This window comes from Tenrec ecaudatus, chromosome 18, assembly GCF_050624435.1.
Source record: "Tenrec ecaudatus isolate mTenEca1 chromosome 18, mTenEca1.hap1, whole genome shotgun sequence".
Classification (NCBI taxonomy): Eukaryota; Metazoa; Chordata; class Mammalia; order Afrosoricida; family Tenrecidae; genus Tenrec; species Tenrec ecaudatus.
In genome coordinates this window covers 9,518,401-9,588,637 of record NC_134547.1, presented here as the reverse complement: position 1 = coordinate 9,588,637, position 70,237 = coordinate 9,518,401, and the positions used below count along the sequence as shown (strand labels likewise).

The 70,237-nt window shown below is 51.9% G+C and overlaps 2 protein-coding genes across 6 annotated transcripts; one reads left to right on the top strand and one right to left on the bottom strand.

Moving 5' to 3' along the window:
- Positions 1-22,934: 22,934 nt before the first annotated feature.
- LOC142431513 (mitochondrial inner membrane protease subunit 2-like) lies at positions 22,935-49,686 on the top strand. 5 transcript variants are annotated; one of them, XM_075536506.1, is made up of 16 exons: positions 22,935-23,064; positions 26,236-26,294; positions 27,884-28,023; positions 30,526-30,687; positions 31,798-31,857; positions 33,087-33,281; positions 35,145-35,200; positions 36,340-36,406; positions 40,164-40,248; positions 41,195-41,300; positions 41,626-41,718; positions 42,906-43,038; positions 44,983-45,103; positions 46,605-46,663; positions 47,381-47,554; positions 49,350-49,684. In XM_075536506.1, the coding sequence occupies exons 3-15, from the start codon at positions 27,885-27,887 to the stop codon at positions 47,527-47,529; spliced, it is 1,425 nt and encodes a 474-aa protein (XP_075392621.1). In that variant the 5' UTR covers positions 22,935-23,064; positions 26,236-26,294; position 27,884; the 3' UTR covers positions 47,530-47,554; positions 49,350-49,684. The 5 variants fall into 5 exon arrangements, with proteins under 5 accessions (XP_075392621.1, XP_075392623.1, XP_075392620.1 ...); XM_075536508.1 differs by having other exon boundaries at positions 22,954-23,133; positions 30,526-30,675; positions 49,350-49,686; XM_075536505.1 differs by having other exon boundaries at positions 22,954-23,133.
- A 10,125-nt stretch (positions 49,687-59,811) lies between these two features.
- LOC142432692 (sialic acid-binding Ig-like lectin 5) lies at positions 59,812-69,258 on the bottom strand. The gene is made up of 8 exons (XM_075537914.1): positions 68,781-69,258; positions 66,411-66,692; positions 66,187-66,232; positions 64,556-64,824; positions 64,173-64,457; positions 63,720-63,813; positions 62,043-62,118; positions 59,812-60,168 (listed from the first exon to the last, which is right to left on the bottom strand). The coding sequence occupies exons 1-8, from the start codon at positions 69,256-69,258 to the stop codon at positions 59,812-59,814; spliced, it is 1,887 nt and encodes a 628-aa protein (XP_075394029.1).
- Between the last annotated feature and the right edge of the window lie 979 nt (positions 69,259-70,237).

The window sequence follows — 70,237 nt, the reverse complement described above, 5'->3', positions numbered from 1 at the left end:
GTGTTATTGAGTAGAATGGGCTCCACTGGGTTTTCTGGTCTGTCATATTTCCAGCAGCAGATCACCAGGCCTCTCTTCCTTGGCACTAGGGGATTCAATCCACCCACCTCTTAGTCAGTAGTCAATTGCAAACCATTTCCCCACCCCACCCCGGAACCTTTGGAGAAGGAAGAATAGCCATAAGAGGTAGGTGTGCTTCCCTGGAAAACTCTACATTATTTAGATCAGACCCTTCCAGGGCATCAGATTCTCATCTCTCATTGCCACTGGGCTATTGTTATAGATTCCCGATGTGACTGTTGGGGGGTGGGGGGGTGATGGAGTAGAACTGTCCCCATGGGGCTTTTTCTAGGCCGTCCTTTCTATCGGAGCAGGCCACCAGGTCTTTCTCCCTTGGAGCTGAGCACGTAACCACAACTCCTCCGTCGCTCCTTTGAAGTGCAATCATTTGTACTAAACATGGTGTGGTGAAGGGGGGGCGGGGCTGAAGCACGGCTCTTATGCTTGCAAGACTGGCAGGTCTAACCCACCCGCCAGCTCCTTAGCAGGAAGCTGAAACTCTCACTGTGGACGATTTGCAGCCTTGGAAACTCTAATTGGCCATTCTACGCTGTCCTACCCAGTCCCGTGAATCAGGAGGGACTGCCCAGTGTTGGGTTTGGGTTTCTAATGACACCAGACCATTTCCGAGACACCCCTTCATAGTGAGTGGTACATTCTTCATAGATGTATCCTTCCCCGACCCCCTTCACCCCCGGTGTAAGAGTTCTTAGGAGAGATAGTCAAATGAAACAGATCCCCTGCCTTGGAAGAACACCACTTATGATTTGTGAATTCTGTGTTCCTTTTTCAGGAATGGATTCATTGACTTTTCATGAATGTGACAGTTTTGTTTTGTATTGTTTTGTTTTCAAGGGTTAACTGTACCTGTCAACAATTGTCCCTCAATGGAACCCTAACTGATGATAATTGGTACTACCTGGCCTGTAAGTATTACAAGCCCCTGCAAGCTGTGATACTTTCATTTTGAGATGGCATCACACTCACCAGGTGGCTTCCCAAAGTTTCTGGGGAAAATGGATTAAAGGTAAGGGACTATTCCCCAAGACTATAGCCCTTAGTCACCCTTCAAGTCTGAGGAACTCAGCCTCATGGCCCAATTTTTAGCCAAACAATCAAGAGGGGTCAATGGCACTCGAGAGTTTCAGATACCTTAGAACAGGGGTCCTCAAACTTTTTAAACAGGGGGCCAGTTCACTGTCCCTCAGACACGTTGAAAGGCAGGACTATAGTTTTAAAAAAACTATGAACAAATTCCTATGCACACTGCACATATTTATTTTGAAGTAAAAAAACCAAACGGGACAAAAACACCCGGCGGGCCCGATAAATGTCCTCGGCGGGCCGCATGTGGCCCGCGGGCCGTAGTTTGAGGACGCCTGCTGGAATAATCAACTATGTAAGGTCCGAAGGGGAGCTTTCACCCAAGGACAAGTGTAGAATGGTTAAGAAATAAAGAGGGGTGGAATCAGGAAACACAGGGAGGAAAGGAGATAAGTGGGGATGGCAATCAATAGCGTGAAGCAACATGTGTATGGATCGTTGCATGGAAAACGGATCCGCTCTGTAAAGTTTCACCCAATTTGCCATAAATTGCGCGCACGTGTGAGTGTGTGGTGTGTGTGTGTGTGTGTGTGTGCGCGCGCGCACGTGCGTTTAATGACATTGGAATTTCCTCATGAACTTTTGAAGCCCCCCCTTCATATGAAGAAATCCTGGGGGCACCGTGGTTCGTTGATCCGCAGTTCAAGTCTACCAGTCACACCACGGAAGAAAGATCCAACTCTGTTCTCATAAAGATCACAGTCGAGGTGTGTTAGGCTGTTGACTAGAGAAACAGATCCTGTGACACTCATGCATGTGTAAGAGAAAGAGAGCTTTAGATCAAGAAGGAATTACTTACCAAGCAAACATCCCAGCCCAGGACAGCTCAAGTCCATAAGTCTGGTTCCCTCTTCAGACTCACACAGCCACGGGCAATGATGGAGAATGCAGGAAGAACACAGGCTGGTGGGTGCAAAGACTTGTGGATCCAATGGCCATGGACACATCTCTAGGGCTCTGGCAAGTCTCAGAGTGACTCACAGGCATGAAGGTGAAGGCAGAGGCAGAGAGGGAGGTTCTCAGGGCCCTCCTGATGAGAAGACCATGCCCGCAAGGAGGCACCATCAGGCTGCGACCTGATTGACAAGTTGCCTACCACCCCTGCACTATTATATATCTTCAAGTTGACATGAACTTCTGTAGCTAGCACAGTAGGCAACACCATGGAGCAATGGTACTCTGTCATAGCAGTCAGAATTGTCTCAATGGCGCCCAACCACAGTAGTAGTTCCCTACGTAGTAGTTTCCTGGGTAGCGCTGTACTGAACTAAACATCGATGGGGTGAACCTACCCAGAGGCACCATGGAAGGAAGACCCATCAATCTGTTTCCATAAAGGTTGTAACAGTCAAGGATACCCTGTGGATCATCTCTCCTCTGTTACGCCAACGTTTGGTATTTGGATTTAGTAGGGTCTACTTATGAGATCAAAGGGACCCTGGTGGCACAGCAGGTTAGGCATTGGGCTCCTCGTGACTAGGTTGGCCCTTGGATCCTACCAGCCACTTTGCAGCAGAAAGATAAGGCAATCTGCACCCATAAATCTTTAAGGTTTCCAAAACGCTGTGTAGCAGTTCTGCTCTCCCTCTAGGGTTGCTATGAGTCAGAATCAACTTGATGATGGTGGATTTGGGTTTGTTTGGTTTTTTTCATTTTGTTTTGTGTTTGGTTACTCTTGGGCTTTAAAGAGCCCCTGCTGGTGCAGTGGCTTACGCATTGGACTGCTAACCCAAATGTTGATGGTTTCCTCCAACCAGTCTCTCCAAAAGAGAAATGTGTGCCCATCCACCTCATAAAGATTTACAGCGTTGAAACCCCGATCAGGAAGTGCTCGAAGTCCTATAGGGTGCTGATGGATTGGAACCGGCCCCAGAGTAATGGGTTTGGGTGCTGAAGAGATCACCATGCAAATGAGAAGACGGTGCATTCAAGAGACCATGACAATTCTACGGCGCAAAAGGCACAAGACTCTAACACACGAGGTCGCATGAACTAGAATCAGCCATGGGCTTAGGTTTCTTGTGTCTTTTATTACAGTTATTATTTTTGGTCTCACTACTATGGCAATGACTCACTGCCATCAGGTCTATTCCAACGCACAGTGACCCTATAGGATGAGGTAGAACTGGCCCCTTGGGTTTCCCAAAATGTAATTCTTTTTGGGAATAAAAAGCCTAGTCTTTCTCCCGCAGAGTGGCTGGTGGTTTTGAACTGCTGACCTTGCTGTGAGTAGCTCAACGTGTAAGCAGTCTACCACCCGGACTCCTTGAGAGTGCCAATTAAAAATCTGTACCCTTCAAAGAAAGCTTACTAAGTGCCAGGTGCTGTGACAAGGATTTTGTAGGTATCAACTTCTCATGATAACCCTAAAAAAGTAGGTATTACTATTATCACTATGATAGAAATAAAAAGCAGGCACATCAAATATCCCCTGAAGTCTTCTTAAAATTCAACAGTGTTAGTTGTTGGGCGCCACCAAGTTGATTCCAACCCATAGGGACCTATGTCACTAGAATGAAACATTGCCCGGTCCTGCCCCATCCTCACAGTTGTTCCTCTGCCTGAGCCCGTTGTTGCGGCCACTGTGTCCGTCCATGTCATTGAGCACCTTCCTCTTTTTTGCTGCCCCTCTGCTTTACCAAGTATGATATCCTTCTCCAGGGACGGGTCTCTCCTGACAACATGGCCAAAGGACATCCATGAGATACAGTCTTGCCTCTAAGGAGCCCTCAAGAGTTGAGTTCAATTAGTAAAGGATGTGTACCTCCAGCCTGGTTCTCTTTTGAGATCTATCTCTAGGGAATCAGACTGATAACAACAACTGGGAAGGTTAGAAAAGAAAGCCAAAGGCAGTGAGTTTATGAAGATGGATAAGAGAGAGGGTGGAAGTGGTTGCAGTGAGATGGATAAGAGAGAGGGTGGAAGTGGTCGCACAAACCCAAGAATAGAATCAACGTCACTAGCTTGTACGTGCAAGACCCTACGAAACGGAATAAATTCCTTTAAAAAGGAGGAAACAGACACACGCATAAAGATTAAGGAATTTTGGGGTGACAGAGCCAACATTTCCACCATGAGTATTTGGGTACCAGAGTTGAAAGGCTGAAGACAAAAATCCATGTTTAAGCAGAAGTCTTCCAATACAATGAGAGAACCCCAGAGAGAGATCTATGGGGGACAACTGCAAGTAGTCAGGTCACTTGGTACCAATTACACCTGTTGCCAGTCAAGTCGATTCTGACTTATGGAGAGTCCTATGTGCTGAGTGACCTTGTAGAAGCAGAATGCTAGGCCTTTCTTTCAGCACTTTGTCAAGTGCCCCCTTCCCCCTAAATACATATGTAAATGAAATTAAAATATTCTCTGTCCATCTGTGGCAGTTACATAATCTCCTGTCAACTTGCGCAGGGGTGGAGCTTAGCCTGTCAATCAGGTCACAGCTTGATGACCTCATTTGGAGGTGCCACAGATATAAATGGCTCCCTGGAAGCCAGACCTAAACAGTCTGAGTGTCTCCCTGTGAGGCATTCCTGTTGACAAACCATATGGAGAGACACTGATGGAGCCAGAGCCCTGGAACTGGAGGAGCCACGTGGAGAGCCCTGCCAGCGCTGAGATGCTTCCACCACCACTGGATCCACAAGACTTTCCACCCACCTGCCTGTGATCTTCTGGAACTTGGCGTCATTTTGCATGTGTTGCATGAGTCTGAAGAGGAGTTTATAGACTGGTATCGGACATAGGGGCTCATATCAGACTATGGACTTGATCTGGGCTAGGATGTTTTCTCGATATACCATTATCCTTTGATATAAAGCTCTCTGTTACACACATATGAGAGTCTCTAGATTTGTTTCTCTAGTCAACCCAGACTAATACACCATTTTTGTTTTATTCACAGATTTGGGGATAAACTATTTTAAACCAGAGTTCTTAAGTATTAAAGGACTTATATTGTTTTGGGTCAACCTAAGTGAAGACCGCAGAGTAACATCCCTGACAATAGCCCTAAGTAAGTACCACTGCCTGACCATCTGGGACAAACAAGGTGCCCTTCGCCCATTTGTTGGTATCTGTTTTTGCCCAGCCTCCTGGGTAAGGAAGGAGCCCTGGTGGTGTGGTGAACTACACCTGGGGCTGTTAACGACAAGGTCAGCACTTCAAAACCACCAGGTGCTTTGAGGGAGAACCTGAGGCTTCCTCCTCCTTAGAGATTTACAGCCTTGGAAAGACACAGGGGCAGTTGTACTCTGTCCTGTAGGGGGTTGCTCTGAGTCAGAATCGATTCAATTTCAAAAAATGAGGTCTGAACCCACAACCCTGAGGTTGACAGTCAAGTGCAAACCATTTGCACCGCACCCCCCACCCCCAGGCACTTGGAGGCCTAAGAATGGCTTTTCTCTTGAAATCAAGTTTCCATTTCAGATGGAGAATTTTTAAGGAATCTAATGAGTGATGATTAAGAATTCCGTTCTCTGATTCAAGGTCAAAACCAGGACCTAAACCCTAAAGAATTTGAGAACTTCAAAAAAGAAACAAAGAAGCAAGGTTTTCCACTGAAAAACCTCATTAAAGCCAGGGAAACAGGTAAGTCACTATCTTCTGCTGGCTAAATTTTTCCTGTGACCAAAAAAATCACAACGTTGAAAACTAAATTGTTTCTAATATCCTTATTATCAGATACAGAAAACAAATACTCACTGCCAGCAAGTCAATTCCAACTCATAGCGACCATATCAGTCAGGGTAGCGCTGCCCCAGTGGGTTTCCAAAACTAGCTTTTAACGGGCGTAGAAAGCCTCTTCTTTCACCTGATTAGCAGATAATACATGTATAGTTCATTAAGTTCTCATGAGGAGACACATTACTAACATATCCTCTCTCTCACAGATACCTGTACCTACAACGTTGGTTAGGTGAGTGGATTTCCATTTAACATTAGATTCCTCGCAAACTCTCTCTGGGGAAATGAGCGTGGTCACCAGGTAGAGTTGGGGCTCTTTGAGCATCCGATGCCATGATAATGCTTCTTGCTGAAATCTCACTCATCTCTTATTCTAAATTGCTAATGTTTTACCACACGAGACATTCCTGGAGTCCCTGATGGTTATAAACAGTTGATTGCTCACCAAAAAAAGTGGAAGTTCCAATCCACCTGGAGATACCGCAGAAGAAAGGCTTGACAATCGGTTCCAGTAAACACAACAACCACAAAAAGAGAGAGATTTCTTCACTTCTCGTTTCTTTTTGGTGTTCAAATCCCCATTACTATAGCAATGTTCATTCGCCGTGGATCAGACAGCTACTCCCCCTTAACAACGCTCCATCATCTGACATTTCCCACAGACAACGTTAGACATATATCTACCCAACTGTCTTACACATTCATCATGTATGTCTGCCATCGTGTAAGGCTGTAATGGGTAAGGTTATCTGTCAACGTAGGTAGGCCATGATTCTCAGTGGTCTCAAAGTTATGCCGTGATGTGATTTGGCAGTTGTGTAATGATGTAGTCACCTTCCATTTTGTGATTGGGGGTGGTCATATTCGATTTTCTCAGAACGCCAAGAGTCTCATAACAACTGGGAGTTTGAAAGCTAAGCATGTCAATCAGTGAGGGGTGAGTACCATTGTGGATAAATGGATTACTGAGTGTTTGTGTTAGTCAGGGTTGGCTACAGAAACAAATCCAAAGACACTCGTATGTGCATAAATAAGAAAGAGCTTTGTAACAAAGTGTACGTAATTGTATATCGAGAAAACATCCCGGCCCAATCCAGATCAAGTCCATGAGCCTGATATGAGCCCATAGGTCCCATACCAGTCTATAAATCCCTCTTCAGACTCACGCAACACATGACATGATGCTGAATGCAGGAAGATCACAGGCCAGTGGGTGGAAAGTCTTGTGGATCCAGTGGCGGTGGAAGCATCTCAGCACTGGCGTGGGTCTCCACGTGGCTCCTCCAGCTCTGGGCTCTGGCTCCATCAGCATAGTTGCATGTGGCTTGTCAGCAGTGCTATAGTTTATTGTGCCAGCCTGGCCGATAAACACAAGTAGGATTAACTGAAGGGCAGAGGGATAAATGGCTCGGTGAGCCTCACCTTGGTTGTTCTGTGCCTCAGTTTAAAGGGGTACACTACCTGTGGGATGCCTAGCCTGTGGACTGTGTTGCTGTAAGTTGAGGTCCCTTTAAGCCCACACGATTGGAATGTTCATCTCTGGAGCTGGGGACTGGCAGTTGATGACAGTTGGGGGCCTGCCTTGCTGTTTGCTGCCTGGGTATATATAGCCCAGCTCTCTCTACAGAAGGGGACTGGCAACTGGCAGCTCTCAAAACTTGAAGGACTGCTAGTGTCTCCCTGCTTTATAACTTAACTGTTAATTTCTTGTATTATCTATCTGTATATTATTTAACGGTTTATTTCTTGAATTATATATCTATCTTTATAAATATATTTATATATAATTACTAGCAATCTGGTTTGTCTCTCTAGAGAACCCTGTCTAATACAAGCAGGAAGACCAAGCAGAGAGAGTGTGTGTCCCACACCTCCAGGGAGGAAGATGGGAGTTCCCAGAATCCTCAGGTGAAGGCCATGCCCACGCAGAAGCCTCAGTGGCTGTGACCTGATTGACAGGCTAGACTCCTTGCTCAAGTTGACAGGAGATGATGTAACTGCCACCACAGTATTGGTGCTTAAAATAAGACCTTAAGAGAAAGTTGGAAGTGTTGACATTTCTTAAAAATTGAGAATTACAAAGAAAGCAGAGATCTCATCATAATTTAATCACGATGACCCCTACCTTTACACATTTTTTTCTGGTAGTGGAATAGAGGATCACAGGAGAATCACAGGGAATTCGTATTTTGTTGAGGATCTTATATTCCAGAGAAGGTGGCCTGGTGGCACAGTGGTTAAGTGCGTGGCCGCTGTCTGGAAGATCAGCCATTGAACCCACCTGCTGCTCCTAGGGAGAAAGATGTGGCGTCTTTCCCATATACATCAACTCCACCTGTGGCAGTGGGATTAGCATCCCAGAAACATCATATGCATTCCCTCACTTAACATTTGGGAAGACCACACAAATCAGATGTCATTTTTCTCCTACTTATGAGTTGAGTCAGCATCATGATTGTGTCAGACCAGGTTGTCTAGAGAAACAAATCCAGTGACACTCATCTATGTACAAGAAAGAGTTGTCTATCAAGAAGTGATTATATAGCAAGAAGGCATATCCCAGCTGAGTTCAACTCAAGTCCCTAAGTCCAATGTTAGTATGTAAGTCCCTCTTCAGACTCACATAGCCAAAAGCCAGTGGCACAGAATGATGACCACAGAAAGATCACAGGAGGGTGGGTGCACAGTCAAGTGGAACCAAAGTCGGTGGAATCGTGGCAGGTCACCGACAGCTCTTAGGGTCAAGTGGCCCATGTAGGGGGCCATTCCTTGAGGCAGGACAAGTTGCAGCAAGTAGGAAGATGAAGGGACAGAGAGAAGAGATCGTGTTCATCTTACTCGTGTTAAAAAGGGCTGATGACATCAAGGAGGTGGCATCAGGCTGCAATTTGATTGACAGGTTTGACTCCACCCCTAGTCAGAAGTGTCTAGTTGACGTCATCCCTAATTTTCACAATGATGTAATCGACCTCTATGAATTATGCATCTAGAAACTGTTCAGCTGGTGTGTTTTTGCTGTGTATATCCTCTACAACAATAAATACATATTTGGGGTAAATCTTTAAAAAAGGTGACAGACAGATTGAAGACACTTGATCGCCATCACGTCACTTTAAAAGTGGGAGCCAAGATGAAAAGCCCGAATCGCAACCCAAATCAAATCCATTGCCGATGAGTCAATTCTGACCTCGAGCAAGCCTGTGGCAACTGCCCCACAGAGTTTCCAAGACTATATCATCTTTATAGAAGCAGACTGACCCGCTTTCCTGCTGCAGAGCAACTGGTGGGTTTGAACCACCAACCATTTCATTGGCAGCCAGGAGCTTAGCCACTGAGCCACCAGGGCTCCCTAAAATCAAGGACAGTGCCATCCAATAGACCGTCCAGAGATATTGAAACCCTTTCTGTATCTGCATTGCCCAATAGGAAAGACAAGAGCCACACGTGGCCCCTGAACCTGTGGCATGTGGTTAGCCAAGTTGAGGAACTGAATTTTAGCTTTGACTTCCTTAATTTCAATTCACTGAAATTAAAGAGTTTCAGAGGACCCATGGCTACCAGATTCAACCGGGTAGGTTAGACTTCTTAGGAGCCGACATCAGCCATTTTTCTATTATGTGTCGTGTCAAGAATGGTTGGATCTTTCTATATTCTTCATGGTAAGATTGTTTCTTTGAGATTTTAACTTTCAACAGACAAAACTAAAACCCATTTCGGTCCAGTCCATTCTGAATCATAGCGACCTCGTGAGCAGGACAGTGCTCCGAGAGTGGGTCTTTCTTTCTCTCTTGCACTCCTTTCTCCCCTTTAAAATGATAGCTTATTGTGTGTTGGGTGAAGGTTTACACAGCAGGCTAGGCTTCGAACGGACAATTTCTACCCCAATTGATGGCATTGGTCACATTCTTCAGTGTCAACATTCTCAATATTTCTATTCTGCCTGGGTTTTGTTTTTTTTCTCCATTCATCTAGAACCTTAGACCCCTTGCACTCTCATCTTTGGTTTTGGTGGGAGGGGGGTGTTGTTTTGTTTGTTGTATGTGTGTACTTGTTTATTTTGGATTTAACCATCTTTGAGGTTTTTTATTCTCAGTTGATATCGTTCATTAATTTCTACATGTACAGTTCAGTGAGATTTCTTACACTCTTCGAGTTGTGCGATCTCTCGCAACCATATTTTCCGGGTTGTTCCTTCTCCATCAATATCAACTCCCTGTCCCCTAAGGTTCCTATCTAAGCTTTCAGGTTGATATTGTCCACTCGAGTCCACCTCGTCATCGGGCTTTCTTGGTTGTAAACTTTGTGGAAGCAGACTGCCAAGACTCTCCTCCTAGGTGTGACTGGCTTGAGTTGAATCACCAACCTTTAGATCCATTCTTAAAATGCACTGCCATCGAGCAGATTCTGACTCCTGGTGAGCCCACGGGACATAGAACTGCTCCATAGAATTGCCAACACTGGAGATCTTTATAGGAACAGACAGCCTCATCTTTCTCCCATAGAATAGCTAGTGGGTTTGAACAAAAGACCTGGAGATTAGCAGCCCAATGCTTAACCCACTACTGCTCCATTTGTGCCCCTGGAGGACCAGGATTTTCAGTATGTTATGAGTAGTAATTTAGTAATTACTCATGGAATAAAGGTCTTCTTTCCAATTTTGTTACTAGTCAAATATATATATTTGACTTTTATTCCATGAGTAATTAATAAACCCATGACTGACCGGCCTAGACCACTGAGTTAGAGAAACAAAATCAGGACACTTATGATTAGCTATATAGGGGTTACCCCCTCTAATGCTCCCCACCCCCCCCAAAAAAAAACCAACCAGGTTTTTTTCACCGCTATGTATTTAATTTTTTTTACCAAAAAAAATCTTATCACCTTCAAAGTACCCTCCATTACGCTTACTACCATTGTCAACACTGTGATTCCATTGTTGGAAACATTTTTCAAACTCATCTGTTTGGATGGCTGACAGCACCTCCTCGTCTTTTTTGTTGTTCTTCTTCTGTGAGGGGAGGTCAGATGCTCACAGGCATCTTCCCTGCAGGCAGTCCCTGCCAGACTGCTGTCTCCCCACACCACAGGAATGGGTCTGCTCCCTGCTGCTGGAGACAATGGATTAATGGTCTCTCAGTTGAGCCAGGGAACAGGCCAAACTGATCTGTGGCATCCAAGGTTAGGCTGCCATCCTGTACCTAGGATCCGCCCATCTTGTCACATGTATACCCCCAATCTCTCCTCTTCCTATTGCGTGTATGTCCCTAGACCACCCCCTCTCATTACTGTATTACCTATAGCACAACCCCTTCCTGTGACGTATGTCCTCACCTGTAATTAGGGAGATTGCATGTCCCCAGAGGATATAAAAAGCCTGGGCTAGCATTAAACTCTCTCTCTCCCTCCACGTGGACCACCAAGCGGGGCTGAGGTGAGCATGCTACTATGAATAGTGTCTGACTCCATTTATTTAAATACTTCTCTTCTATCTCTCATGCTCTCTATAACTTTACTATGATCTTTACTTATTTTCGCTGTACAATTGCGCCTACCGGATCATAATGATATGTTGGGGGCTGGTTTCCCTTACATTCTTCACCTCTTCTACATCGTCAAATACTGTCTTTTCATGTCCTTCTATGTTGGCAGGAACAAAAGAAGTTACTCAAAGTGAGGCCAGGTGAATAAGGTGAGAGGCATGCTGTTTTTTGCCCAAAACTGGAAGACTGAGATGGCTGCATGAGCAGGTGCATTGTCATGGTGGCAAAATCAGCCCCGTCTGCCAAAAAGCAGGCCTTTTGGTCTCATACTGTTATGCAATCTTTCCAGAACCTCTGAATAAAAAGCTTGATTAACAGTCTGACCTAGTGGAACAAACTCCAAATGCACTACAAGTCGACATTTTTGTCCATTCTGGAAGTTGACAGATGCCCAGGATCAAGTTTGTCATCAATCAACATTTCACCTTTTTTGAAAAAGGAAAACCACTCATACACTTGTTTTCCCCATAGTGCTCTCCTTGTAAGCTGTGTGCAACATCACAACAGTTTTTGTGCCATTTACCCTACCCTCCAAGCAGGAAACAAAATTTTACAATCACACAACAGTCATCACCAAAAAAACAAAAAAAAAACATGAGGTTCCAGCAAAACTTTTATGAAAAAATTCACTGTGAAAAACTTTTTTTTTAATAAACAAAAAGAAAGAAAAAATTCACTTTAAACAAAAAGAAGCACCTTCCCAGGTGACGCCACTGGGTGTACTAAGAGCAAGCTGCTATAGAAGGCATGTAGTGACTAATTAGTCCACACAGCAGTACAGAGGGCTCAGTTCAACTCACTTTTGTGGAACAGTTAATATATTAGAGGTCTTTTAACTCCTGTGAGCTGCCGGTCCAAGGTCAAGGAAGCAGACAGAAAAGTCTGTCCTCAAGCAAGACAAGCAAAGTTAACCTGAAGGGAGCAGACAGCAGGGTCAGGCAGCAACAACAGTCAGCAGCACCGGAGCTTAGTAAAGCAGACTCCAACGGAGTCTCGAAATGTATGCATTGCAAACCAGGGAAGCAGGTCTTGATGTAACCTCAGCGATACTTGGCAAGGTTACATGATCCACGGGTTGGCTCAGCCCACAGTAGCGCAGCACACAGGTGAGGCAACGGACTACCTCAGGCTGGTGAGATCACCAGAGAGGAAAAAGAGAAGGGAGTGGGCCTTGGAAAGCCATTTATCTCGTTGCCCTCCAATCAAACTGCGACCTGATTAAGCTCTGCCCACATGTTCCTGTGAAGGTCTAGTTGGCACAATAAACCTATCACAACCACATACAGCCACATAGATGTTTAACTTCTAACGTTTAATTGTAGCAGAGGGGGAGGTGATACACGAGACATTTCAATTCCTGAAATGAGCTCTGATTCAAGGTCCCATCAGAAGGGCATTCAAGCGATTGTGACCATTCCCCATATTGTGTTTAAGGAAGAATTACCCACGTGAGTTATTCAATTGCACTCCTAACACTTTCTTTTTGCCTTTCAGCAACTCCTCCCTCTCCTTGTGTTTGTCCGTTTCCACTGCATCAAATCAGTCATACGCTTTTCAAAGTTGGAAGACCCCGCCACCAAGAACCATCAAGTTCATCCCCACAACATTCACTTTGATTTTCAAATGGATCCTCTCCTCTCTTCTGTTCTCTTAAGACCAGAATGATTCTCCCAATTGTGTTCAGGATGTATTTCTTAATCCTGCATCTCTCAATCTCTTTGTTAACCATAAATAAAAGTATTGACTAGAAATGTCTTGGAGATGATTCATCTGGTTGTGGGAGGCAGAATAATGGGCCCCTGCCATAGAGGGTTTTATATTGGAGACTTGAGAACCGTTTGTCACGTGTACGGTTGCTTTGTTTACTGAAAGGTACCTGTGACGAGACACTCAAGGAGGATCTCGGGCACTCACCAGAGAAGCAGAATGAGCAACTACAAGTAAAATGTCACTCCAGTGACTGGGAGACAGAGAGCGACACCAGGAATCCCTTGCCAATGTTATCAAAGGAAAGGTTCAAGCAACCCATGGTGGGCCAGGCATAAGAAGGTGACTCAGAGCAACTAAAAATCACATCCGAGGATAAACCAGATGAATAAGCCACCCTCTTTCAAGCTCCTCAAAAGCTGTTTTTTGGGTTTGGTTCGGTTTTTCCGATAAGTCACGTGCGAACAATGCACCATAAACAACCACTTTCCCCAGATAGCTGCTGCTAGATCCTGTTTGCAAGGATCGGGTGTGCCACATCCCAGAATAAGTGTAAGCTAGTCAGTCCTGGCAAGCTTTGCAGCCAGCTTGCACCCGATTTTCATACCCCTCCTGGAGGGGCCATTCACCCCAAAACTCCACCCCTATCCCAGAACTTGAATAGGTGGAACCTCCCTACGGTACTTTGGTAGATAAAAAAATCTGAAACCTCTAGCTTTGGGGAGGCAAGGGTAAGTAATATAGAGGCCTTCCTTACTCCAGCTCATGTCGAAACTCTGTGTCCCACAAGGCATTCTTGGTCAGTAGAAGGCAAAGATGCCCCTTTGTAGTGTTGGGCTGAGGACGGTCCTCCTTGGTGACAGCGATAGCCCAGATCTTTAGGCTTCAGACTTTACTTCAAAGAGTGAACTCAGGGGAAAGGTTTAAACACCTCTTCAACGCTGCAGGTGTGCTTCAAATTCAGGATCCAAGGAGTACCATCTCTACCTTCTCTAAGTGAATGAGCAAAAATTTAGGGGGTTCTATGTTAATTTGTCACAAAGCCGGCGTGACAGGAGAGACTGGTGAGTATGTTAGGGATTTTTCCAGGATCAGGAGAAGCTAAATGATGAATCTTCTCAAAAAGATTAGCGATGGGAGGAGGGGCGGATTTAAATTTATGTTCTGTCTTCTTGGGTCACGGTGTGCCGGGTGAAAGGTTGTTTATGCTCTTAGCATACATTGTATCCATCTATGTTTCTATGTCTCAATTCAGAAATGTTCTAAATAGCTTTCTGGAGACTTTACAGATGTCTAATGTGCACAGCTAATGATAGAGAATCTCTAAACTCACACGGGCTTATTCATGTGTATTCTGAAGACATCATTGTTTTATAACTTGTGGGAATTGAGATCATTATAGAAACATGGGTTTTGAGAAGGATGATGGCAACAATTGTACAGATGTGCTTGACACAGTGGATGGATATATGGATTGTGATAAGAATTGTATGAGCCCCCAGTAAAATGATGAGAAAAAGAAAAAAGGAACATAGAACACCTTCCCACACACAAAGAAATCTATGCCCTACCCCCTGGGAATCTGTTAGCTACTGCCTTTTCTCTCATTGAACTCACCCACATTGTATAATCTGCACAGCGCTCAGAGAAAACTAATTCATGATGGGGGTTGTACAATTTGCAGGAGTGAAACATTTGCATTATTTTCAGAAATATGTGTATTACTTAGAAGGCAAAAATGACTTTGCAGGTGGGATGAGAGAAGGATTTTGAGGTGGGGGATTTATCCTGGATTCCTTGGGCAGGTCTAATGCCATCTGTATTAGACAGGGTTCTCTAGAGAGACAAACCAGATTGCTAGTAATTATATATAAATATATTTATAAAGATAGAGATATAATTCAAGAAATAAACCATTAAATAATATACAGATAGATAATACAAGAAATTAACAGTTAAATTATAAAGCAGTGAGACACTAGCAGTCCTTCAAGTTTTGAGAGCTGCCAGGTGCCAGTCCCCTTCTGTAGAGAGAGCTGAGCTATATATACCCAGGCAGCAAACAGCAAGACAGGTCCCCAACTGTCATCAACTGTCAGTCCCCAGCTCCAGAGATGAACATTCCAATCGTGTGGGCTTAAAGGGACCTCACCTTACAGCGACACAGTCCACAGGCTAGGCATCCCACAGGTAGTGTACCCCTTTAAACTGAGGCACAGAACAACCAAGGTGAGGTTCACCGAGCCATTTATCCCTCTGCCCTTCAGTTAATCCTACTTGTGTTTATTGGCCAGGCTGGCACAATAAACTATAGCACCATCTTAAAAGGTTCTTAAAAGTGACAGAGTATACAGGGGAATAAGAATCAGAAAAGAAATGATGAGGGGCAGCAAAGTTGGAGTAATAGCCTTTAAAGATGAAAGGAGGCAGCTATGAGCCAAGGAATGTGGGTGTGCTCTAGGAACTGGAAACGACGAGGAGACCCTGTATGCAAGACTCAAATAAGCAGCGTGGCTCAAAAAGGTTGAAAGCGACACTTGACTGGTACACCTGAGTATCAGCAGGTGACGGTACGGTCACACATCTTAGAGGTGGTTTTAAATATTACTGGTAAAATTGTGTCTCAATTGTTTCGTGAGCGAGTTTGCAGGAAACCCCCCCCCCCTTCTAAATGTGACTAGAGCGTGTGCTATATTTTGCTTAATGTATTTCTATTTTTACTGTTGTCGTTTTGTGTCCTGTCACTGCCAGTTCATATCGGCCGCATGTGCAAAACACTGCCTGGTCCTGTGCCATCCTCACAATTGTCATGGCTTAGGCCACTGCTGAAGCCATTGTGTCCATCCTGATCATTAAGGGTCTTCCTCTTTCCTCTGACCCTCTACTGCTTTATCCGCCATAATGTCCTTCTCTGGGGACTTGCAAGTCAGCATTGACCAGCCCCTAACACATCATCACGGGTCTGGCAGGATCAATCATACAGCGATAATAAGTACAGATTATAGAGTGTGAGAGAAAGGAGGGATATTGAAAGAATGGAGTCAGACACATTTCATGGTAGCATGCTCACCTCAGCCTCACTTGGTGATCCACGTGGGAAGAGACAGAGAGATTTATTGCTAACCAATATTTTATATTCTCTGGGAACGTGCAAGCCCCCTAATTACAGGTGAGGACATACGTCACAGGAAAGGGCTGTGCTATAGGTAATACAGTAATGGGAGGGGGGTGATCTAGGGGTTTGTAAGCTATTGGAAGAGGAGGGAATAAGGGTACACATTGTAACAAGATGGGCGGATCCTAGATTCAGGATGGCAGCCTAATTTTGGATATCACTGAGCAGGTTTGACCTGTTCTCTGGCTCACTATAGAAACCATTATCAGTAGGGTGTAAACCCACCCTGCAGGGAGCAAACCAGTGACTGCAAGCCCTTAGAGAGAAGTAGCCCATTGTCCTTAACATCAGGGAATGGGCCCTACTTGTGGTGGGAAGAGACAGTAATCTGGTAACTGACTGCCTTCAGGGAGGTAACTTGACAATCGTTTACCATCAGCTGCAAGCAGTGTCCTGAGTCTAACATCTATTTGAGGGAGACGACTTGGGAGAAATCTTTCTATTTCCCACACTTGCACTTCCAGATAACATGCCCAAAGTACAGGAGACCAAATCTAGACATCCTCACCTTTAAAGAGTATGTTAGGCAGATAGGCGGGGATGGGATGTCCATTGACGCATGCCCAAGAGAACCAAGCATGAGAGAACAAAGGCCTAGGTTTCCCGCTGGTGGGCATGGATGGGCGCTAATCCTGGATCGGCCCACCTGGGCCAGGTGATTGCAATTCAGCCAATGGGGCCGATCTAGGGTCGTCCACCACGCCTCCCCCAGGAATCCTTGAAAAGGCAGGAGCCAGGGGGAGAGAGGCGGAACTGGGGAGAGAACTTGAGAAAGAACTTGAGACAGGTCTTTCTGGAGGAGAACTTGGGAGAGAGATCTTTGCGTGACCCCGTGCAGTCTCTTCCAGGCTGCATGGTCGAAAGGAATCCTATGGGTGCCGCGTAAAACCTGAAGCATCCTTTAACTCTCATTAAATTCACTTGGATCACGAGCCAGGTTTCCGCGTGAATTCTTTCTCGTGCGGAGCCAAGGACCGAGGTGTAACTCTAGCCCGGAGAGAGAGAGATCTTACAAGTATTCTGGTTGTACTCTGTCCAAGACAGACTTGTTCTTTTTTTCTGACTCCCAGCAACCCTCTAGGGACAACGACACCCAGTCCTGCTCCATCCTCACAGTTGTTCTTATGCTTGAACCCACTGTTGCAACCACTGGGTGAGTTCCTTTTGCCGAGGGTCTTCCTCTTGATCGCTGCCCCTCCACATTAGAAGGCACAATGTCATTTTTGTGTTCACCTGGTAGTTCATAGTTAATGTCGATGTTATTTGCCAACACCATAATCCAAGTGCACGCAGGCTTCCGTGGTCTTCCTTGTTTATTATACAGCTTTTCACACAGATCCAAGGTGGCTAAGAAGACTGTGGCTTGGGGAAAGCACACTGTGGCAGTGACATCATCTGGTGTCAACTTGAGACTAGGAAGAGTGAAGGGGTGGAGTTTAGCCTGCCAATCAGGTCACAGCTTGCTGACCTCATTTGCAGGCACAAAGAAGATGAATAGCTCACTGGAGGCCAGATACAGATAGACTCTCTTTGCTGGTCTCCCTGTGAGCCATTCCTGTTGACAAGCCACATGAAGACACACTGATGGACCTGGAGCTGGAGGAGCCACGTGGAGACCCACGCCGGCGCTGAGATGCTTCCACCGCCACTGGATCCACAAGACTTTCCACCCAATGGCCTGTGATCTTCCTGCATTTGGAGTCATTGCATGTGTTACGTGAGTCTGACGAGCAATTTATAGATTGGTATTAGACATATGGGCTAATACAGGACTTACGGACTTGATCTGGACTGTGCCGGGATGCTTTCGTAATATACAATTACTCTTTGATATAAAGTTCTACCTGACACACAAATGTGTTTCTCTAATCAACCCGGACTAACACACACACCTTTGTGATTGATGTGATATCTCTGATCTTTAACACTTTAAAGAGGTCTTCTACAGCATATTTGCTGATTTCCTGACTGTTCTTTCCAGGGACATTGGTTGTGAGTCCAAGAAAGATGAAATCCTTGACAACTTCCATTTTTCCTCCATCTTTCATGTCATTCATTGCTCTGGTTGTGAGGATTTTTGGTTTCTTTACATTGAGGTGTAATCCAACCTGAAGGCTGTAATCTTGGATCCTCATCAGTAAATGCCCCATGTCTTCCGAATCCAGCTTGCTTCTGGCAGTTCCTTGTTGGGGCACTGCTGCAACCGATTTAGAATGCTTTTCAGCAAAATTGTATTTGCATGTAATATTAGTGATATTGTTTGATAATTTCTGCTTTCTGTTGGGTCATCTTTCTCTTTATTTTTAATCATTGGGGCTCGTACAACTCTGATGACAATCCATACATCTATCGTCAAGCACATTTGTACATTTGTTGCCATCATCATTCTCAAAACATTTTCTTTCTACTTGAGCCCTTGGCATCAGCTCATTTTTTCCTCTCCCTCCCCCACCCTCCCTCCATCACAAACCCTTGATAATTGATAATTTTTTCATGTCTTACCCTGTCTGATGTCTTCCCTCACCCATTTTTCTGTTGTCTGTCCCCCAGAGAGGGAGCAGAATTGGGATCACAATAGTAGAGGGAAGGAAGCACCAAAGAACTAGACAAAGGTTGCTTGTTTCATCGGTGCTACACTACACCCTGACTGGCCCATCTCCTCCCCAAGATCCCTCTATAGAGGGGTGCCCAGTTGCCCACAGATGAGCTTTGGGTCTCCACTCCACACTCCCCCTCACTCACAATTATATGATTTTTTTTTGTTCCTTGATGACTGATACCTAATCCCATCGACACCCCGTGATCACAGAGGTTGGTGTGCTTCTTCCACATGGGCTCCATTGCCTCTCAGCTAGATGGCCCCCCACCCATCCTCAAGCCTTCAAGACTCCAGATGCCACGGCCCCTGATAGCCGGGCACCATCAGCCCTCCTCACCACATCTGCCTATGCATTAGCCTGTCTCCAGCGATGGGAAGGTGAGCATCATGGAATGCCAGTTTAATAGAACAAAGTGTTCTTGCATTGAGGGAGCACCTGAGAAGAGGCCCGATGTCCATCCACCACCCCAATACTAAACCTTTAAATATATGCACATAGATCCATTTCCCCATCGTCATATATACATATATTTACATATGTACATGCCTGTACTCAGGCCTCCATAAATGTCCTTTGCCCCCTAGTTCTTTCCCCTATTTCCTTCTACTTCCCTCTCACCCTACCATCATGTTCAGCCTTCATCAGGGTTTCAGCAACTTGTCTGTTACATTGCCCTTGATCAAGCCCCACCAGACCTCCTACACCCTTCTCACCATTGATTTTGGATCACTTGTTCTCTTGTCCCTGGGGTTGTTAACACCCACTTCCTTTCCCCCTACCGCCTCCCTGGTCCTGTTGTTTTCTCCTCCAGATTCTTTATCCTGCCTCTTAACCAGACAGACTTGCAGAGACAATAATATGTACAAAAAAACAAGACAGAGAAAGACAAAACAACAACAAAAAACAATGACAAAAACAACAACAATAGTAAATAGTCCAAGGTCTGTTTATTGACCTTTAGGAGTGTTTTCCGGTGGAGCCTGATGGGGTACCATGCCCTGGCCCCAAAGTCTATTTTTGGTATTCCCTGGGGACTTCATTGCTGTTCCCCCTGCTGTTCTGTTGCACACCCTTAGTGTTTTGCCTTTGTGTGATGGGGTCAGATCAGGTGCACTTCCTGCACTGTGTCTCCAGTGTTGTCCCCTGTAGGGCTATGGGTCAATGAGCGATGTCATGTCTTGTAGTGGGGCCGGTCCTATGGTTTTCTCTCTGCTTTGGCTGCTCTGAGTGGGAATATCGTCCTCAGAGCTTGGTGGGCCAGGATGTGCTCCACTCTCGCTTCCTCCCCCTTCTTTTGCTCCTGTGTGCTCTGATCAGACATGTCCCTCTCGTGGAGCTGTAGCTTCAGTACTGTCTTCTGAACTGAATTCCTGTTTGGAGTCAGGTGAATGGATTTGGTTCACAACCTCGTCAGAAGGTAAAATCCTTCCTTGTGATGGATGCTTCAATGTGCAAGACAGTAGTAACAGATTTCTAGCTCCCTAGACTGGACAGTATTTCTCTGTGCCAAATCATTGTTCCTCGTGGGACACTCACGCTGAACCTTCTCAGTCAGAGGAAGTGGGTTCAGCAGGACCATCTTTCTTTTAAATAGCACAAATATGCATCTTCCAGTCTGTTGGCCAGGAAGCTATCTTCCAAATTTCTTAGCATAAACAAATGAGCACTTCTAGTGCTACATCGGATTGTGGAAACATTTTAATTGGTATTCTATCAATTCCTGGGGCCTCTTTTTCACCTGTGACTTTAGGGTAACTTAAACATCTTTCTTCACTAATACTGGTTCTTGTTCATATTCTGCCTCTTGAAATTGTTGAATATTGACCAATTATTTTGAAATTATGAGTGTGTGCATTCCTCTCCTCTTCTTTTGATGTTACCTGTGCCAAGCAACATTTTACCCATAGAATCCTTCAGTATTATAACAATATTACAATATTATGGTATCTTTGATGTCATCTTATAACTAGGTCTCTGGTTATTAGTGTTCAATGTATCAAATCTATTTTGAGATGATGTCTAAGTTCAGATGGTGTGTGCAAGGTCATATTTTGGTTCTCATGGACTTGTTTTAATTTCATTCAGCTTTCAAATTGAACAGTAATTGATTATCTGATTACAGTTTGCTCCTGGCCTTATTCTGACTGATTACATTGGGCTTCCTCACTGTATCTCTCCAGATGTAGTCCATCTGGTGAGGTCTGTTATATTGTTGTTATTCATATTGTTGGGGGGGGAGGAAGTATCACACAATTCTATCATGTGATCTCCAGCATCTTATATATTTTTTACAACTGCTGATTCTTCTTTGTTTCCAACTTTCACATTCCAATGCACATTATCAACTCCACCTTATCAATGCATTAACCAAACTACAGATTTTGGTTAAAGGCTTCAATTTCATTTTTTACATGAAAATGGTGTACAAATTTTAATAATATTTCTATTGATTGGTCTTTCCTGTAGGGCTATGATATTATCCTATCACTGATGATGTTTACTTCAGACAGATCTTGAATATGTTCTTTTTGACAACGTGATGCCATTCTCCCTGTGTGTCATTCTCAACATAGACATAAGTAGACCATAAGACCGCCTGATAAGAAATGTTTAATACCAGTCCATTTCGCTTTACGGGTGCCTAGAATATCAATCTCTATGTGTTTCCCTTCATTTAGCTTGCTAAATTCCTACATTGTACAGTCCACATTCCAATTAATGGGTGTTACGATTGTTCCCGTTTTGAGGGTTGTCACATCAGCACATGAAGGTCCTGAAAGCTTTGCTCTTTCTACATAAGTTCAACTCCACTTTAAGGAAGCTGCTCTTTCCCAATCTCTTTGGGTACCTTTCTACCTGAGGGATTCATCTGATAGGACTATATCAACGTGCCCCTACTACCCATCAGGTTTTTCAGTGACCAGTTGTTTTCAGAAGCGGGTTGTGGTTTTGTGGATTTTTAGTCTTCAAGCTCTGCTAAAACGTGTCCACCATGAATGGCCTTGCTAGATTTGAAATATCAGTGGCCTAGCTTCCAGCATCATAGGAACATGCAAGCCAGCCCTGTAACTGACAGATAAGTGGTGGATCCAATGTGTGCTTTGCAAATAGCATGTATCTGCCGCCAGGGTTAAAAAGCACTCACCAACCTCAAGTAAATAGCAAGATGGACTGAGCAGTGAAGAGTTGCCCTCATTGACATCATGAGCTACAACAACTCGTGGAGACTTCGTGTCTTGTCGGTGGACAACTGGCTGAAGTTTTAGAATGAAAGCCAGGCCTTTCTTCCCAGGTGACTGAGTGCACTTCAATATCTGAGCTTTCGGTTAGCATCTGAACATGTGAAGTTTGCACCTCTATTGTTATTTCTGTGCCGGTCATCTTATTACCATCGCTTCACCCTTCGGTAAGATCAGAGTCGCCAACTTCCGGGCATCCTTAGCGACCCCCGTTCCAGCGTCTATGCTCCTCCACCGCACAACAGCCGCAACGCCAGCACCCAGGAACCCACAGATGCCCCTCCTCTCAAACACGCCTGCCTCTTCCTGGCCACTGCAGGGACAGTGCAATCCCCTCAGAGCGACTTTGACCAGAATCCTCCGCGCCGGCGCCAGGACTGTTTTCCAGAATGCTCTGCAGACTCCTTCAGTTGGCTTCTCTCCCTTAGATACCCCACTGAAGATTAAAAAAAAAAAGAGGGGATACAGAGTAGACAAAATAAGGACCAGGCGGCGTTACAGTCCACTATTGACTCTGTCGAAGGACAACTCAATCAACCTTCTCCTGTTTTTTCTAGAAGGCTGAGGCTTTTCCATTTGGGAAGAGACAACCAGGTGATCCTGGGGACATGTTTGTCGAGAAGTTGCGTTCCGCCCGGAGAAGAGGCGTGGAAATGAGAAGAGTGAAGGTGGGGGAAGGGATCACCTGGTCTGATGGCCGCAGCCGAGCCCCGAGCATCTATCTGGCCTTGCGATTGGCTGCCCGAAGGCACATGCGCAGTAGGACCAGGTAGCGTTCCAAAGGGCTGGGCTTGTCGCGGTGCCTTCTGGGAAATGGAGTTCCCGGGTAGGCACCGCCCGGCGACAGTCAGTGAGCCAGCAGCGCCTGCGCGGGCGTCGTCCGGCTTCAGGGCCCAGGATGCGCGCGCAGTGCTCCTCGCCCGGGGGGAAGTTCCCGCGGGGCAACTGAGAAGGTGAGTCCCGGCCTCGGCGGGGCGGCGGGCCGCCAACCTCTGGACGCCTGACCCTGACCGCGTCCGCAGGTGAGGCTGAGGAGAAGGCGAAGGGGAACGCTGAGAGGCTTCCCCCGCGGCCGCGGGGCCTGTGACGTCACAGCGACCCTTTGTGGGAGGCGGGGCCCCGAAACCCGGAAACGACCCGGCCTTTCCCGCGGGCCTGCGGGCCGTGGCGTGTCACGCACGACGTGCGTCCGTTTCCACCGACGTTTCGGCGGGTGTCTGTGCAGGGTGGGGGCGCGTCGCCGTCACCTAGCAACCGGCTCTCCTTTGGTCAGGCTGCAGTCGACCCCTTTGGCTGTGTTCGAAGTCGCAGCACTTCTTAGGAAGGGCACAATATTTGACCTTAGCAAACGTTCAGTGAAGGCTGAATTAAAATTAAAAAACAAACACACTGCCGTGGAGTCGCTTCCGACTCATAGCGACCCTCTAGGGCAAGGTGGAACTGCCCCTGTGAGTCTCCGAGATGCCCCATCTCAGGTGGAGCGGCAGGTGGCTTCAAATAGCGGCCCGACAGGTAACCACTATGCCCCCAGGGCCCCTTACTTAATCAATACAGTCAATGGATCGATGACTGATAAAGACGAGCCTGGGGGAGCAGAGGCTTGGTGGGCCGCTGGCATCCGCTCCCCGAGACTCGCTTCTTGTGGCAATGTTTAGTGAGGCTGTAGGCTAGGTGAAGAGGATACCTGCCGGGCCACTAGCCGAAAGGTATAAATCCACTCGGAGGTGCCTCGGAAGAGAAGCCTGGCGGTCTATTTCTGGAAGGTCATTGCGATTGAAAACGTTATTTGGGAGGGAGATTTGGCTACAGAAAGCAACGGCAGAAAACCGTTTCAAAGGTTTATTTCAGAGCTCCCAGGTGAGGTCCACCGGTTCCTAATTGGGGGAAAGACAAGCCGCACAGTCCGGCCAAGAGGTGGAGAATTTTATAGCCCGGATCTGGGGGAAGGGAGTAGCTAGGGAATTTTCCACTGCAACTTTGGCTAAGCAACAGTGTTCAGTTGCCTGTAATGGTTAGCCTCCCGCACCTGGCCTGGAAGGCCAGGGAAGGGGAGGGGGAGGCCTGGCCTCTCGCAGGGTCTTTGAAGGGTTTTGTACCACCTTCCGATATCTTCCCCCTGCCTGCCCTGCCAACTCCCGCTTCCTGCCAGTTACAGAGCACAGCTGTGCCCTGACTCATGTGCAGGCCTTCTAGCAGGTCTCTCTGGGCAGAAGATGTTTCATTCACCCAATGAAACGTGAATCAGCACCTATGAGACGCCTGACCTGTGTAGAATCTGGGCATACAGGTGGACAAGGCGGGTAAAAGGGCCCTGCGTATTGAAGCTTCCATCCCAGTTTGGAGAGCATAGAACTGCACCTTGGGGGTCCCGAGGCTGTAGGTCTTCCGGGAAGCAGACAGCCTCAGCTTCCTCCCCCAGAGTGGCTGGTGGGTTTGAACAGCAAGTGTTCATTTAGCAATCCGGAGCTTATCCACAGCGCCTCCAGGGCTCCTTTACATAGCAACCAAAAAGCAAACCAAAGGACGGCCATTGGCCATTGAGTCCCATTCCAACTCTTAGCAAGCCTGTCGGCAACGCAGAACCGCCCCTGTGGGTTTCCAAGGCTGTCAACCTTTACCAAAACAGAAAGCCCATCTTTCTCGCTCAAATCGCCTTGGCAGTGAGCAACCCAAACTTTATACCCCTAGACCATAAAAAGCAAAAGTCTACTTGGTTGCCTTTATGAGTTGATTCTGCCTCAGGGAGTCCCCCTGTGTTACAGCATAGAACTGCACCCCGTAGGGGGTCTCCTGGACCACCCTCCTTTACCAGTATCCAGCACCAGGCCTTCTGCTTATGCCTCTGGGTGGGGTGGAACCGGAGAGGGTACTGTTTGCAGAATAGTGTCAAGGACAGTGGTTCTGAGGAAGTGGCAGTGGACCTGAGCCCTAAGGAAAGAGATGAAGGATTAGTTGAGCCTGTGTACTCAGGAGGGAGGAGAGCGATCGTAGTGGACAGATCAGCACGTGCTGAAGGCCTGAGTCAGAATTGTGCACGTTTGGGGAAGAGCAAAGGAAACCAGTGTGGCTGATGCAGGGAGCAGGGGAGGTGGGGAAGATGAGGTCAGGGAGAAAATGGGGGCTGGAAGGAATGGCAGAACTTCAGATCCATGATCAGAATTTGGGGCTTTTCCTCTGGCTAAAAAGGAACCTGGGCTGCTCACCAGAAGGTCAGCTGTTCAAACTCACCAGTGGATCCATAGAAGTGGACAGTCCGTTCCTGTAAATATGACAGCCCAGGGGGAATCCCCTGGGGCAGTACCACTCTGTCGCCTGGCATCACGGTGAGTTGGATTTGACAGGAGAGCACCCAACCATGACAGGCCTTTGGGACCCTGAGACCAGAAGAACTAGATAGTGCCCTGCTGGGAATACCAACTGTTCTGGAAGAGATGATGTTTGAGGGAGCTCGGTTACGTGATTGAAAAATAGACAACCGACGTCAGAATCATAAAAGAGACCAGGCCCACTGGCAGACAGGCCACTGGGATGCTCCCAGCTACGACCCTCAGTCACCCTCAGGTCTGAAATTGAATCCATCCCTGTAGCTCAATTTCCAGCCAAGAAACAGACTGGTCTATACCAAAAGAAACAAGCCAACTGCCATTGAGTGGATGCCGATTCACAGCGACCCATCCCCCCCAGAGTTGCTGGAGCTGGAGCTCTTTACGGAGGCAGACCTACCACATTATTTATTCCACACAGTCACTGTTGGTTCTGAACCACTGACCCTTGGGTTAGCAACCAAGCATTTAACCACTGAGCTACCTGGCCTGACAAGTAGCAAACGCACCAAGTGCTATCAAGCTGATTCCAGCTCCTAGCGGCCCGCGACGGGGTTTCTGAGGCTGTAGATCCTCAAGGGAGCAGACAGCCTCATCTTTCTTCCACGGAGCAGCTGGTGGGTTTGAACCACTGGCGCTCACCGGATAGGGCCACTAGAGCTTCCTGACAACAGGTGTGATGCTCAGTAAGCAGATGCTGAGGGAACACATGACAGCCGGCACTTGCTGTCCACTTAGTGCCCAGGAAACGCAGACATGAAGGGAGCCCCAGCCAGTCCCTCTCCTTCGCTTCACTTCCAGGGCGCCGTGGAGATGGACTGTCCAGCCCAGTGACTCTAAGGGCCAGTTACCCCACAAAGGTATGTTTCTACCTCCTGGGTGGAACTGGTCATGGTTCCTGGGGGGAGGGAACCAGAATCCCCCCAAAGCCGGCCCCTCTCCACTTCTTCGCCAATCCTGACACGGCCCCTCTACCCCTCTGCTGGCTCCTCCAAGCCATCGCTGCGGCCACACAGCACTCAGCCCATACTGGGGCTCGCCAGGGGTGTAACAGGTTACCACTCGGGATCCGGATCCACCTTGTCAAGCCTGACAACTTCCAAGCAGCCCCCCCTCAGCCAAGCCAGCTGGCGGTTCCTCTCAAGGCCTCTTCCCCGCTCGAACAAGGGTTTCCACTCCTTAGTACCTAAGAGAACATCCAAAGAAAAGCCCGCTCCGCTTCTCGCCCTGGCCTGTGGACGGACCGGCAAGCCCACCTCACCGGTCAGCTGGTCCGCGGTTCTCACCAGGCATACCGCTGCCACCACTTCTTGCTGCCTTCCGTGATCCAGCTCTGTCCTCGGTCCTTACTGGGACAGGCTCGAACTGCTTAACCGTTTCAAGTGCGTGATCATTGGCACCGCCCACTCACTCTCAGGGCGCTGCTTTTAATAGCCACCTGTGGAGAGAAAGCCCCTGTAGAGTAAAAAAAACCCAAACCTACCACCATCACGTGATTCCAACTCGCAGCAGTCAGCCCTGCAAGGGTTGCTGAGGCTGCCCCTCCTTTCCAGACGCAGTCAGCCTCCTCTTCCTTCCCCTGGGGCAGCGGGTGGGTTAGAACAGCTGACCTCACCTTCTGACCAACCACACCACCAGGACTCCCCTCTCCAAATTAAAACCAACCCAACCTCTTCACCATGGCGTCAGCGCTGGCCCATAGCAACCCTGTCGGACAGGGCAGAACAGTCCCCGTGCAGGTCCTGGTACTGAACTTTGTATGGGAGCAGGAAGCCTCTCCACATAAGGTGGGAAAGGATATGCCCGGTATCGATTCCAGCTCCTGGGTCGCTAGGTCTTTCTTGTGAGGCCCCCTGGAAAGCCGAGCCGCCAGTCTTTGGCTTAGCCCTTGAGCCATGAGTGCTACCCAGGGGCTCCTTCGAGGAGACGCGCTCCAGGTGCGACAAGCTCTCCGCCCTTGCAGCCTCGTAACATAGAGCGCTCAGGTGATCGTCAGTCAGGTCATCAGCTCAACCTGGTGGCGCAGTGGTAAACACAAGGTCAGCAGTTCAAACCAAGCAGCGGCTCCGCAGGAGCAAGAGGAGGCTGCCTGCGTCCATAAAGATCTGCAGCCTCGGACACCCAGAGGTACAGCTCTGCTCCCTCTACAACAGCGGTTCTCCACCTTCCTCATGCCACGACCCTTTCATACAGTTCCTCACGTGGTGGTGACCCCAACCATAAAATTGTTTTCGTGGCTACTTCAGCACTGTCCTAATGCTACCGTGATGAATTGTCTGACCCCCAAAGCGGTCACGACCCACAGGTCGAGAACCACCGCTCTCCAGGGTCACCGTGAGCTGGAATGGACTTGGCAGCAGGTAGTTTGTTTGTTGTCCCACTTGTCAACAGTGGGTGAGTTTTTCTTTCCACCTCTTGTTTCTTCCCCCGCCGTCTGTCTGTCTGGTAGCATGATCACCTTCTGTCCCGAGTGTGGCCAAAATATTGAGTCAACGTTCAAATTCTGCCCCTACTGCGGGAAATGCTTGCCTACCGAGGAGCAAGGGAGGTCCTCGACCACTGTCAGACCACTGCTGCCATCCTGCCGAGGTAAGAGCTCGCCGGGCAGGGGGCATGCGTGGTTGTGTTGAGAGCGTGTTCTAGCGCCCCTGTCCTAGCAATTCCCCAGGTGGGCGGCTTCCAAGAAAAGGCCTTGGTTCGAGAAGGTGCCCTCTCCCGTCAGTTCCCGGGAGAGCTTATGTCTCAGGCATTTCCCTGTTAAGCCTCCTAGGGGCCCTAGACTGAAATGTGTTGTCAAGTTGGCTATCCGTGATTCTCAGTCTCATATTATGTAATCTGAGGGGATCGTCCTCCAGGATGTATCTCCTGGCAGCACTGACCTCAATGAGGCCCAGTAGAGGCGGTTAGCTATGTTAATGAGGCAGGATACCCCTCACCTGGATTGTGTTGTACCTCCACTCAAGCTCTTTTGAGATAGCAAAGGGATTAAAGACATATGCACACATCAGAGGGACTTCCACCAGGAAGAGGAGCACATCCTTTGGACCCAGGGCCGCTACACTGAGAACCTCCTAGACCCAGGGGATGGTTGATGCCAAGACACACGGAGAGCTCACAGGGACACTGATCTTAACGGACGTTGAAAGGGGACAAGGACCTTCCCCCAGAGCTGACAGAGAAAGCCTTCCTCTAGAACTGAATTCAGACGTCCAAGCTCTTAAACCCTTAGTGAGAGAGTAGATTTCTGTTTGCTAAGGCCGCCCATGGTATTTCTGTGAACAGCAGCACCAGAGAAATAAGGCCCGTTCTGTCTGCCTTCCCCCCTCCACGCTCCCTTGTCTCTGTCTGCACAGAGACATCTGCTCCTTGTAACTCAGAAGCGATTAGGCTGCTGGACTTGAGGACACACCACCCATACGTACGTCAGCACAGTCACACAAACAGACCAAACCCATGCCCCAGTCAGTTCCGACTCAGGGAACCTCCTGTGGGTACCAAGGCAGAAGTGGACTGACTTCCCAGGGCTGATTTCTCAGGACCAGATCACCAAGCCTTTCTTCAGTGGTGCCTCTGGGTGGACTGGAACCCCCCACCTTTTGTAGAGAAGCCAACTGTGGCCCCTCCACCCTCTGGGTCTTCTGACATAACAAAGACTCCATTTTAAAACAGGATTGCACTTTACAGATAAAGGGTTTAGGGCGCCATCACGTATCCTGGGGACCACAAACAGCACCCGCACTGTTAGTGACCGCTCTGCCAGTCTCGTCTGCCCAGCGGGGGAGCCACGTGCTCATCCAGCTCAGGCTCTTGAGGGCAAGGCGTCCGTCCTTCACCGACGGGGACAGAAGGTGGTCGGAGCAGACACGTGTTGCCCTCAGACCCTTAAGCCAAAACATGTCCTAAAGGCTACATGAGACCAGGTACTTGGTTAGCTTAACTAGTAAAAACTGTCTGCCTTGAGTGTTACGCTCCTTTAAGAACTGCCTGTAGCCTGAAGACCATGCCCCTTAATCACCCTTCAGGCCTGGAGCAGAACTCGTCCCCGTAGTTCAGTGTTCAGCCAAACAGTACTCACAGCCATGAAGTCGATTCTAACTCGTATCGACGCACACCAGGAGAGAGCAAAGCTACCCCTGTGGGTTTCTGACCCTGTAAGTCTCTCCAGGACAGAGCCTCATCTCTCTCCCTCGGAGCAACCCGAGGGTTCAAACTGCCTACCTCATGGTTCACAGCTCAGTGCACACAGCCCCCCGGGCACCCCCAGCACTCCTTAGACAGTAGATACGTCTGCAGGAGGAACAGTAACACCGGGGAGGTACAACCTCCTTAGAGCCGTCGACCATCTGAGATCAAAAGGACAGCATTTCCCCGAGGACTGGGAAAGGAGGAGCAGACACCGGAAACTCAGCGAGGCAGCGGGACCCAGCTGGAGAGAGCATTAGTGAACCGAGTGATAGAGCTAAAGACACGGGCGGGGAAGAGAGCACAGAACGGCCAGAGAGTAATGGAAGAAGCTTCCAAAGAGAAGCCAAGACACACAGGCGCCCTGGTGGCACTGTGGCTTGGGGGTTGGGCCGTGGACCCACCAGGTCAGCAGTTCAAGCCCACCCACCAGCCATTCCACAGAGGAACGATGAGTCTGCCTGCTCCCCTGAGAGACCTGCTGCCCCAGGAACTCTGTGCAGAGCAGCTGGGGAGAGTCAGCACTGGATGGGAAGATGCCCAGGGAAAAGGCAGGGATCATTTGCTTAGGGATTAGATGGTGGAGACCAGGGGTCCCCAAACTATGGCCCGCAGGCCACATGCGGCCTGCCGAGGACGTATTTATGCGGCCTGCCGGGTGTTTTTGCCCCGTTTGTTTTTTTAATTCAAAATAAGATCTGTGCATTGTGCGTAGGAATTTGTTCATAGTTTTTTTTTAACCTCTAGTCCGGCCCTCCAACGGGTCTGAGGGACAGGGACCTGGCCCCTGGTGGGGACAGCACTGCTTGACTAGGAGGGCTGTGAGATGAGGGTGTTTGCGTGGGACCTGGGGTTCCCAGTGTGACGAGGGCAGGAAAGGGCCTGGCTGACTGCGCTGCGTTCTTGTAGGTGCCAGGAAAGACCCGAGCTCCAGCCCTGAAAGCCCTTGCAAGAAAGTGAAATGGTCCAGCACTGTCACCTCTCCCCCATCATCCCTCTGCTCTGACAGTGACAGCTCCGGGTCTAAGGAGCTACTGAGGAAATCTCAGCGGCCCAGAGGTAGGAGCCGAGGTCAGTCTGGCCCGCCACCAGGTGGGAAAAAGCCGCCACAACCCCAGGTCAGACATCAGCCACCTCCACTCGCCTCTCCAGCCTGTTCCCTCCCATCCGAACGGCCCCCTCCTGCTCTCATCACCCCACCGCCCAAGCACGGCGCTTGGCCTCGGAGACCCTCCTCTTACCCAGGACACTCCCCGCTTGGATTGTTGCCTTTTGATGTTTGTGGGAGTCAGCTTCCAGCTCCTCTCCCCTGGCTCCCTCGCCCCCCCACCTCCATCTGCCCCCTTTCCAACCCGCACAGCACCCAGTCTCCAGGAAGCCTTTCTGGGGTGCCTGCAGCTTGCACCTGCAGAGCCCTGTTCACACCTCCCTCTGGGCCGTGGAGTCTTGGCACTTGCTGTTCTCTGTCCACATGCGTCTCCCTCGCTCCTTCAGAGCTTTGTCTTGGCAGCACCTTCTCGGGGAAGCCCTCCCCGGCATCCCTAAGGAAAAGTGTATTTTCCCCAGACTCGGGTTCTCTGCAGGAGCTAAACCAGGGAGGTGGATTTCTGGGGAAGTCAGAAAGTATCGCTTCCAGAGCTCCGCCCACTTCGCCCCGGTGTGGGTCGCTTCCCAACCACCTGCGTGGCAGCATCCGCCTCGCCTCGTCAGCGGAGGGCCGCAGACCAGCTCTCTCAGTCAGGCCTCCGCTAGCCTGAGTCTCCCTAGGGGGCCTTCCAAGGCCAGGTCCAGCCACAGCACTGGCTGCCCAGGGCTCTCCCGGGCCAGTTAAATTCAAGGCAGAGAGGTCGGCGCAGAAGGCTATGGCGACCGTTAGTGGGAATTCCAGTGGGGGGGTCTTGGCAGATTTTCCTAAAGGACACAGGATGCTCATGAACGTTCAAAGACCATCAAAAGCTGCCCTTCCTGAGAAAGGGGCCCCAACAGCCCACACCTGCTCACTCTTAGCCAGGCGAGGCCAGCAGGGGGCGCTGTGAGTGAATCCCGAGGCGGCACCTAACACCAGCAGCCACCTGGGCACAGCACCCACACGGTGCTTCAGGAAAAGCGCTGGGGTGCTCATCACCCCGACGCCTGCTGCCACCCTCACGTGAACTATGTCTCCCCCGCCTCCTCCTTTAGGCTCCAAGTCCCTTTCGGCCTCGCTCTCTGGACTGGGTGTCTCTCATAGACAGGAACCAGGTATGACCCCGTAGTCTGTCTGCACCCCACACCCAGCCAGGGATGGTGGGGAGGGGGAGGAGGCTGCAAGAATGTGTTCACCTTCTCCTTGCTGCCGGGTACCTCCCCTTGGACTTCTATCCCCGCTCCAGGCCACAGAGGCCTCCCCGATTCTGAGCCTGGGGCTGCTGCTAAGAGGAAGGCAGGGTTAGCCTCTGTCTCCCATCCTCAGCCGTCGGCACCAGAGCTCTGGCTGAGACCCTGAACTGTCATCAGGCCAGCTGCCCTGGGTGGCGGTGGTGGTGGTACAGGGGGGCAAAGGAGGGGGAGTTGTTTTGAAGGAGCACAGGCGGCACCATCAGGCAAGTGTTGACCGCTCACTGTGAGGGTGGTGGGTCAGACCCACCAGCCGCCCTGAGGGAGAAGGATGAGGGCGCCCGCTCCCTGCAGGATGGAAACCGAGGGAGCAGTTCTGCTCTGTGCTCTGGGCCACTTGAGTCGGTGTCGACTTGGCGACAGCGGATTGAGTTGGGGTTTGGGGGTTGGTTGGTTCATTTGTAATATGGTGAAAATAGAACCAGACCCACATGCCCCCTACCCCCCTTTCCTACATGCACAGTGGGTGACGGGGCTCACCCTCCTCAAACTCTGCAGCCGGGCAGAGCCTCAGCGCCGGGTGTTTGTGGTGAGCTGCTGGTGAACTCCTGCTCCTGCCCAGGGGCCCTGGGTGGTGCAGACGGGTAGGCTCGATGAGGTGCTCGACTGGGGCCCAGAGGTGGGTGGCTCAGACCTGCCCAGAGGCCCCTCGGAAGCCAGGCTGGCCATCTGCTCCCCAAGGCCACAGCCTGGGGAGCCCGCCCTGTGCATGTAGGGGAGTCACCTCAACAGCAACAGAGCAGCAGCACCGCAGCAAACCTCTACTCGCCCAGCAAAGCTGACCCAGGAGTCCTCCCCTGACTTCCAGGCAGCCAGGGCCCCCTGGCCCTCTGACAGGCTGTGTGTCCTTAGCATATTACCCCACCAGTCCTGGGGCTCCCCAGGGGAAGTTGTGGGTCTGAGGCTTATCTAGGACTGGCCCAAAGAAGGCAGCAGGCAGCTTGTACCACAGGAAGGACTGGATGGATGGATGGATGGATGGATGGATGGATGGATGGATGGATGGATGGATGGATAGAGTGAGTCCCCACACTGGCTCCTCCTTCCCACCAGTCCCTTGCTCCCATTTGCTTCATGAGACCATCCTCCTGCAGGGCCCTGGAACAAACTTCCGACCCCCAAAACCAGCCCGCAGGCAACCCGGCAAAGCCCCCAGAACCTGAAGCGGAGCCGGGTAACCGCCTCCCTGGAGGCTCTGCCCCTGGGGACCGTGCTGACGGACAAGAACAGACAGCACTGGAAACTGAGCTGCCTGCAGACCAGGGACGACCAGGGTATTCTCTACGAAGGTGCGCTCTGCCCCCAACTTGGCGGGGGCGGCAGCTGGAGTGGGTAGGGTGGGATGGAAGGAAGTCCCTGTCCTAGGATGGGAACAGAAAGCTCGTCCCCAGTGCTGGTCTGCCTCGGCAGCATTCTCTGAGACCTGAGATTGCAAACCTCTCACCTCCAGGAGCCAGGCAGGTCTTGGAAGTGAGTGCAGCAGGCTGGATAGGTGAGTGGGATCGGTGGGGCCTGCAGGCCACCCACCAGAGAGCAGCTGGCCAGGCAGCTAAGGTGCTGTTCTCCAGCGCCTCCTACTGTTGCCAGGTGGAAATTCTGGCCCAGCATGGCCGCAGGAAAAAGACAGGTGAGGATTGTGGCAGCCGGCCTACAGAGAGGAGGTGGAGCAAACTATGGCCTTGCAGTTAACCGCCCCCCTCGTAACCACTAGTCTCCAGGGCTCAAGTCCTAACAATACTGCACGTTTATTAGTGAGGTGCAGTGGTGGGTCTGTGGTAGGATTAACACCTTCCATGTGAGAAACCCGGGTTTGATTCCTGGCCAAGACACCTCCCACGCAGCCGCCAGTCAGCCTCCTCTCAGGGGAGGGGCATGCCATGCTGCACAGGTTTCGGAGTTGCTTCCAGATGGGCCAAGACAGACGAGGACTTGAGGTCTGGGGATGCACAGAGGCAAGTGGGCACAGATTTGATGACCATCAGGGCTTCCAGGATACCCCATGTGACTGTGATTCCCCACCACAAATGCACACAAAGCAACATCAGAAGAAGGTGTGCAGAGCCAAGTCCAGGGAAAACCGGCAGCAGGCTTCCAGAACCTTCACGGGGAGCATGCTTCACTTCCAAAGCCACACGTGGTGACCGGACTCGTCGAATGCTGTCCACCATGTCCACCAGGGAAGCTCATCAGAGACACGCCGCCCCCCCAGAGTTTTTATTGGGGGCTGGCCCCATACAGAGAGACCCCTCCCTGCCTGGCAGGTACCCACATGCCAGATTCCCACTCAGCAGGTGTCCTGCCTCCACTGAGTGGATTTTCCAAACCGTTGAGGCACCATGAGCCCCTCTAATCCAGCTAGAGAATGAAATGAACTTCCCTCCCCATGGGCCAGGATGGCTGCCCCAGCTCCCAGCCCCCGCCATCACATCTGCATTCCAGCCATCTGCAAGCTAGCCTTTCCAGAGAGACCGGCTCTGTGAGCTCCCTGAGTGTCTGACTGAGAGGGGAAGGAAAGAGGAGACAGGAGAAAAGGAAGGTTGAGAGGTGGGCGGCTGGGGGTGGGGGGAGTGAATGGGAAAGAAGCGGCAGGTCCGGGCCAGAGTAAAGGGGGAAGGGCAAGCTGTGTGTGAGGAGAGAACCTGAGGGGCCAGAAAGGAGAAGAAAGGAACCTATTTGGAAACAGGTTGGCAGAGGGAAGAAGCAGATCCCGAAAGCCTCGGGGGCGCTTGACCCTACAGCCCCTCCTCCCCAGAACGTTGGGAGGCCAAGGGCCCCGGCTGGCTTACAGGTGATACCTGACCGGTGGTGCCTGTGTGTCTACCCCACACTCCCTCACACTCCCTGCCAGCATGTAGCGGCCCTCTGGAGCACTGCCCGGGGGTCCCCGAGGCTGTCACTCTTCATGGCGTGGAAAGCCCTGTCTTTCCCTCTGTCTATACAAGGGAGCTTCAAAAAGTTGGGGGGGGGGGGAGGAATAGACTTAAAAGATCATCAGAAAAGGAGTGGGGGAATCAGAATATTTTTATACATTTTTTGAAGCACCCACCGCCTCCCCTCAACTATGTATCTCCAGGCCTTTCTTCCTGGTCTGGGGCTCCGTAGCCCTTCCTCCTCCCACAGCAGGTGGTGACCTCTGGTCTCTCTCCCCACAGCTGAGCTCCTCTCCGACGCCTCAACGTCTCAGAAGCAAAGCTATTCTCTCAAACTAGTGAGTGGGTCCCTGGGACAGGGTGGGCCTGGGGCTTTGGGATGCACCCTCTGAGGGCGGGACAGGTGAGAGAGCCAGGCCCGTCTTGTGCCCCGGTTCGTGTCCAAGCTCCACAGACCAGGTGGCAAAACGCGGCAGCTAGGGGACTGTCTCGTGGTTCTGGAGGGTGGAGGTTACCGCTGTTCAAAAATAAATCTCAAGATCACACGCTGCCATCGGGTCGCCTCCAACTCAGAGCGAGCCTGTGGGACGGAGCAGAACTGCCCCTGTGGGCTCCCAAGGCTGCCCATCTTTGGGGACATAGAAGGCCTCCTTTTCTCCCTGTGATCAGCAGTGTAACTTGTAACCCACTAGCCACGAGGGCTCTGATCAGCCTGTGACCCATGTAAATGTACCATGAGAACATTCCCACTGAGCCGCCGGTGTCCAGTGGATGCCTGCTCACAGCGGCCGGGCAGGACAGAAAACTGTTCCCTCGGGTTTCAGAGCAGACAGCCTCCTCTCTCCCAAGGAGTAGCTGGTGGGCTCGAGCGCCTAACCTTGTGGGGAGCAGCCCAGCACGTCACCCACTATGCCACCTGGGCCCCGTGGCCGTCGTTAGTTGCCATCATTATTGCCAACTCATGGTGGCAACTTTACGTACCAGGAGGCTTCCAAAAGTTCACAGAAACATCCCGTTCTCTCATCATTCCATTTTCCTGCAAGCTCTCGGAATCTTCCCAGATTTCCCACTAAAATGAGCCACAGAAAAGAGTTAAGACGGAAAGGCAGAAAACTCATAAGGCCCAGAAGAACACGACAGGCCCCCCAAGTCCCAACTCTCAGAGGTTTCACTGTGTTTAATTTTTTTTTTTAAAACCTCTGGGCACATCTCGCAAAGGATGCTGGGGAATGTAGTTTTTCCTTCATGACTACACGTCTAAGGGGCACTCGTGGATCCCATGAGAAGAGAGGATGCGCCCAGATGCTGAGGGACAGTCCCGGCCCCCAGCTATGTGTTTGGTGCAGATGTGGGGACCTGCTGGCGAACATGGGCCCTTGCCAGCCACATTCAGGGAGTGACACTCGGGCTGTGATGCACTGGGGGCCCATGCCTCGGGGGGCACGGTGTGACCGGCTTCTCTCCCTGTCCTCACCAGGATGCCAAGGACGGACGTCTGTTCAACGAACAGAGCTTTTTCCAGCGAGCCGCCAAGCCTCAGCAAGGTACGCTGTGGGCAAGGGGGCGCAGAGGGTGGACAGCCAGCCTCTCCCTGCAGCCGTGGGGTCAAGCAGTGTAGTGTGTGCTGCTGGCGCCGGCACCTGTCGGCACTTTCTGGTTTGTCCCACGTTCTGGTTGTTGTTGGTTTTTCTCGTGGCCAAGAGACACACACCAAAACGCCGGCCAGCCCAACAGCTTCCACATGGACGATTCCAGGACACAGACGGGTCTCTCCCGCTGTGCGGCCACCCACACTTTCCCTGTTCTGAACCACGAGCCCTGTCCCCTCTCCCACCCACCCAAATAGAAACTCCCTCTTCCGCCGCCCTCCTCCCCTGTGACCTTCGGGCAGCCTTTGGTTCCTGTGTGTTTGCTTCCTCCGTGTCGCACTGTCCCTGTTCTGGTGCTCCGTGTGGGTGTGGCACCCCCTCTAGGGGCGACAAGCTTCGGGATTTCACCTCTGCGCTGTGGCACCGTGTGGAGGGACCCCGCCTTGTTTGCCCATTCATCAGACTCAAGCAGCAGGGTGGTTTCCACCTTGAACCAGCTCTTGAGAGGCAAGCGTTAAACCTTGCTGAGTGTTGCAAGCCAGTAGTTAAACGTAAAAAGAGTAGGAATAATTAAACCAAGAGAGCCTTACTGCCATCAAGTCAATTCTGCCTCGTAGCAACCCTGCAGGACAAGGTAGAGCCACCCCTGTGGGTTCCTGAGACTGGTGCCTGAGGGAGCAGAATGCCCTGCCTTTCTCCGAGGCATGGCCGGTGGTGGCTAACTGCTGACCTTGAGATTAGCCGCCCCAAATGACACCTCGGTGTCCTGGCTCCATGGCACAGCCCAGGGAACTGACTTGCCTAACGTTGTTCCTCTGTCTCTTGAGGAGCCCCAGTGGTACAGTGGTTATGTGTGGAGCTGGGAACCACATGGTCGGCAAGTTCTAAGCCACCAGCCGCTCCTCGAGAGAAAGGCTGGGCTTTCTATTCCTGTGAACAGTCGCAGCCTTGAAACCAGCAGAGCGGGTCGCTATGAGGCCACCTCCTGCTCCCAGGAAGAGTGATGTCTCAGTCCTCGAGGGCGGCTGTGCGTCACAATCCACTTGGTGGAAGTGAATTTGATTTGGAGTTCTACCTCCTACTTAGTTACACAGTGCCTAGGGTGTTAAGAGCTTGCAAGCAGCCACCCAAGGGCCAGCAATTGGTCTCTCTTTCCTTGGTGCAGCAGAGTCTGGAGAGTCAGGAGCAGGAGGAGGATAGGGAACACGGGACTGGTCGCCTCCAGAAGCAACTGCCTGAGCCCAGAAGAACTGGACACTGCTCAGTGGCCATTGCTGAACGTTTTGATCAAAGATCCTATTAGAAGTGTCTTGATCAAAGAGGGGGTGGAACTGTGAAACAGAATTTCAAATCTTCACATGCCCCAGGCTGGAACCATCACTCTGAGATACTATCTAGGCCTAAACTCCCCCTGAGGTCTTAGTCAAGCTGAATCAGTGTCCCTCAGCCAGTCAGAAAGGTCCTCCCTGGCCACCGGGCCCTGTTAAGAACAACCACGACCCCAGACAGAGCGGAAGCTCGGAGCAGGGGCAGAGGGCTGATGCGGACGGAAGACCCGCTCACGGAGGAGAGAGCGGGCACACGGCTTGTCGCAGCTGGCTGTAATGCCCGTTGCCAAATGGTACATGTCGAAACTGTTGGGAGCCAGGGGTTGCTTTGCTATGTGTGTTCTCAACAACGACAACAACAACAGGATAAATCCAACAGGGCTTCAGAAAGTTCCTGGAAAGATGGGATTGAAAGATCACCATTGAGTGAAGCCCCTTGGGGCTGGGCCCCCGGGCCGCTGGCGGGGGTTTTGGGCCAAATAGGGCGAGGGCACGAAATAACCTCATAACCTCCGACCTCTTCTCGCCGAGGAAGGCCGGGAGACGGGCCATGGCACAGCCCCGGGGCTGGGCGAGAAGGCATTTCAGGGCCTTTTGCAAAGGCTTCTTCGTGGCCGTGCCCGTGGCAGTGACCTTCCTGGACAGCGTCGCCTGCGTGGCAAGAGTGGAGGGGGCATCCATGCAGCCCTCGCTGAATCCCGGCGGGAGCCAGTCATCCGACGTGGTGCTGCTGAACCACTGGAGAGTGAGGAACCTGCACGTGCGGCGTGGGGACGTCGTGTCCCTGGTGTCCCCAAGAAACCCAGGGCAGAAGATCATCAAGAGAGTGATTGCTCTGGAAGGGGACGTCGTCAGAACCATGGGGCACAAGCGCCGCTACGTCCAGATCCCCCCGGGGCACATGTGGGTGGAAGGCGATCACCGCGGGCACAGTTTTGACAGTAACTCTTTCGGGCCCGTCTCCCTGGGGCTCCTCCACGCCCACGCCACTCACATCCTGTGGCCCCCACAGCGCTGGCAGAGACTGGAGTCGGTCCTGCCGCCAGAGCGCCTCGTGGTCCAGAGCACAGAGGAGTGACGGCATGGATGTCTGCCCCCTCCCCCCCGTGCTGGCCTTGGAAGCCGACAGCAGCCAGTGCAGGAAGGGGCTTAGAGCATCCAGAGGGAACACTCAACCAGCTGGTGCGCTCTGCGGAACACGCAACATGGAGACGTCTGTGTGCGCGTCGGGGAAGAATGCTTTGGGGTTGAAGTTTCAAAGGCTGCCCAGTGGACACGCTCCATGTCGGTGGCCGAAGGCCCAAGGCCAAAGAAGTACCCAGACACCTGTGACTATGCCCACCTACCTTAAAGTGGGCGCACTTGAGCCCGTGTTATTAAATGCCCCTCCTACCGCCTGCCTGGCTTTTATTTATTTGGATGCGCTCTCCTGAAAGGAACCATTCTGGCTAAAGGAATGAAAGTGGGTTGTCATTGGCGGTTAAGCCGTGACGGGAGAAAACACACACACACACACACACACACAGGAATCCTAACATGACACGCGGCACCAACACACAGCGACTGCCATTTAGCAAGACGGAGCCACGTGATGTAACACTAAAACACCGACTTGTCCAGACAGGGAGAAAGAAAAACGAGTACTAGAATCTTCTCCAGAATTGTTTAGGTCCCTCTGTAAATTAAAAAAGTTAAAAGCCCACTGCCCGTCCGCCCCTCCCAAATTATGTCACCTTGCGGTCAAACTGATTACATAATGGAAGCAAAGGTCATGCAACCACACATCGTAATTAGGCGCAGTTTGGTTGTGGCAGATGTGTTCCTGTGGGTTGATTGGCGTGTGTGGTGTCGATGTGGTTTTGGCTGCTGCTGTGGCGTGCCACGGAGCTGATTCTGTCTGAAGCCCGCTGACTCGGTGATGGATGGCAAGGTGTCCTTTGTATTTCGCTTGCTTGGTTGCTGTTTGGGGAACGGTGAAGAGATCACATTGACACCCCTGTGCGTGCATTGGCAGACTCTGCCAACCAGGGCACCTTTTCCCTGAACAGCCAGTGGTTAGCTCCTGTCAGACTCCCCCTGACTTGGTACCACCCCACTGAACCGGAGGGTGGGAGGGTCCAACGCCAATGGCCCCACGGCTGCTTGGACAGTTAGTGATCCGGTTGGCTGGCGGCTGTGAGTTCGCCATGGAGGCGCAATCGCAGGATGCAGCAGTCTGCTCGCATAGCACTGACAGTCTCAGAAACCCTATCGTCCTCTCCCCTGCTCGCTGCCACCCAACCACAAAGTGCCCCCCACCAGGAGACCTGCGGGGGAGGGCGGTGGGGATGGTTCTGGTTGCCGTGACTTGGAGCAGGTGAGTCCTAAGCCCCCACCCTCCGCAGTCAACAAGTGGAAGAAGCTGTACTGCACCCCGCTCCTGGCCATCCCCACCTGCTTCGGTTTCGGCGTGCATGCAGACAAGTACAGGTAAGCTGCACCCGCTTCTGCCCTTGTCCGCACTCCTCCTCATCCGGAGCCCTGCACGGCCTGGGATCTTGAAGGCCCCAGGTGTCGTTCAGTGTCTACCCTCCTCCTGCCTGAGCCAGGTCGGGGCCCAGCTGTCCTGACTGCTGCTGTCACGTGCGTGGGTGGTTGTGCCCAAGTGCCCTCTTCTCACAGTGTTCTGCTGTCGGGCACTCCTAACACCGCCCATGTACAACAACCACGGGCCAGCCCTGGGCCATCCCGGCATCGCCACACTCACCGTTGGTCCTGAGGGGTTCATCTATGCCCCTGTGCCTCTCCCCTCCTCGCATTGGCTGCCCCTCCGTTTGACCGAGCATGACCGGTGTGTCCTGACAACCAGCCCAGACTCTGGGAGACCAAGTCTCGCCATCCTCGCTTCTAAGAAGCAGCCTGGCTGTACCTCCTCCCCAGACAGACTGCCGGCGCCCGTTTCAATAAATGCTTCGGGCAGATCGATTCACACGCCAAACCAAAGCACGGACCTCACTGCCGTTCAGTCGATTCCAAATCACAGCAGCCCACCCGACAGGACAGGGTCGAACTGCCCCGCGGGGATTCCAACCGAATTACAAGGGCAGCCAGCCTCATCTTTCCCTTGGGGCGGGCTGGTGGGTTCGAACTAGCAACCTTGCCATCAGCTCCACTGCTGCACCACCAGGCTTCCCCAATTCACCTGCCGACGTCCGTTTTCAGAGTGTAACTTACGTGCACAGGAGGGGATTACAGAGACGATGGCGAGGGTCAGGTGGACCTCAGTCCGCTAGGTGACGCCTCATTTGGGAGGCCGGAACTCCAGGGGATAGCTGTAGGGGCTCGCTCTCCACTTCCTCATTCATCTACCTGGGGAGGGGGGCAGGGTGCAGCAGCCTGGGCCCCACCCGGCCCGATTCGGACCTGTGTTCTCCAGGTTCATGGTGTTCCCCAAGCTGGGGAGGAGCCTCCAGTCGACTCTGGACTGCCACCCGAAGCACATCATTCCCGAGAGGTCGGTGTTCCAGCTGGCCTGTCGCCTGGTAGGTACAGAGCTGCCCAGCCCGAGCACTAGGTGCACGCTTCCTCCTTGGGGGGGTAGGGGGGTATGGCAGCGGGGAAGGGGGTGTTACTGCACAGCCCTCAGGGCAGGTGGGGAGAAAGGCAGTTCAGTGACAGTGCCGCAGCAGGGGACTTCAGGCCCCACCAGAGAAGGCTCAGAGACCATCTCCTCGCTGCTCGGGGGAGTGGCCAGGGGCAGGGCACGTGGAGAGTGGTGGTAGCTGGGGGCGCGGCTAGTTGGGGGCACCCCCACAATGCTGTGCGACCGAGCCGTTGGCAGAAGTCCCTTCTCCGTCCTTGGCCCAGCTGGACGCGCTGCAGTACCTCCATGAAAATGAGTACGTGCACGGGAACGTGACCGCTGACAATATCTTTGTGAATCCAGAAGACACGAGCCAAGTAAGAGCCCCACCACCAGCCGCAGACTCCCTCCTAGACCAGACAGGGCCCCAGCATCTAGCACAGTGTCTGTTGCCAACCAAGAGCTGGTCTCCGTCCTATGTAAAGAGCACCTTCAAATAAATAAAAGATAGGCAATAATTTCGGAGTACAAGGAATAGGAACTGCAGTTCATAGAAAGAGGATCATACACCACACAGATGGAAAGGCACTCCGTCTACATGGTAATCGTCTAAACGGGTTCTCAACTGTGGGTCACGACCCCCTTGGGGGTCAAATGACCCTTTCACAGGTGTCACCCATTTCATAAAAGTAGCAAAATGTCAATGATGAAGTAGCAACAAAAATAATTTTATGGATGGGGGTGGTCACCACAACAAGAGGAACTGTATTAAAGGGTCAAGGCATTAGGAAAGTTGAGAACCACCTGTCTAAACTTAACCGAGCCCACTGTCCCCCAACAGTAACAACCTTGTAGGGCAGGGCAGAACAGCCCCTAGGCTAAGGGGTTTCCAAGTCTGTAACTCTTTAGGGGAGCAGACAGCCTCGTCTTTCTCCCTCGGAGAGCTGGGGGATTCCGGCCACCAGTGACTGGTTAGCCGTCAAGTGCTTCACCACTCTCCTGGAGGTTCCCGGCCAGCCCCCAGACCCGCGGCCATGTAGCTTCTGACTCCGGATGACGCCGGGCGTCTGGTTGGAACTGCCCCGAAGGGGGTCCAAGACTGTGATCTTCGCAGAAGCACACCACCCCATCCCCCTTCCCCAGAGTGCCTAGGGAGCTTGAACTCAGAACCTTAGCAGCCCGCCGCTTAGCCAGCTGCACCACCAGGGCTGTACCTCACTTTTCAGGCGGGAAAGTTGGGGCACAGAGCTGTTCCCTGGCTAGCCCAAGGTCATACAGCCACTAACAGGCATGGCTAGAGAAGCTCCTGAGAGGTGGCTGCCTGGACACCCTCCCCGTGAGCCTGAGTCCCATTGGATCGACCAGCTGGAACTCACGGCCCCAGCCCGAGTGCAGCAGGGGGTGCAGGGGGCTGTCGGTACCCCCTTCCTGTGCTGTCCCGCCTCCTTGCTCTGAACCTGCCTTGGGTTTGTGCTGTGGAAAGACGCCATCTGTCCCCTGTGGGCCCGTGGGGAAGCACAGCCAACAACAGAAGCCTGGCCCCTGGAACTCCCCTCATGCACAGGTGACCCTCGCGGGCTATGGCTTCACCTTCCGCTACTGCCCAGAGGGCCGGCACGTGGCCTATGTCGAAGGCAGCAGGACCCCCCATGACGGGGACCTGGAGTTCATCAGCATGGATCTGCACAGAGGATGCGGTAAGAGCCACCGGCGGGCTCGGGTTCCACATGGGATCGGGGTGAGGGGGATCATGGTCTTCTAGGGGCACCCAGGACCCCACTCACCACCAATCCCACTGGCATCTAGTCGGGGCTGGCGCATATCAACCCAACCCTGCAGGACGGGCCGGTTTCCAAAGCTGTCACTCTTTCCCGGAGCAGACAGCCAACAGCCTCACCTTTAGAGACTGCTCGGAAACCCAGTGCCAGAGAGTGTCTTCTGACTCACAGCCACCCTGTGGGGCAGAGTGGAGCTGCTCTGTCAGGTTCTGAGGCTGTAACTCTGTGGAAGCAGAAAGCCGCCCCTTTCTTCCGAGAAGCCGCTGGTGGGTTTGAACTGCTTACCTTGAGGGTTGGTTAGCAGCTCATGGGTGCCCTAGGGCCCCTGTCGCCCACAGGCAGACAGGACAGGTGCGCCCTCGGAGCTGGAAGTCAGTCCCTGGTCAGAGAAGGCCGGGCGCCCAGCTCCATAGAGGAGAGGGAACATCCTCCCTTGCCCCTCCCAGCTTGGTGCCTCCATCTTCACGTGACCGAGTCTCCCGCGTCTGTCCGCCTCCCTATGTGTCCTCTGCTCTGAGAACACCACCGCCTTGGATTAGGACCCCCACCCCCACCCCTGCTGGTCCTCAGATTAACTGCTTACATCTTCGGAGAGCCTGCTTCCAACTGAGCTCACAGGGTTCACAGATCGTGGGGTGAGGATGTCCACCCGTCTTGTTGGAGAGACCCTAGTTGGGGAGGGATTACTGGTTGGCTAACCACAAGGTCAGCAGTTTGAAACCACCAGCCCCGTGCCCCGCAAGCGGAAATGAGGCTTTCTCTTCCCGCAAAGCGTTACAGTGTTGGAAACCCACAGAGGCAGTTGGACCTGCCACATAGGCTCGCCATGAGTCAGAATTGACTCAATGGCTGTGAGTTTGTTTGCTTTTTACCGTGGCGCAGGTGGTTAAGCACTGGGCCTCACACTGAAAGATAAGTGGTTGGAACCCACCAGCTGCCCATGGAAGGGAGACGAGGCAGGGCACAGCCTCGGACGCCCCTCGGAGCAGTTCTGCTCTGCTGCTGGGTTGCTCTGACTCAAAGCCGACTAGACAGCAGGGGGTCGGTTGGGAAGGCCCGGACACTCAGCACCACGGACAGTGCATCACTGTGGCCAGGGTCAGGGCAGCCCAGGGCAGCCGTGAAGGATGGCAGCTGCGGGCACTCACCCAGGAGGAGCTGTTACAAAGGCAGCTGGCTCTCTGGATCTGGGGGTGCCCAGAGTTCTCAGCTCTGCCCTGGAGGGGGGCGGATGAGAGAGTATGGGGAGTTCCTATCACAGCAACAAGAAGCACCACATGTGCGCGGCCCGGCAAAGGCCTGTGTGTGCAGGAAGGGAACAAGATGAGCGGACTCACGAAGACACGGGAGAGGATAGGTCCGCTCTGCACGATACGAGAACAGCTTTTAATCTTCCATGACTTGAGGGTACACCTGAGTCTCTTCCTCCCTCCACACCACACCCCCATGCAGACTCCCTTATCATCCCTCAGGGTCGGGCCATTGGAGATTGGCCGGTAGCCACCTGATCTCTTTAGACGCCTCCCGATCAACAGGGGGAAGCCTGCAGAACAGAACTCACAAATGCCCCAGAAGTCCAGACTTTCTGGAGCCACAGAGGCTGGTTTAGTTTGTTTGGCTTTGAGCAGACTGGCGGGTTTCTCTGCCAGGCGGAGCGGCTGGTGGGTTTGAACCGCCCCCCTTTTGGTGAGCCGTCAGCGCTTAGCCGTCCCCGCTGTCAGAGCGAATGGGGAACGGACGGTGGAGGCCGCACATGCGTTTGGCTGGTTGGGGCTGAGAGCTGGGAGGATGCAGGCTGCCCGCCCAGCCTCTGCCTGAGCAGCGTCCCCCTCACCGCCTCGACCCCCATCCCTGCCCACACAGGACCTTCCCGCCGGAGTGACCTGCAGACCTTGGGCTACTGCCTGCTCAAGTGGCTGTACGGGTGCTTGCCGTGGACAAACTGCCTCCCCAACACCGACAGCATCATGATGCTGAAGGAGAAGTGAGTCTGGGTGACAGTGGCTCCGAAATTAGGCCGGGGGTACGGGGGAGAAATGCGCCTTGCCCCACCCCCCACCCCCTAGGGCTCGTGAGGCCGTGAACCTGCGTGGCAGCCAGCAGCCTCCTCTTTCTCCCGCGGAGGCTGGCGCTGGCGAGTTGGAACCACTGGCCCCAGCTGCATGGCACCGGGAGTGTGCTGGGGACGGGTTGCCCCTCCTCCCAGACCTGCTGTCCCCACTGCAGGGCAGTTGCGGGCCACGGCCCCCAGACAGCAGCATTGCCACGTAAACATGGCCCACCCGCCTGCCCCTGCACCCCTCACCCCCTAAATTGCCTTCCTGGGGACGTTCTAGCCGGCATGGCTTTCTCCCACGGGCCCTACAAGGATAGCCCATCTCTTCCATTTGGGTTCATGGTAGAATAAATGAACGGAAGAAGAAGGGAGATTGATTCCTCAAGGCCACCTATGGGCAAGGCCTCAGGGGCGTGCATGTGCATGTACATACGTACGTTCGTGTGTGTGTGTGTGTGTGTGTGTGTCTATAAGTGTCAAAACGGTGTGGTGCAGTGGAGTCTGGCCTCTTCCACCTTCCTGAGGGGGCAGGAGTACCAACATCAGCTCTAAGCAGATCCCTACCAAGCAGAGATCAGACAGACCTGGAAAGCCTTGCCACCAATCCTGACACCAGCCATCCCTCCCATAGCACCTGCTGCTTCTCCGCTGCATTCAGTAATTCACTGCAGGGGCCACACAAGAGGGTCCAAGAGGACAAGCGTCAGGGAGAGGTTTGCCAGCAGGCACGCCCCTAACCTAAGAACTGTACCCTGGGTCATTCCTGATCTTGACTTGTAGCCTCTCACTTCCCTAATACACCCCATAATCATGAATGTTGACCAGGCCAAGAAAGGCCACTTTCTAAGATTCACCTCGTGTGTGTGTACAGTGAAATCTGAGAGAGAGCCAGGAACTCAAAGGCCTTGCCTCTCTATTAGGGGGAAATTGCCAAGTTTTCCAGTGGAGCTTTCACAGGTGCCATGTCTACCTATGGCAGTGAAAGCTCTGTGTTCGAACTCTCCCCACCTGTGTGGAGACCTCAGTTAGATTCCCGGCCAGTGCACCTGGTGTGCTGCCAGCACCCATGTATCAGTGGAGACTTGTGAGTTGCCAGGACACCGAACAGCCTTCAGCAGAGCCTCCAGACATGGCTAGGACAAGGAAGAAAGGTCTGGCAATCTACTCCTTAAAAATCAGCCCATGAGAATCATGGACTATGGCCAGCCGATCCCCAGCTGATCCTGGGGGCGACCCAGGACGCCACGGTTTCCTTCCTTGGCCAGGGAGTGGGTGGCCATGAGTCCCCGCAGGCTAGGCGGCAGCTAGCACCTGTGCGTGCGTCCATGTCCGTGTGTGTGTGTGTGCGTGCGCACGTGTGGACATTCTGCTGAAGAAGGCTGCCCGCCCTTCCCTAAAAGACCCTTCCCACTTGCCCCTGTGCTCCCAGGTTCCTAGGCAACCCCAAGTCCCTCGTGGAGGAGTGCACCAGGTGGAGCAGGCCTTCAGGTATGTCCTGAAGGGCTGAGGGAACAGGTGGGACTGTGACAGGACCAGGCGAGTTCAGGCCGATCTTTCATTAGAGGTTTTCAAACCACATCTGTCACAAGTGTCCTTTGAGGCAGGGGTGGGGTGGGGGACACCTGAGCATCTGCTGCAATAAAAGAACTCCCCCCAAACCACATAAAGATCATCTTAGGGCAGTCATTTCGGGCATTTATCCAGCCTCCATGGCTCCAGAAACTCTGGATTCCGTGAGAATTTGAAGTGCTTGATCAAGATGATCCTGCAGAAAGCTTGGATCAAGACCTTCAGTCCCAATAGGCGGGCACCATCCAGCCCTTCCGGTCTCCCAACAAAGGAGGCCGTTACCTACACGTTCTGTTTCCTCCTCCTGCCCCAGACCCACTTCCTTCCTCTGACACCCCGTGAAGGGGAGGCTTTGGAAAGTTTGTGGGGTTAAATGGAATTAAAAGATGTCAGAATGTTTCTACAAATAATTTGAGGCCCCCTGGTAGCATCTTTTTTAACGGAGCCGTTCTTACCTGTCTTGGTCTCCAACTTGCCTGTTCCTCATTTAGGAAGTTGATTCGGTCCTAGAGATTTTCTGTGTCGGTGCTTAAAGACTTATGCTAAGATCTTGGTCCCTGGACTGGGGTCTCCACTCAGCTCTCTCCCATGGTGGTATCTGTGTGTGTGTGGGGTGGGGGGGTGTCTTGACCACAGAGACCCTCCAGGAGTATCTGAGAGTAGTGATGGCCCTCCAGTATGACGAGAAGCCACCCTACGCCACCCTGAAGAACAATCTGGAAGCTCTGCTGCAGGACCTGTGGGTATCGGCTTACGACCCTGTGAACCTACACATGGTGCCCTAGGGGGTGTCCAGCTGGGAAGTGACCGGTGAGTACAATCCCCGCTCTCCCCCCACCCATGTCTCTTCCAGCCTCAGGCACCCCCAAAGCCCTGCTACACTGATTGGTTTGGGGGCGAGGTGTCAAAAGACAGATTGCACCACCTTCGACATTTTTCACCCACAATTCCGCGAGGCCAGTGTATCGATCTCCCTATGCAGCCATCTCCAGAGTTTCCATCCTCATAAGCCGGAAGCACACCGCTAGCTCATGTTCCAGACCCCTTTAGTGAGCCCAAGTAGGAGACAGTCAGGCTAAGGAGCCCTTCAGTGAGACAGAGAGAGAATCCTACAGGTTATCTTCCCCTCCCTGTCTGCCAGCGGTTCTCAACCTGTGGGTCAAGACCCCTTTGGGGTCATACGACCCTTTCACCAGGGTCGCCTAAAACCATCGGAAAACACAGATTTCCAATGATCTTTGGAACCGAGACACCGCTCCTCTATCCGTCTCCGGGCAGGTCCGCCCACATGCAGACACGCCTACCTACGAGTCCCCCAGCTTGAAGACTGTGACCCACGCTACACCGTGCTTCAAGAGACAATGTCACTGATTTGTCATGAGAAATCAATATTTCACACTCTAGAATGACATAATTTTTATAATGAATCACGATGCTTTAATTATGTTCAATTTGTAACCATGAAATTACGTCCTGCACATCAGATATTTACATGACGACTTATCACAGTCGCAAACTTAGAGTGGCGAAGTAGCAACGAAGAAAATGTTACGGTTGGGGTTCACCACAGCATGAGGAACTGTCTTAAAAGGGCCGTGGCGTGAGGAAGGTTGAGAACCACTGGTCTATACTGCTCTGTGTAAAGCATGATGAAGAGGGGATGAGGTTTGGGACCCACCCTGCTCCCATCTGACCTTATCCTAACAAAAAGAAATCCTTACGTTCAAACAAGGGCCTGTTCGCAGGTGCTATTAGGATGCCAATGTCTCCTTTGTAGGGAGTGCCGTGCCACCTGCCTCCCACTACCTTCCTATCCCCTGAGCACAAGGGAAATCTAAGATCTAGATCTAAAATATAACAGGCCCTCCCGGGACCCTTAGAGCCTCAGACACACTCAGCTCCAGAGGCCACTTTTGCGATGGCCAGTTATGCCGTGCGAGGAGCCCCGTAGTCTCTGCGTAACCTGAAGAATCAAGCCTTTGAAGGGACAGCAGCCTTGGCCCTGCGAGGAGCTGGCCTCTCCCTTGCCCTGCTCTGCACCAGCGTGGCAATCCAGGCACCCGCCGCCCAACTCTCATCTACTCTGCAGCAGCCACTCTACACCTCTCCCTTCCCGCCCTTCCTTTGTGCCAGTCCCGTCTCTCTCTCTCTCTCTCTCTCACACACACATCATAAGCCACCTATCTCCATCAGCTATGCACTGGCCACGGTGCCCTTCCCCCAGCCCCTCTCCACTGACCACTCTTCCTCCCCTCTGATCCTAGACTAGACCAAACTCTATCTCACCTCAGGACCCCCCACCCACAACCTGGGATGCTTTCCTCTTTTTGTGGTTGCCCAGTGGGGCCTTTTCACACTTGGCTTCCAGCCACTCCCAGCCCCAAGATGGTCCCCAGTGACTGCCCCGCCCCACCACTCCTGCCCGGCCAAGAAGCATTGGCTGAATTTTCAGTATCTCCACTAAACTGGGGACTCCAGGCGGGGTGGGGGAGTAGCTCATGCGTGCATGTCCTCAGAGTCTGCAAAGGGTCTGGCATGCAAGAGGGGCCCCAAGGACGTTCCTTGAACAACTAAGACACCACCGGGCATTTTTATTTTCATCCAGAACTTTCCAGAAGCCGCAGTTTGACATGGCCAAGAGGAGAAGAAATGTGATTCACGGCCTGCTGTTTCATCACAGACCAGCTTCTACAGAGAACCCTTCAATGTGCAGACCTGCCGCTCCCCAGCCGGGGGCTTGGCAGCACCAGTTAGCATCAGGGAACCCCTAGAGACCCCCAGCCCCCCACCCCGAAGCTGTGACTTTCCCCCTTCTGGCTGTCCTGTCCCCCACCGTCCAGCAAGCTGTTGGGGACATGGACGGAGGAGACTCCCGACCCGTGGTGGGGGCGAGGCCGGCCCCTCAGCAGGGCCCTGCCGATCATTTCCGTCGCTGCGCTTTGGGAATAAATGCTTTGATTTGAGCGGAGGGCGTCTAGCGTCTGACAGACAAGTTCCCCTCAGGCAACCGCAGCTCCTACTTTGTTCCCATCCATCCATTCCCCACCAGCCTTTCTTCATCCATCCATCCATCCACACAGTCTTCCCATCAGCCTTTCCCTTTATTGTTCGTCCGTCCACCCAGCCGTTCACACCACCATTCACTCTGTGTTCATCTCTCCAAACATCCGTAGACGCCTTTATCCGCTCTTCTACTTACCCACCCATCGTCCATCCGTTTTCCCATTTTCCCCTCCATCCACTCTTTCATATAACCATTCACACTCCCATTCATCTATCAAAACCATTCTTCTACTTAACCATCTGTTCTTCATCTCTTCCACTTACCCGTGCATCCGTGCATCCATTTCCCCATCTATCCCTCTATTCATCCACTCTTTCATACAACCATTCATCTACCCAAACTGTCATCTCTTCTTCCACTTACTCATCCATCCATCTAACCCTTGCGTCCTCAAACTACGGCCCGGGGGCCACATGCGGCCCACCGAGGACATTGATCCGGCCCGCCGGGTGTTTTTATCCCGTTTGTAATTTTTACTTCAAAATAAGATATGTGCGGTGTGCATAGGAATTTGTTCATCGTTTATTTTTTTAACTATAGCCCGGCCCTCCAGCGAGTCTGAGGGACAGTGAACTGGCCCCTGTTGAAAAAGTTTGAGGACCCCTGCTCTAGCCAGTCACTCATCTTTCCACACTTGGAGTCCTCGACTCAGACGTCCACACAGACGTGCCCATCTATTCTGCGTCACCACCCACCCAATATTCAAGCATCCATTCTGTCCAGACTTTTATGTAACCTTCCCTCCATTCACTCTACCCACGTTTTCCTCTGCTGGGCTGCTAACTGCAAGGTCGGCAGTTCAAGACCACCAGCTGCTCTGCAGGAGAAAGATGAGGCTTCGTGCTTCATAAAGGGTTACAGTCTCAAAAATCCACAGGGGCCATTCTGTAGGGGCACTATGAACTGGAATCGACTCAGTGGTGGTGAGTTTTTGTGTGTTTTCAGACCCTCCCGTCCATCTACCCATTCACCCTTTCATACTTTGATTCGTCTGTTTAAACATTCATCCAGATAGTCATCCACTCTAAGAAGTATCCATCCATTCACTCGCCCACTCACCCTTGGCTCTTCTCTCCATCCCTCTGGTCTTATCCTCCTTTAGCCACTCACCCTTCCACCCAGCTGCCTGCCCTCCTTCCATGCGTCGTACTCCCTTCAGTCGGCATGGATTACGTATTGGGCAGTGTGCAACCCAGAGGGCACTGAGTGAACATAACCTCTAAAGTGACTCAGGGCTCTCTAGAGAAACAGAACCAGGTAGATCTATACACAGAGAGTGATTTACTTTAAGAAACTGGCTCATGCGATTGTGGAGGACAGGCCCATTCGAAATCCATAGGTTAGGCCACAGCAGTCATGACGCCCAAAATTTGTCAAACCAGGCAATGAGAAGAGGATGTGTTCTGGCAAAATGTCCGCTTGTATTCTGAAGGCCTTAAACATTGCTTGAGGCTCACCCACACTGCGGAAGGTCGGTCATCTGCTTTAGATCAACGTTCTGCCAAACAACTGCACTGTAGCCTAGCCAAGTTGACACAAACCAGTCATCACAGTCTGCCCCTTGTCAACTTGGCACCCATCCACATCTTAAACCTTGTTTGATTTCTAGATAAAAGTACAATCACACTTCCATGTAATATGATACAGCTATCCTGGATACAGCTGAAAATACCCTTTTTTAGAGAGGATGTGAAGTTAATACATCTTGTGTTTTATGTTAAGTAATTGAATAATTCAGAGAGGGAATAAAACGTTATACGTATAAACTATATCACTACATACACATGCATGTATAATTATTATGCGTATTCATTGTGGTGGTACATGTGCACCTAGTCCCATGGCCATAGCCGGTATTTATAACCATCATGCACCCATTCTATATTCACTTTTTCCCTCAGCAAACACCTCAGATGTGGTTCTTTGGGAATGTAGAACACCCATTCCTGGGACACACCTTGTGCCTCACTTTGGGGAACCTGCTGGGAGTTGAGTGTCATTACCCATCTAGAAGCAGAGACAGGTGGTGGTCCTAAGAGCAGCACACGGTGTGTTTTAGGGGATCTGCCGCAGGGGAAGGCATTCTAGTTCTGTAGACAAAGGTGGATTCGTATCAGATGAGGGCAGGTCTCATTCTACTGGCAAAGATAACACGTGGGGGCACCATGCATCTGCCCACAGGGTCCCTTTCCAATTTGCAGAATCCCATCTCTTCCCAACCAATGCACTTTAGGAAGCGCCGGTGGCATAGTGGTTCTGCATTGGACTGCGATCCACAAGATCTGAAGTTCGAAACTCAGAGGCCATTCCACCCTGTCCGATAGGGTCACTGTGAGCCAGGGAGTGGGTGAGTGGGGTGAGTGAGTGATGAGTGAGTGAGCGTGTGAGTGCTGTTTAGCCTCAGACTCCGTACAAAGTTGAAAATTCCATCGGCATCATTCAGCCACTCAGGATGAGGATCCAGATCTGGCAGTCAGCCATCTCAGTTTTGTGGCAATGGGAGATAAAATTTCGGGGGGGCCACACATAGCAACTTTTAGATCCCCTAGGTGGTGCTTCAGAATTTGAAGCCCTGCGTTTGTTTCCTTTCCCATCAAAAGTAGGAGCAACCAGCCCATGTCACTGTGCTTATCCGTGTGGCAAAACATGTTCTAAGTATCAGACACGCAACCTCCCGGCACCTTGTGTCTCCTCAGTATTTGATTTGGAGTGTCCAATGGTGATATGTTGTGTATCTACATCCCATCACATTGACTACCAATGTCTTCGTTTTGTTGTTTTGTTTTAATAAATCATGTTATTGAAGGTTCTTAACAGCTCTTAAAACAATCCATATATCCATTGTATCAAAACGCATTTGTACATATGTTGCTATTGTCATTTTCTTTTTTTATTCATTTTATGAGGGGCTCATACAGCTCTTATCACAGTCCACACATCCATCCATTGTGTCAAGCACATTTGTACGTATGGTGCCATCCTTTTCAAAACATTTACTTCCTGCGTGAGCCCTTGATATTAGCTCCTCTTTTTCCCCCTCCCTCTCTCATCCTCCCACCCTCATGGACCCCTCATAAATTATAAGTAATTTTTATTAAATACTTTTATTGGCTCTTACGTCTCATCACAATCCATACGTTCTTCCAGTGTACCAAGCACATTTGCACATATGCCGCCATCATCATTTTCGAAGCATTCTCTTCCCACTTGTGCCTCTGATATCAGCTCCCCAAATTAGTATTGTTTTCATACACTGTCCACTGTCTCCCTTTGCCCACATTTCTGTTCATCCCCCTGGGCTGGGGGGCGAGGGTTATATGTTAATCTTTGTAATCTGTTCCCTGTTTCTCTCCCCACCTTCCCCCTACCCTCATGGTATCGCTACTCCCTTTACTGTTACTGGGGCATTTATCTGTCTTGGATTCCGTTTGTTGAGGGCGCTTATCCATACCAGTGTACATGCTCCGGTCTAGCTGGATTCGTAAGATAGACATGGGGTCATGACAGTGGGAGGGAGGAAGCATTAAAGAACTAGAGAAATGTTGTGTGTTCCGTTGATGTTATGCTGCACCCTGGCTACCTCATTCCTTCCTTGTGACTCTGTGAGGGAATGTCCAACTGTCTACAGATGGACTTTGGGTCTCCACTCCAACCCCCATCATTTGCATCAAAATGCTTGCTTGTTTGGGGTCTTCTGATACCTGATACCTGCTCCCGTCGACACCTCATGATCACACAGGCTGGTGTGCTTCTTCCATGTGAGCTTGGTGCTCCTCTGCTAGATGACTGGTTATTTAACTTCAAGCCTTTAAGACCCTAGTTGCTATGTCTTTTAATAGCCAGGCACCATCAGCTTTCTGCACATTTGCTTATGCACCCATTTTGATGACCAATGTCTTCTTTGAAAACAGTCATCATGCCTTTAGATCTAACCCGATTTGAGACCCAGTTGTGGTAAGCACTCCTGACTTCTGAAGAAACAAAAACTCAGGGATGTGTTGGAGAGTGGCACAGGAAGAAGGACTGTGAGCATACAAGAAGAAACTGGACACAGAGACCATCGCAGATGCTGGTGCACTGGCTCACACCTGTATGGTTGACACCTGGACCAAGAGAATAGAAAGGCCAGCCATCAGGAGGAATGGAAGAACTAGGGGGCAATTGCAAAGACTGGCTGGAACTTAGTGAATGATTCCATCTGGAGAATCAAGAGCAACCATGACCTGCCTTTCAGTGTATTCACCCGTGGTGGCTTGCAGAATGCCGTGGTGCTGGACGCTATGACATCAACACTTCAAAGACCAGCTGGATGCCCCGTGGTGGACCCGTTTCAGCGGAGCTTCAAGACCCAACAGAGACTGCTTCCAAAGAGGAGCCGATGAAGACCTCACAAGGTTCCGCAGATAGAGAGCCGGGAGATGGACCATCTAGGTTGGAAGGCACTCCAAGTACACAGCAGCCAGCCATCCAATGGCCTCAAGCCCACTGGTGATCCTGAAGACAACACTGAACCAAAGTTTTAGTCCGTCATGCACAGGGACTGTGGGGGAAAGGCCAGCCGCCAAACTAATCGTGGGTTCAGTGAGTGCAGTTGAGAAATACAAAGATGATCATAAAGTCATAGAAGGTAACAGGAGAGAGTAAAATGAAGTCAGACACATTTCATGGTAGCATGCTCACCTCAGCGCCTCTTGGTGGTACAGGGCAGGAGACAACCAGAGAGAGTTTTATTGCTAACCAAGGCTTATATATCTTGGGGGGGGGGGCCGTGATTACAGGTAACCACACATCACAGGAAGGGGTTGTACAACAGGCAACACAAGCAATAGGAGGGGGATAGACCATGGGCTTAAGTGTAACAGAAAGGGGATGAGCTAGGGGTGTACACATGATAGGAAAGGGGAGGGATTAAGGGTATGCATGTGACAATATAGACTCAATATAGCAGCCTAACCTTGGCCCCCCCTTGAGTGGGCTTGACCTCTTTGGGCTCTCCTTCAAGGAAACAATCTACTACTATCCTGGTCCGAAGGGAATGGGTCCTACTTCTGGGATAAACCGCGGTGTCTGCTTGCTCTGGACGGCTCATAACCCTTAGGGAGAATAACCCCTGACCCACTTCTGTTGACCTCCAAGTGTATAGTCATCTGCCACGTGTAGCAAGCAGCTAAATTTGGCAGATATATTTGGGGGAGACAACTTGGGAGAAATCCTCTTTCTGTTTCCCACAGGGGACCTCGTGAATCAGAGCCAACTCCACGGCAACTGATAACAAAAGAGAGGAACTACCAGTGCCTCCAGGAGTCAACCACCTTCACTGCTCATCGACCGACATGGTCTGGGTTCCAAAGGCCAGGTCGTTAAGTGGACACTGGCAGAGTGTGACAACGGAGGGTAACTACCTCACTGACGAGCTGCCAGATTTCACCATCACCTAATTGCCAGCCCACTGAGAATCATAGCTGAATCAAGTGGACGCATCACCGCTAACGTCACAGGCAACATGACGCTCCTCCACCCCATTGGACCTCTCTGCAAGTTTCACTCCGCCTCCTCTAATATTGACATGTTGCATAAGAGTACTGCAATATCAAGACAAGGGACTTGATCGTTGGTGCCATCCATGGAGTGTATTCATTTAGTTATCCGTTTCTTTGGCGTGGTGTGTGTGCATGCATGTGCATCTGCGTAGCCATCCACCTGACACGAATGAACATTCACCTAATCATTCATAATGAGGTAAAGAATACGTCCACCGGATCCATAGCCACTTCGGTGTGAGGAGAGGGTGAGTCACTCGCTTTAGTAAAGACGGCACTTCTGCCACGGTGGCTGCAGTTGTTGCTGTCACTGATTTAATTCATACTCGCGTATAAGAAAGAGCTTGATATACAAGAGCAATTGTATATTGAGAAAACAGACGAGTCCAGGTGAAGTCCATAAGTCCGATATTAGCCCATATGTCTGATATCAATCTATAAAGTCCTCTTCAGACTCACGAAACACATGCAATGACACCGAGTACAGGGAGATCACAGGCCAGTGGGTGGAAAGTCTTGTGGATCCAGTGGTGGTGGAAGCATCTCAGCCCTGGCAGGGGTCTCCACGTGGCTCCTCCAGCTGAGGTCACCAGGGTAGTTCCATGTGGCTTGTCGGGTGCAATGTCTCCCAGGAGTCAGCCTGTGTCCCACCTCAAGTGAGCTATTTATCTCCTTCGTGCCTCCAAGTGAGGTCAACAAGCTGCCACCTGATTGACAGGCTAAACTCCACCCCTTCATTCTTAATCCTCTCAAATTGACCACAGATTATGTAACTACCTCATTACCTCATGCACTTTGACGTTTTCAAGTTCCAGTACTTGCATGAATGTTAGAACGTGTACCAGTACTTCATTTATGGCTGGATAATATTCCACCTTAAGGATAAGCATCTTCGCCAGCAAGTGCTTCAAGTCCTCCTTGTTTTCCACAAGCAAGCTTGTGTCATCTGCTTGTCACGGGTCCTGATTCCACACTTCATACAGCACAGCTTCTCGGATGATTTGCTCAGGGTACAGACTGAACAAGGACCGTGAGAGGATACGACCCTGATGAACACCTTCCCTGATGTCGAGTCGCCCAGTAGTTAGCCCCTTGTTCTGTTCCAACAAGAGGGGTGAGGGTCTCGGACACCCAAAGGAGCACCTCTACTCTGCCCTAGAGGGGCGCTATGATTGGAATCTCCTCAATGGCAGTGGGTCAGTTTGTTCTTCGGTGCCCTGTGCCAGAGCAGCCAGCCCCTAACACATCATCACGGGTCCGGTGGGTGCAAGCGTACAGCAATAATAAGTAAAGATTATAGTACAGTCATAGAGAGCATGAGAGATAGAAGAGAGACTGAAATAATGGAGTCACACATTTCACGGTAGCATGCTCACCTCAGCTTCACTTGGTGATCCACGTGGGGGGAGAGAGAGAGAGATTTATTGCTAACCAAGGCTTTTATATTCTCAGGGAACGTGCAAGTCCCCTAATTACAGGTGAAGACATACATCACAGGAAAGGGCTGTGTTATAGGTAATACAGTCATGGGAGGGAGTAATCTAGGGGTATCCACATAATAGGAAGGGGAGGTAAAGGGAGTACACATATGACAAGATGGGCGGATCCTAGATTCAGGGAGGCAGTTTAATTTTGGATATCACTGAGCCAATTTGACCCGTTCTCTGGCTCACTATAGAAACCATTATCATTAGGGTGCAAACCCCACCTACAAGAACTAAACCATGTCCGCAAGCCTTTCAGGAGGAGTAGCCCATTGTCCTTAACAGCAGGGAGTGGGCCCCTCTTGGTGGGCGACTGACTGCTTTCAGGGAGGATGTCTCTAAGCACCTGACCTCCCACCATATGCTGGCCAATAGCCTCTAATGTTTGGCATGTCTTTGGGGGAGACACAGGCCTGGATTCAATTTTGCCTCAGTCCTGACCCCCATGGCTCTGACCCCCATCGCCTGTCTGGACATAAGGGTTTTCTTTGGTTTTAGTCATGTCGCCAGACTACAGGAGGGTGAGTTCTACACGTAATGACTTCCGAGGCCAAAACCTGACTCCCCACCATCGAGTCGATTCCAACCCGCAGCAGCCCAGCCCTGTGGGTTTCCAAGACTTTGAAAGCTTTTTCATTGTGAGCTTCATCTTTCTCTCCCTCAAAACCACAGGTGTATTTGAACCACTGACTTTGCAGTTAGCCGCTCAATGCAGAAGCCACTACGCCACAAGGACTCCTTGACTTCTGAAGAAAAAGCCATTGGCGGGGACGGGGGATACACTGCCATTGACTCAATTCTGACTCATAGGGAGCGACCCTATAGGACAGGATAGAACTGCCCCTGTGGGTTTCTGAGACTGGAACTCTTTACCGGAACAGAACGCCTTCTAATCCATTGCAATTTCTGGCAATCCTTGGTGTTCAGAGTAGAGCTATTCCACGGGGTTTTCAGGGCTGGCACCTTCCCAAAGTGGGTAGCCAGACCTTTATTCTGAGGCACCTCTGGGTGAATTTGAACCACCAACCTTTTGGCTCATAAATCAAGCACTTAACCGCTGAGCTGCCAGAGCTGGCTTCCACGGGTACAGGGGGTTATTATTCTACCACAGCAGTTCTCAACCTGTGGGTCTCGACCCCTTTGGGTGTCGAACGACCCTTTCATTGGGGTCTCCTAAGACCATCGGAAAACACAGATTTCCCATAGTCTTAGGAATAGACACCGCTCCTCTATCCGTCTCCAGGTGGGCCCGCCCACATGCAGATACACCCACATATGAGTCCCCGGCGTGAAGACTATAACCCATGTTGTACTGTGCTTCAAGACATTTCATCGATTTGTCCTTAAAAATAAATATTTTACACTATAGAATGACATTGTTTTTGTGATGAATCACTCTGCTTTCATGATGCTCAATTTGTAACAATGAAACTACATCATGCCTACCAGATATAGACATGACGATTCATCACAGTAGCAAAATGACAGTGATGAAGTAGCCACGGAAATAGTTTTATGGTTGGGGGGTCACCACCACATGAGGAATTGTCTGAAAGGGTCGCGGAATAAGGGAGGTTGAGAACCACTGCTCTAGAATATGTTCTGGGGGAGGAACATATATTTAACCCAAAACAGATGCATTATGATCCTTGGGTTTTCCCCCACAGCCCAGCCTTCTCACAGAGGAGGGAGGGAAGCAATGAGACCAATTGTTCAAACTCCTGCCGAGCCCAGATCTAAGGCAGTAACACACACACACACACACACACACACACACACACACACACACTGGCTCCACTGTGAACTGTTAGGTGTCAACAATTCGATTCCAACTCACAGCCACCCCGTGTGACAGAACAGAACCATCCTGCAGAGAGACCTGGTGGCTTAGTGGTTTCAAGTTGGGCTGCTAACCACAGGGTCAGCGGTTCAAAACCACCAGCTGCTTCTCAGGAGAAAGACGAGGCTCTCTACTCAAGTAAAGTGTTACAGCCTCAGAAACCCACAGGGGCAGTTACACCGTGTCCGACAGGTTACTATGAATCGGAATCAACTTGGTGGCAGTGGGATGGAGATGCCAAAGCCATCGGGTTTACAGGGAAGCCCTGGGCACATTAGGTAAAGCCCTGGCTGCTGACCCAAAGGTCCACGTTTCCAACCCACCAGCCCTTCCACGAGAGAAAGTTGAGGCAGTCAGCTTCCAGAAAGATGTACCACCTTGTAAACTCCGCATAGGCTATCAAACAGATTTGACCAACCGCCCCCTTTTCAACAACGAAAAATTCACCCAGCATCCCCTTGGCAATGAAAAACGTTTGTACTACAGCCCCGAATCCAGGATCAAGTGTAAGTAGGATCTGCTTCTGCAGCACCCCCTTGGGGCATTTCCAAAGGCGTCCACTTGGGGTAGTGGGTTATAGGAGTGGCTGTAACAGCAAGGTCAGCAGTTCGAAACCACCAGCCACTCCATGGGAGAAATACGAGGTTTTCTACTCAAAGATTTGCTCCGATGAGTTGGGTTTCAGTGTGCATCCTTTCAGGCGCTGCAGGGGAGCTCTCGCCTGCTTTGAGAAACACAGCTCTCAGGCTGGCTGTCTCCTGTGGTCAGCAATGTTTCTTTGTCTCTGTATTTCTTGTGTGATCATGTGGGCAGGATGGAGCCCCGGTGGTGTCCTGGTTATTATGCCTTGGCGCTCCAACCAAGTGGGCCTCTCGGGCAAGAAAGGCCCAGCTGTCTTCCCACAGGGACAGTTCTGCTCTGGCCTGGAGGGCGGCTAGGAGTGGGCAGCGACTAGGATGGCGGTGAGTTTGGGGTTTAAGGTTTCGTCGGTGCCCCCCCCCCCCCAGCCCCCGCGGAGCAAACGGCGGCCTTCCAGTTGGCAGCCACCCTGAGGGCTGAGGACGCTGAAGCCCCCATCCAGTGTCCCTTCCTGGGGAAGCCCTGGGCCCCCGCAGCCAGACCGGGGCTCTGCAGGGCGCTCACTTGCGGATCGCGATCTCCGCGTACTCGGTGCAGCTGGCCTCCTCCTGGCACTGCGGCCCCCGGGGCCCCTGGCGCGGGAAGACGAGGGCGGCGTAGTGCAGCTCCGGGTCCTCGGGCTCCGGGTCCTCGGGCTCCGGGTCCTGGGCCTCCGGGAGCGAGGGGCATTGCATCCCGGAGCCCTGCACCTCCATGGCCTCCGTCTCCGCGAGCGAGGAGTACAGCAACTCGGAGTCCTGGGCCTCCATCCCCGGGACCGCGGGGCTGCCGGTGCCCTCCGGGCCGGGCATCTGGACCTCTCCTGAGATGGACGTGGCCGGGGCGGGCCCTCGGGGCGGAGCCTTCCGCGGGTCACGCTGAGGACAAGGGGGAGAAGGGTCTCTAAGTAGGTTGCGGGGTGGGGGGTGGGGGGCGGCTGGAGGGGACTTTTGCATCGTCGTGCTTTCAACAGATTAAAACAAACCCAACTCACTGCTGTCGAGTATCGATAAGGGAGCGAGCCAATGGTGCAGGGTAGAAGTGCCCCTGCCGGTTTCCAGACCTTGAACTGTTTTTTCACAAGAATAGCAAAACCTCGTCTTTCTCAGGCGCAGCCGCTGGTGGTTTTGAACTGAGGGCCTTGAGGTTAGCCAGCTCCTGAACCCGCGACGCCACCAGGGCTCCATGCAACAGATAAGGGAGAGTGAGCAGGCCTGGCTCAGGAAGCCTGGCCGCCGGTGGACTGCTAACCACAAGGGCGACAGTTTGCAGCCGCCAGCAGCTCCTGGAGAGAACGATGAGGCTGTGTGGTCCAGTGAAGAGTAACAGTCTCAGAGACCTAGAGGGGCAGGTCTACTCTGTCCTACAGGGTCGCTAGGAGTCACTCAATGGCTGAGGGAGGGAGGGAGTGGCGCTGTGGGCTAGGCATTGGACTGCTAACCTCCAGGTCCATAGTTCAAACCCCATCCCGCCCCCCTCCCCAACTGCACTGCAGGAAAAAGATGAGGCCTTCTGATCTATCAGAGATTTACAGCTTCAGGACCCCTATATAAGGTGGAGATGAGACGGAATTAGCTCAATGGCAGTGGTTTGTGTTTGCTTGTTTGGACACTGCCCTGAGGTCGCTATGGGTCAGAACCAACACAAATGCAGTGAGTGATCTGGGCCAGTGGCACCGCAGTTAAGCAAGCCCTCAGTGCTAATTCACAAGACCAGCTGCTTCGGGGGGAGAAAGACAGCACCCACTGAGACCACCTGTTCTCATCTATAGGGTGGCTACGAGTCAGAAGCAACAGGATGGACAGCAAGGAGTTTTGGGGGTTTTTGTTTTTTGGGGTGTTTTTTTTAAAACTGTCTTTGGGGACTTTTCATTATGTCGCAGATTCCGCAGATTCGGGCATCTGGATGCAGTGGTGAAACCGTGGTATCGAAAATCCGCAGCCCATTGCCATTAATAGAAATCTCACTCACAGCCAACCCAAGAGTTCCCCAGGCTGCAGCCTGGGTGGGGCTGGTCACTAGGTTCAGTCTCCTGTAGGCACTGGCTGGGCTCAAACTGCCCACCTTTGAGTTCATAACCAAGCACTTAACCACTGGACCACCAGGGCTCTCAGCTCATGCAACGTCACCAAAAGTGACCGGCCGGCTGGGAGCAGAGAGGTGTGTCTGTGGCTGGGGCCCAGCGTGGGGGCCATGGTGAGTGCCGGGCAGTGGGGTGGGAGGTGACACATCACTAAGTCAGACCTTGTGAGGCCTCAGGGGAATGAGAGAGCTTGGACTGGATTCTCTACGCCACCCTGAAGGTGTTGGCTGGGCCAGCGGGTGCAGGTTAAGGAAACGATTTCAGAATGGAGGTGGTCTTGAGGTGACCCCCATATTTGCAGTTCCTATCCAATGTGCGGGAGGTCTGGGGACTCTCTGGAACTCTGGGATTGGCAGGAGCTATTTGGGGGTTGAACCTTCTGCAATTTCGTCTTGGGACAGCAGGAGGGGGTGGGTCAGGGGTCCAGCCAGAGACGAGGAGCTGAGACAGGAAGGCCGGTTAGCTGAACAGGCTGTGGTGACCCGCGAGCTCTGGGAGACAAGACAGGAGGCAGGGGGAGGGTGGCTCCTGGGCCACCGGACTGGGCGGCTGAGTTGCTGGGGACCCAAGAGAAAACGCTTACTGGGACGAGAGGGCAGAGGTGCTGGCGATGGCCATCTCAGGAGGTAACCCGGATGGGACCTCGATGGACAGATGGCTGTCACTCACCTGTGTGACGGTGCCCATGACGGAGCGGACATCGGGTCCTGCCATCTTGGTTGTCTTCTTCCTGCATGTCTTCACCCTGAGGGAGGAGCCCAGGACCTTCAGGTGACGGCTGGGGCTGGGGCTGGGCCTGGGATGAGGATGGCCTGCAGGCCTGGCCCCTGATGACCTGTGTTAGGAGAACTGGAGCCCTTCCGGGTCGGCTGGCCTCAGGGTGGGAATTGTCCCTGCTCTGAATCACTTCCGGGTTGCAAAGAGTCCATTGCAGCTCCCAGCAGCCCAGTGTGTGCAGAGCAGAGCTCAGCCCGGCGGGGTGTCCAGGCTCTGTGCCCTTACGGTAGCAGGTCGCCTGGCCTTTCTTCCGAGGCACCTCTGTGTGGATTAGAACCACTAACCACTTCCCCGTTTGCAGCACCCAGGGACTCTTAGAATCTCTACCAGGGGCTTCATTTTTCAGGAGTTCCTGCCGGCACTGTCGAGAAATCATTGGCTTAACCACAAGGCCGGCAGTTCAAAGCCCTCAGCCACCCCGTGACAAAAGATGAAGGGGTCTGTCCAGTAAAATTGTACAGTATGAGGGAAATTATGTAGAGTATGTGATAGTTATATAATCATTTGTCAATCTGAGAGGATTAAGAGTGAAGGGGTGGAGTCTAGCCTGTCAATCAGGTCATAGCCAATGAGGTCTCTGTGTGGGCGTGGCCTTCTCCCTAGGATTCTGGGAATTCTTGTCTTCCTCCTTGGAGGCCAGAGACACTCTCTCTCAGCTCACTCCCTGGGAGACATTGCGGCTGACAAGATACATGAAACTACGCTAGTGCCCTGGACTGAAGGAGCCACATGGAGACCCCTGCCAGCTGAGATGCCTCTACCGCCACTGGATCCACAAGACTTCCCCCACCCACCGGCCTGTGATCATCCTGCACTGGGCGTTATTCCGTGTGTTTTGTGAGTCTGAAGAGGACTTTATAGATCCGTATCAGACCTATGAGCTAATATAGGACTTATGGAGTGGGCTGGGATGTTTTCTTAACATACAATTGCTCTTGTATATAAAGCTCTTTGTTATGCACATGTGTCTATGAATTTGTTTCTCTAGTCAACCCAGACTCACACACAGTACTTGAAATCTCAAATAGGTAACTCCATAGAGACAGTAACCAGATGGAGGGGTCCTGGGGGGTATGACAGTGGGGGTTGGAAGGACCCAGGGAGCTAGTAATGGTGAGCACAATAAGGGAAAAAATGTACTAAAATTGATGGTGGCGGTTACACCATGCTCCTGGATGGGATTGAGCTACAAGAATTGCCTGGCATGTTAATGATACGCCAATCAAACTGTCAAAAACAAAAGCAACAAGATCGACAGCCTCAGAAGCCCCTGTGACTTGTAACTACCTCCATGACAGTGCGTTGGGCTTGGGTTGGGTGGCGCAGACAGTTAAGCGCTCCCCTGAGAACCCCAAGCTGCAGGTTTAAACTCACCCAAAAGCATGGGGGGGGCGGGGCAGAGGAGGCCTGACCATCTGCCTCCCAACCATCACTTGCAAAGCCCCGGCCTGAATCTCCAACCGAAGAGTCCATTCTCCCAGCAACCGCTTAGCGGCCAAGGGACCTCCCCCTGAGACTGGCAAGGACTCCAGGGTCGCACCCCTTCCCACCCCGAGGGAGAGCACTCACCCGAGGAAGATGAGGCAGGCACAGAGAAAGAGGGCAGCGGCCAGACCAGCTCCCAGGGTGGCTGCCTGAACAAAGCCCGCACACTCGGGCTCCCCTGCGGATAATAAGCGGGGTTTACAGGGCATCTTTTGAGACCCAGGACCCTCGAGCCCCTCCCTCTACTTAAAAACATACCAACAAACAGAACTACCATTAGTGAGACTCTCGGGTAGGGTACAACCGCCCCCCCCCCCCCCCCCGTGGGATGCCCAACCTGGTAACTCTTTACTGCAGTCGGACTCCCCATGGAGCGGCTGGTGGTTTTGAACTGCTGACCGTGAGGTTAACGCCCAATGCGTAACCCACTTCACCACCAGGAGTTCTCCTGCTGGTCACCCCGCAGCCACCCACCTGGACACACCCCTCTCCCCAGGCCTCAGTTGTGTCCCCACCACCGCCCCCCAAGACGCCCACCTGGCAGCGGCAGGATGGTGAGGCTGTGCGTCCCGTGGGCATTCCGGGCCTCGCAGTGGAGTGCCAGGTCTGGACTGAACCCCGCACGCACGCTCAGGGAGCTGTTGGCCCAGGTCCTGTCGGAGCTGGAGGTGACCGTGACCGAGGCGTTGGGGCCAGTAGCCTCCACCAGCTGGGTCCCAAGCCACCATCGCAGGGTAGCGGCGGGTCGGGCGCGCACAGAGCAGCTGCAGCGCAGACCCTCAGGCTCCCAGGAGCAGAAGGGACCAAGCAGCCGAGGGGGGTCTGAGGGTAAGGGAAGGGCTCAGCAGCAGCCCCTCCCACCAAGGCCCCAAGGTCCCGCCCCCAGCCCCGCCCCGCTCTTCCCCCCACCATGTACTCACACAGCACAGAGAGGTGCAGCGAGACCTGCTGGACGCCCAGCGGGTTCTCAGCTCGACAAGTGACCTCCCCTTCGTCCTCCTCCCGCACCCGGGACAGCTCCAGGAGCCCGGGGCCCGAGGCTGCCGAGGGGCTCAGGGCGCGGCGCCCCGGGACCCAGCTCAGCGAGGCGGGGGGGTTGCTGTCGGCCACACAGACGAGGCGCAGGGAGTCCCCTTCCAGCACTCCAAGAGATCTGTTGTCTCCCAGATAATCTAGATATTTCCATGTGTGGGGAGACAGAAACAGAGAGAGACATAGAGACAGAGACATGGGGACGGGGAGTCGGGATAGTAAGAGACGGAGGGGAGATCTGAGAGAAATAAAAATGGGGTGGGTGGGGGCAGAGAGAGAGATGACCTGTCTCCCCTCTAGTTATTTGGGGTTTTTTTTGTTGTCGTAGGGTGGCGGCAATTTTGTAAGTAGGTTTATAAAGATTAATTCACATACCATGCCATTTGGGCCTAGATTTTATGGGGGTTTTTGGTGGGGGCGGAGGGGGGGGAATATTTGTTGATGTCCTCTGACATGCAATGACGCATTGTTGTGGCGTTTCGGACGATGGCGACTCTGATGTGTCACAGAACAGAACGGGGCTCCATGGGGTTTTCTTGGTAAAAGGGATAACCAGGCCTTGCTTCCAACGCACTGCTTGGGTGGTGGGGGAATCCGTCAAGTGCACATCCAGTGGGGACACCCAAGACTTTCCAAGCACCGAAAGCATCCGACTTGAACACCAACCCCCAGAGTCAGCTTCAGCCTGTTGGCTGCACCCCAAGAAAATAGTTTCCGGACCCACTAAGCAGCCCCTGCCTACTTCCACCCCAATGGCGGCAGCTGCCCTCCAGCCAACCCTCGAGGCCTGGCCACACCACAGAGCTTCACTGCCTGACTTGGCAGGCCTTTCTTCCAAGGCACCTCTGGTGGGGCTGGAATCCCTAACCTTCCAGTGCGCAATGGAGCGAGCGGAGCGCCTTAACCCCTTTGCGCCAGGTAGGCCCTCCCCTTCCATCCCCGACCCAGAAACCTGTCCCGCAGAAGTCTGATCTCCTTTTCAATCTCAGCGCTCTTTAGAAAGGTGCCAGGCTCTCTACCCTCGTCTTCTGTCTGTGCTGCTTTGTTTGGCTTTGAATGCTTTCTGTGTGGGAGGATACCTGCCCACTCTCCCAATGACAATAGTTCCTTCTCCCTCCCGAGTCTGCATTGTTTCATTGCAGTGGACACGTGTCGCCACCTTGCAGACAGACCTGCCCCTGTGGGCAGCCCGAGGCTGTCCCTCTTTCGGGGATTAGAAAAGACCCAGCGCTCTCCCGCAGAGCGGCTGGTGGGTGGCTTAGAACTGCAGACCTTGAGATTAGTGGCCCAACACGTCACCACGCTGCCGCCGCCACCAGGCTTCTGAATCGCCTCCGTGTGAGCTCAAACCACCAACCTTCCCTCTGGTAGAGAAACCTTCACCGTGGTTGTTACCACCCACCCACCCACGGTCGCCGGGCCCCTCTTGGATCTGCAGGTGGTCTGACAGCTTTCTGGGTTCCCCGCCCCCCATCTCCTTGGGTTCACAGCCACAGGGAGGGGGGCTCCCGTCCTACCGGTGCATTCTCCTCGGAGCAAGCCAATAGTCAGGTTCTGGGGTGCATCTGCCAGAGGAAACGGGGTGAGGATAGAGTTAGAGGGGTCTTGGAGGGTGGAGTTGTGGGGGGGCGCAGACAGAAACAGAAAGTGGAAGGAGGCCTGTGTCTTTTCTCCACTCTACCCACAAAAGACAGCCAAGGCGCCCTAGGCAGGCCCCCTCTCCCTGCCCCCAAACCCACTCACAGGAAACGTTAAGCGTGATGGTCCTCTCTGCGGTCACCCTGAGTCGGGGGAAGGTCACACGGCAGGTGAGGTTGGTGCCGTGGTCCTGTGGGCCTGGGGTCAGCGTGACCACCGAAAAGTTAGAGGCCCCCTGGTGGGGTTCCTGGGACCTGAGGGCAGGGCCTGCCCAGGAGAAGGCGAGTGGGGTCCCCCTGTCGCAGGCCGAGGGCACAGAGCAGGTCACGTTGCTTCGGTGGCCAGAATCCAGGGAGCCCGTGATGGAGATGGGGACCAGTCTCGCCGCTGGGAGGAGACAGGGGAGAAAGTTGGAGAGTGGGCAGGGCTGGGCAGCATTAGGACCATACTTATGCTGAGGTGGCCGGTGGCTGTGATTTGCTGCCATGAGGGGACCCCCTCGAACCATGGGATCCGACCTTTGTGATCCACAGGGGTTTTTCATGGACTGCTTTTGTGGATCGCCAGACCTTTCTTCCTAGTCTATCTGAATCCAGAAACGCCTTTGAAACCCGTGCTTGGGCATCGTCGCTAGACCCAGGCCTCCACTGACAGACAGACAGCCCGAGGGGCATCGGCAGGGGCTTGAACCCTGGGTCTCCCCTGTGGGAGGGGGAAATTCTACCACTGAGCCCGCACTGTGCACTTGGAAGAGACTTGATATTATTTGTTGAGTCAGTCCCAACTCCTGGGTGCAGAGGAGAACCAGGCGCCACAGGGTGTGCAAAGTGGTGACCTTTCAGAAGGGGATCGCCAGGCCTTTCTTTGGAGGCTCCTCTGGGTAGGATTGAACCACCAACCTTTTAGCCAGCAGCCCAGCACTTAACTGTTTGTGCCACCCACAGCCTCCATGCCAATGAACGGTATGTGCCCTTTAAGCCAAGCAACGTGGCCCATTTTATGGATAAGTGTTTTGGTATCCTCCCCTACCCCACGCCAATTATTTAATAATAATACTTAAACCACTCGGAACCGGAAGGTGAGAATGTTTGCCTAACTCGAAGGGGTGTCAGCATCCTCACTGAATGGGACGTGTGGAGATGTTGAAGCTGATGTGGCCGTGTTAAGGCTCCCCCCCCCAAAAAAAAACACCCAACAATATTATGACCCTGTTTCTGAGAACAGAAGCAGTAGCTGGTGCCCGGCTATCACTACCACCAGCTCAGAAAGGGGTCACATTCCAGGCCCCCCGGATAAGCGTGGGAGGACAAGGTGGAACAAAACTCAAAGGTCAGTTAAAAAAAAACAGGCTTATGGGGGTCAGATAGAAACTGAGGAAGCCCGCAAAATTATGCCCTTTTATCTTTAATGTTATATCTACCTCGTGTAACACTATTTTTGAATTTGATCTCTTTTTTTTAAATCATTTTATTAGGGGCTCCTACAATTCTTATCACAATCCATCCATCCATCCATTGTGTCAAGCACATGTGTACATTTGTTGCCATCATCCTTCTCAAAACATTTGCCTTCTCCTTGAGCCCTTAATATTGGCTGCTCACTTTCCTCCTCCCTCCCCACTCCCCCCACCTCATGAACCCTTTATCATTCATAAATTATTATTATTTTGTCATATGTTACACTGTCCACATCTCCCCCCCGCCTTCTCTGTTGTCCCTCCCCCAGGGAGGAGGCTATAGGTAGATTCTTGTAATCAGTTCTCCCTTTCCACCCCACGTTCCCTCCACCCTCCAGGCATCACCACTCTCACCACTGGTCCTGGATGAGTCAATCTGGCCTGGATTCCCTGTGTTTCCAGTTCCTATCTGTACCAGTGTACATCCTCTGGTCTAGCCAGATTCGTAAGGTAGAATTGGGACCATAACAGTGGGGGGGGGGGGAATATTTAAGAACTAGAGGAAAGTTGTATGTTTCGTCGTTGCTACGCTGCACCCTGACTGGCTCATCTCCTCTACTCGCTCTCCTTAGGCCTGGGACTGCACTCACCCCCACGGTTCAATTTTCTGCCAAGCAACAGGTCTAGGAGGGTTATCAAGGACACAGGGAGGGAGAGGGACGCATCCCAGAATCATCCACCAAGGGCAATCAACAGAGCACAGTTACCCAAGGACACGGTGCAGAAAGGTTAGCGAACGCAGGAGGAATGGAAACAGGTAACACCAGAGAGGAAGTGGATATTCCACAGTGGAGATTGCAGTGAATGACATCAAACAAGATGTGGATGGCGCTGTTGAAAGGGACACTGATCTGCTCGGGACACCTTCACCTGATTCACAAAAACCGCTGCCACCGAGACAGGACCCCAGTTTAAGACGCCAGGAGAGCTTTCTACCCACTCCTGAGCCAGCCCTACTTCACCATCCCTACAGAGATGGGGAGCAAAGGGTTCCCCCATCCCTTGTCACCAATGCCTACCTGCCACATTCACCGTGAGTTTCATTTTATAACTGTACTTCAGCGTCTTTCCTCTCTCCAGCCGGAAGAAATATTTACCACCATCTTCCTTCCGGGCATCTGTGATGCCCAGGGAGCAAGTCTTGGCCCCCGGGTCCCCGAGCAACTGAAAACGGCCTTCGGTTGCCCCAGGAACTTTATGTGCTGGGTCGTTGGTGGCCACCAGAACATCCTGTTGGTGATGGGTGACTCTGACCTGTTTGTGGTACCAGTAGCCATAAGCTGGGTCGGTGTCCTGCCAGCCGCTCCGGGAGTAAGAGAAGTTGCAGGGTATGAAGACGCACAGGCCCTCGTGCACCGTCACTGACCGCTGCACCTGCAGCCTGAATTCCTCATCCGGAGCCTGGGGCCTTTGGGACGACCCTGCCCCAGCCTGGACCCCCGGGCCCCCAACACACTCAGCCCCCTGCAGCAGGGGCAGCAGCAGCAGCAGCAACATCCCTGCAGTTGGAAGAAGTGGACGTGGCACCTGCTGATTCTGGGTCGTCTGTCTGTCTGGGAAGGAAGCTCCAACAGGAAGCCCCCCTCCCCCCGGAGAAGTGGAGGGAGAGGGATTGTCCGCGGAAGAGGAAGTTGGTCAGCCCAGGGTTCCTGCTTCTCTCTACTTCTCCTTCCAAAGAGAATCTGGACTCCCTGTAAAGAATGACGAACCCAGCCTTGGAAACCCACGGGTGGGGGTTTGGGGGACAGTTCTTCTTTTTTGGCCCCTGCGTGTCTGAATCTACTCAAACAGCTGTGAGTTTGCTTTTGGACTTTGGCGGCAAGAGGGCAGAGAGGTCCAGCCCGCCCCAGACCAGCAAGACAGACATAGGGACATGCATGTCTGTCTGTCCTTGGGTGAAAGAGGAGGCTGTCTGCTCCTGTAAAGACTGACAGCCTCAGAAACCCGCAGGAGCGGTTCTCGTCTGTCCTATCGGGATGAGAAGTCAGGATCGACTCAATGGCAGTGGTTTGGGCTTTGAGAGTCCACAAGAAAAAGTTTAAATAGAAAACGTATTGCTGGTTAGCTCTAACAGAGGCGGTAACTGGTTTAATGGTTCCTTGGGGGTCTGGCAGGGGAGCTGGGTTCATGATAAGGACGAGCATGAGGTGGAAGAAATCAGTTCTAAAACCAATTGTGGTGACGATCGTACAACGCTTCCTGATAGGACTGAACTCTTGAATGATATGCCAACAAAACTGTTAAAAAACATATATCTGACTACCTGCGTTCTGGCTCAAACCTGCCCAGCTTTATACGAAACAAAATTGTGCATAAGCGCGTCTCTGACATCAGGGAGTGACTGCAGACTAATCCTCTTACTATTACCGTGGCTTTGTCTTACTTCACTCAGTGCCGTTGAGTCCCTGCTGACTCAGCATGACACCCCACCCCACCCCCCGGTGGATTTCTGAGACTGTCCGTTGACGGGAGTAGA

Bases quoted from the DNA above. Each gene is read 5' to 3' on its own strand.
- LOC142431513 (XM_075536506.1), top strand. From the start codon at position 27,885: ATGATCACCTTCTGTCCCGAGTGTGGCCAAAATATTGAGTCAACGTTC. The intron at 31,858-33,086 runs GTATGACCCCGT...ATCCTCCTGCAG, and splicing joins CTCTCATAGACAGGAACCAG to GGCCCTGGAACAAACTTCCG. The intron at 36,407-40,163 runs GTACGCTGTGGG...CACCCTCCGCAG, and splicing joins AGCCGCCAAGCCTCAGCAAG to TCAACAAGTGGAAGAAGCTG.
- LOC142432692 (XM_075537914.1), bottom strand. From the start codon at position 69,258: ATGTTGCTGCTGCTGCTGCTGCCCCTGCTGCAGGGGGCTGAGTGTGTT. The intron at 64,825-66,186 runs CGGTAGGACGGG...TCTGTCTCCCCA, and splicing joins TTGCTCCGAGGAGAATGCAC to CACATGGAAATATCTAGATT. The intron at 64,458-64,555 runs GTGAGTACATGG...CCTTACCCTCAG, and splicing joins GCTGCACCTCTCTGTGCTGT to ACCCCCCTCGGCTGCTTGGT.